Source organism: Eucalyptus grandis, chromosome 3, assembly GCF_016545825.1.
Source record: "Eucalyptus grandis isolate ANBG69807.140 chromosome 3, ASM1654582v1, whole genome shotgun sequence".
NCBI classification, from domain to species: Eukaryota; Viridiplantae; Streptophyta; class Magnoliopsida; order Myrtales; family Myrtaceae; genus Eucalyptus; species Eucalyptus grandis.
Window position 1 is genome coordinate 54,569,104 of NC_052614.1, and position 54,895 is coordinate 54,623,998.

The following is a 54,895-nucleotide window of genomic DNA, read 5'->3' on the forward strand; positions in this document are numbered from 1 at the left end:
ACAAATATTTCTTTTGGTTCGAGGAATTGTTCTTCTAACCAATCAAAGAAAAATATATGGACTTCATATTCATATATGTAGTCGTAATATTTTTGTTTGATGTCTTTTGCTTTATCAGCAAAGGTTTTGAAGAACCATTCTCTGATTTGTTTGTTATTTTCAGAATTAAATTCTTATTAAGAAAAGTTTTGTTTGGCTCAAAATGTTTTCTAAAACATTAAGCTCAGCATCTATCATTTGTGAATAAGTAGGAGAATGATGAGGAGAATCTGTATTTTCTAGGACTGGTTCAGGCTGGTTTTGTTGATAAACCGGCCTGGAAATCCTCGATCTATTATCTAATCCACTAATTTCAGGTTCAAGAGGTAACTCATTATTACTTCTACTAGTGGAAGGAGGTAAAGTGTTGTATCATGTGTGGGAGTGTTTCTATGCACACTAGGAGGAGGAGTGTTTCTATGAGTACTCGGAGGGATGGTGATTATAGGAGGAAGATTGGGATTAAGATCTACGGACCTTGTATAAGAATTGTGAAAAGAAGGACTAGATCTTGAATCGAATGATCTTCTAGGAAATCTAATGGTCACTCTTCCTTCTGGATGTTGAATGACATTAGTAGGATATGTATTTTGAACAACTTGTTGGGGAATTTGGTTTTCTAATTCCCATTGTTCTGTAAAGTAACTTGGTTCCAATTAATAGATCTAGGAATTGTTGTATTTGCTCTGAAATGTCAGTTTGAAGGAGAAGTGTTTCTCCTCGAGGACTATGTTTGAAAGCATTTTCTCCAAAAGCGGAGGACATGGCTTTATAATGAATTCTATAGACAAGGGCTAAAGGAATAGATCCATCTGCTACTTTATAATTATGGGTTTTGATTTGGAGTGTTAGAGCTCTAAGAATGTTCCTATCTTTGAGGGAAACGGAGAAATTGGGATAACAATCAAAATGTATAGGTCCTTTGCAGAGACTTGTCTCTACAGTACCTAAAATTGACTCATCATAATTTAAGAGACGTGAATCTCTTAAAACTAAGAGAATGGAAGTATTAAGACCTTCTTTTGTGAGAGGTTTGACTCCTACTTGTACTAATCCTATATGAATGTAATTGTATTTTTGTTTATGCTTTTGAATGGACTCTTTGTTTAAAAGATGTATTTTTTCATATGAATTAGAAAGAGGAATATCTCTTTCTTCGGTGGATATGACATAATCAGATTTTTTGAAAAATTTCAATTTTGATTGTTTGTATATTTCCTTAAGCTGTATTTTAGGAATTTCCCAATTTTCTATAGATTTGTTGAAATCTTCTATCCTTACTTCTTCTCTATGTATAGGACTTGGATCTGAGTCCATTTGTGATAAAGAACTAGAGGAAGATGTAGATCTTCTATGTAAACTCATACTTAAGATCGGAACTATTCCTTCTTCGAGAACCATTACGAGCTAAACCAACGGTCTAACAGCCACTCAGGGACTTACGGCCTGGACCACTCTGTAGAAACAAGAAGGATGCCAACTTATGGCTCTCGATCTGAGAGTATGCTTTTACAAAGACTATCTATATATATAATTAACATTATGTGAGTACTGTGTAACTTGACGTACAAGTACACATCTAGAGAGTTACACGCATAATCATATAATCACCTTTGGGCAGAATACATGACATGCAGTTGTACACTCCCCACATGATAGCGGTTATGAGAATATATTCCAATTTTTTGTGAATTTATCACTTTTGGGCATATGAATCACTAGAATCAGTCACTCCTCCACCACACTATCATGTATCCCTCCATGAACTAATACACAATCACCTCCTTTGCGAGTATGACTACGCATTAGATCAGGAGATATCTCAATCATCATACGAGGCCAAAATTTCTCAAACCCAATCAAGCGGGCCACTTTGGCGGTCACTACTCAATTGAATCATTGAAATTCTCTCATACCAGGAATATAAAATTTACTCCTCATATACAACATATATATGTGATTTTAACTTTAGTGATAGGGGCAGGTTATCACTAAAATCACATATCATGCTAATTACATTACTTTATCCATTTATATATATAGCGAACTTGAAAGACAGATTCCAATGAGATCACCGATCACAGCAACACAAGAAAATTCTCATAACATAGAAGTAAGCATCTCTTTTGTGCACCCCGATTTTTTTATTACCAAAACAACATAAAAAATACTGATCTAAAATATCTCTCACAAATTAACATCAATAGTAATACAGGGTACACCAAATTAACAAGCTTGATAACTAATCAACTATTGCTCATGAGTATCATACAGCAAAACATGACTCCAAGGCCAACAACTGATTTATTAGCTAATTTTAAGTAACAAATTATCATTGTAATCTACCAATGGCTTATTAATTGAGTCAAACCAAAGAACCAAATATCTAAAATTTAACAGTAAATACTATTGCTCCGCGTAAATGTTGTCATACTCCTTAACCAAAAAAATATTCAACTTGATATACATTAACAAGTGATCAGATGAGTTCATGTACAATATGCAATAACTTAATTGACATGCATTACCCACATACAGTAGATATGTTAATCAGTACAATCAGTTTGGTCACAAGTTCTTAAGATGTCTATCATTTAAAGATTACCAGCGTGTCAAGGAGTATGCTTGAGCAACAAAAGTTTCATAATTTTTACTGTTTCTCATCAGCTCAATACATAGCTTAATTACTATTCCATAATGGTTGTATCTCATTAAGCAAGCTTCAGTTCACAATAAAGTTTGATTTTTGTTGATGAATCACACATTTATAATGATTATGTAATAATATACCTATAACCCAACACTTGTATTTCCAAAATCACAGAAAAATACAAAGAAAATACGCAAAAATTCATTTAAAATACATGTATTTAGGGTTTCATATGCAATTTCACATCAATAAAAGCATCAAACATATAAAATAAATATATCACGAGATTGGAAATCATCATATGAGTCCAACGCCGCCAGCCATGCACCGAACGGAGGCTCCACGCGCCCACACGCGCCGCCTGAGTGCGCGGCGCGTGGAGCTCATGCACGACGCTTGTTCGACGCCCAGGCGCGTGGCCGCGCGTGGGGGCACGTGCAGCATCCCTTGACGACGCACTGCCGACCCTCTTGCTTGTCTCGTCTCCCCCAATCCAAATTTGTGATTTAATTTAATTTTTATTGAACAAAAAGTCTCGAAAATCACTAATTAGGGCAAGATCCGTACTAATTATGGCTAATCCGTACAAATTAGGGTAAAATCAATTGCATTCAAGTTCTAAGGTTATGGAGGCTCTGATACCACATGTTGGACGCAAATTGCACAACCCCAAGATCTCCATAACTAGAACAAGAATATGCATAATTGAGTAGAAAGATTAATGCACATGTTTTGGGATCCATTGTTCTTGAAGTAGAAGCGGAAACACAATGTTCCACGCGCAAGTCCTTCTCCTCTATTGCCCTCCGTATCACTGGCTCAATGAGGCGGCCCCCTCACATGTAGCGTTAGGTAAACGCCCCCTTAGGTGAGGATACGGTGAGAATTAGGGTTAGAGGAGAGACTTGAGCACTATTTATAGAGTTTCCAGCTAGTCCCTCTCATTACAGGCCAGGCTCAACTCGGCCTACACTAGTCAGCCCATATTAAACTAATTAAGAAACCTTCTATCTCACCTTAGACCAACCCTATTTTACGGTAACCGTAAAAACAGTAAATTACAATATCAATTAATTTAGTCCACATTATGAAAACTCTTACAATTATTTCTCACCGTTGAGCTTCCGTAGCCTAAGACTCTAGTAAAGGTGCGGCTCGATTGAAGGAAGTTCAACCAGAGTTCCAAAAGCGTCCCTCTCTCTCTCTCTCTCTCTCTCTCTCTCTCTCTCTCTCTAAAACGCAAAGGAGGAAAGCTCCCTTAGCGTTGTCCACAACAGCTGCACATCACCGTCGTGCGTCGCTGGTCTGTAGCTGGTCCTTCCACCAGCTGTTTGTTTTTTATTTTTTCTTTTGCTCTCACCAGCGACTTCTCAAGCTCCTTCCTTATCAATCATTTTGAGCCATTCACACCTCTCGAGCATGTGAGACTAATTTTAAATAAAACCTTCTGATTCCGATCTACCATTCTCAAATAAATACGTGCATAATTCGGAATTGATTTGCGAAAACGTAAAGATCGACATACCTCTAGCTATTTATGAAAATTTGCAAATACGAAAAGTCCTAAAACCTTGAATGGATCCACAAAGCACGATTTATGTTGTTTCTTCCATTAGTGACGTATTCCATCAAAACCGTTGTAATAACATATTATCAGGTAAATATCACGTAATAAATACGGATAATAATTTGAGTAATAAATTGAAATTAATTGAAACTACAATATTACGATTACATTTAAAATAATAAAATATATTACAACAAACCATCCATTTAACTTTTGACCGTTTGGCCTAAGACAAACACTTTTAAAGAAGGGGTGGCAGGGCTACTTCCATGCATTAACATCAGGACAGGCGTGGCGCAGAAACAAAAAATAATGACAATAATAATAATAATAATAATAATAATAATAAAGAAAAGAAAAAAAGTGATGTCAATAATTAACCAGGGCGGGGTCAAATTGCTTTCTGGGCCTTCCTCCGTCACATAGAATAGCCATCATCAAGCTTCGTGTTACACGTCAACCTCGCGCTGCAGAGGGCGGTACGACTTCTCTCCTCTCATGTTTTGGACGCGCGAGCTAAAAGTTCAAGCCGCGGTGATGGCCGAGGGACCCAACTCAACCGCGGCACTGTCCTGCCGTCATTTAGACTTAGGATCCATTTGATTCGACTTTCGAGGAATGCATTTGTTAAAATGCAAATATCTTTAAGTGAATGAGATTTTTCGAAATACAAATATCATTTGATAAAATTTACGTTGAAATACAACTTTGACCAAAATACCCCTTGGCTAGCAGTCGTTAGCCTCCGATCAGCTTCTTTACCGAAGAGATGAATAGTATCGAAAGTTGCATTCCGAATGGACCTCTACCCCTTCCATTCTCCCAAAAGCTTTTGAAGCCCTTTGAAGATGCAATTGTATCTCCCCAAAGTCCTCAAAATATTGAACCAAACACCACAATATTTGGCCAAACCCCTTTAGAGTTTCAAGGAGCATTTCAAATGTTGATTTAAACAGGGCCTTAATGCCAATATTAAAAAGGATACGGAGAGATCTATTTCGTGTTCCAAAAGGGAGATGGATGGCCCGTTGCAATGGAGGCTTGGGTGCGGCAACCCACTATCTTTGTACAACGAAGCCTCACCCTTGCATATTTTCTTTTTCACCGCCCCGGGCAGAACCCGACACGTTCCGTCAGTACGCACGACAGTGTATATTTACATATCGGGTTCCAAATCTGTAAAAATTATCACAACAAATATTCTTCAAAAGCAACCTCTTAATTCGGTAACACAAATGGTTTTAATGGATGGTAAAATTATACTTACCCATGTAATCCAAAATTTAGTCATCGTGCATGTATAAATATAGTAGTCCCGCAGTGGAAGTCTTTTTTTTTTCTTGGGCTGACTGTGCACATAATAGAAATTCTGGCTAAAAGAGTATATATTCCATATGTAGCTTTGACATTCAATTCATATACTAAAAACAGGTAATACAAAATAAACTTATAAGATAGTACTGAACGAAAAAAAAATACCCCCCACACGCACGCACTCGCACAAACGTGTCCATGCACTGTTGCAGAGGATGAAGAGGTTGTCTTGTTCATCATCCACTTTGTTTCTTTATGTAAACCATCTACAGCTCATCTCTACTTCCTCATTCTTATTATGGCTTGATGGGCAAAAATTTTATTTACAAATGGAATGAGAAAAAGCAAAACAGAATTGATTATCAATGGAGCGTTGTAGAGCAATCAAGGGAGAAAAAAACACCAGCAACACCGATCTACCTGTAAAGGCTATATTTCCATAGTTACCCAGAAAGTGATACACAAATGGATGCAGAGTGAAGAATCAAGAATCGGAAAGAAGCATACCACTTGTCACCAATGTGGTAAATTAAGAATTGCAGAGTGCAGAATTAAGTATCGGAAGGAAGCATACCACTTGTCACCAATGCGGTAAATTACATTTACACCAACACAGTAAATTCCAGTTAGGCCTAGTTAATTGGCTAATTGGGGTCACAGTACACTTTGAAGCATTCCTTCGAAAAATTCAATTTGCCAAAAAGGAGTTTGCTAAAAGGTGCTTTAGGGGCACGTTCTAATACCCAAGAGCATAAGCTTGTTTCCAAGGGAAAGCATAGATCCTTGTAAAATGTATATGATCGTGTTCAGGCTAATTCCTGGTGAAGCGTCTTCAATCACCAAAACCCTTTGACCTTCGGCAGACATGATTTCTTATCAAGTCAAAGCATTGAAGCTAGAGAGCATGGCAGGTGGGAAAAGCTCTCAAAACTCAATTCTTATGTTGAATGCGGCATGAGCTTTAACCAGCCAAAGCAATTTATTGGGATAATCAATTATCTCAGAGATTTTGTTCCAAATATCGCAAGACTGCCGATTCCACTACAATCAATGCTAAAGAAGCCCCACCTTGGGGAAAATCTCAAACTAAAGCAAGCACTAACTTAAGGAGATCATGCAAACTCTTCCTCCATTACAAATCTCATCAAGAGGAAAGAGAATTCTCCAAACTGATGCTAGTGATAAATATTGAGCAGCCAACTTATTTGAAGAAATTGATGGTAAGAGACACTTGTATACTTACAAAAACGGGAAATTTTCTTAGGTTGAAATACATTATCATTTCACTTTCAAAGAAATCTTAACGGTGAAAAATGGAATTAAAAAATTTGAATTCAATCTCATCAGCCATCACTTTCTGGTAGAATTGACATGGCATCATTTCCCCAAATGACCAAGTTCAAACAGAAGCAAATTACATATTTTCAACTGCTTCGATAGGTTGAATGGTTTTCAAAATACTCTTTTAAAACCAAACACATTGTTGAGAAAAAGAACGTGCTTGCTAACTCTAGTCAAGACTAAAGGCACTGGCAGAAATCAACATGAACATCATGAGGCATGCTTTCCATACTTTTCACCACAGTGAAAAGTATAAGATCAAAAGAATACGAGATTGTCCAAGCTAGCAATACCCCCAAGAGATTGTTAAACAAATCCAGAATGATTCGATCATTTATCCTTTTCAACATGTACTTCATGAGGCATGCTTTTCATACTTTTCACCACAATGAAAAGTATAAAATTGAAAGAATACGATATTGGCCAAGTTAGCAATACCCCCAGGAAATTATTGAACAAATCCAGAACGACAGTCTCACTGAAATCTAGAAAGCCTTATGTGGCAATGCCACACAAATCTATTCAGACTCCATGGAGGTTTAATCCTTTATCCTTTTCAACATGTACATAATGAGGCATGCTTTCCATACTTTTCACCACAATGAAAAGTATAAGATCGGAAAAATACAAGATTGGCCAAGTTAGCAATACCCCTAGGAGATTATTGAACAAATCCAGAATGACAGTCTCACTGAAATATGGAAAACCTTATGTGGCAATGCCACACAAATCTATTCAGACTCCATAGAGGTTCAATCATTTATCCTTTTCAACATGTACATCATGAGACATGCTTTCCATACTTTTCACCACAATGAAAAGTATAAGATCGAAAGAATACGAGATTGACCAAGTTAGCAATACCCCTAGGAGATTATTGAACAAAGCTAGAATGATAGTCTCACTGAAATCTGGAAAACCTTATGTGGCAATGCCACACAAAATCTATTCAGACTCCATGAAGGTTCAATCCTTTATCTTTTTGGATTAAACTCCGGCTATCCATTCATACACCCTCTAATCTGGAAGGAAGATGACTTCCTTGGTCAACTCCGATGGTTATTATGGTACTTAATCAATAAATACTTAATAGCTATCGAAATTCCAACCAAAAGGTTCATTGCCAACTTAACTAGGATATTTGGGCTCAAACGAAATTCTGAAAAGGAAAGCGATAGAAACCTTTTGGCTTTCCTCAATTGGTTTTATCCTCCTACTCACCGGAAGCACCTTCTACAGCAAGAACTAAGAACTGTTCAACTAAATCTTGAGATCGATATTGTTTTGTTCTTTAGATGACCATGGGCTTTTGTAAAAAACAATGGCTTCATTACCAGTGCTCCACAAAGTATTTACAACAAAAAAAACCTCAATTGCACCTTAAGGAAGCTCGAATTTACAAATATTTTCCAGGTCTTGTTGGTTGCTGTGAACACCAGTACCGAAAACTCTAAAGAGTTTTATGCCAGGAGAACAAAACCATCCATGAAGACGTATGAAATTATAATGTACCCACTGTATGTGATCATTATAGCCTTGCACCAAAAGCCAAAAAAAAAAAAAAAACACTCGAAGAATTCAAACATGCAAGGACAACCCCATCACATGAGCAAGAAATGACAGACACGGATGATCCTACACAATCATCACAATATCCATATGCCCAATGGGGGCCCCTCTCTCTCAAGACCCCTATGATTAAGGATCTCTGTTCTTATCCCTAGGGATGAACACATCTTATTATGCTCAACCATCAAATTGACCTTAGCCAAACCTACCTGCCGACACTTCAAAATCTTCCGGGACTCATGAAGAAGTATCTTCATCAAATGATGCAAACATGTGGAATACTCGAAGCTCCTCTGACATTCGACTTGCAGAACTTGAACAAAAATACGAAGAACATCTTATGGTAGAAATGCATAGTTCTAATGAGTCAAACTATGACTATAATGCCCGTGATGGAAGAGATCACTAACTGTAGCTAATCATTGTAACAAGTTACTATAGGAATAGGCTAGGGAAATCACTTTTCATTGTCACTATTCATATTGCCAAGAATAATTCCTGATCAGATGTTCTAGAACCCCTGTTTATTTAGGACCCGTGAGCTTGGTCATTGTTTGCTTGTGACCTCTTAATGCCTATAAAAGGCGAGGATGATGTAATGTGTTGGGCAGAGTCCCTTGAAGTAAAGTGAATGTTTTGTTAAAATTCTCAATGTCTTTCCAAACATTTCTTCGTCTCCAACCTGGTAGAATCCTCTGAGAAATGCAGCTTGGATAGTTAGAAATGTTACCATCCTGACATCTTTGAATGTCTCTAAACTCTGAACTAAAAGTCTAAGTAGTTTTCTACTAAAAGGCTGTCCCTGAAGGGCTTGAACAAGAGGTTCACCTATCGAGGGAATGCATACTTGCAGAAAACTGACTCCGTCTTCTCTGATTTTAAGCCTAGGTCCATCCATGGTCCCCTAAGGATCCGCCATAAGGTCCTGAATGGATTGACCATAGGTCATTGGCCATGGGATCGATCGATTCGATCGGTAAGGCATCAAGGATCAATTATGGTTCGATCGACTGACCGGTTACGAATTGGTCGAGATGTTTGTTGTGAATTATTCACCAACCATACTGATGGGATAGGATCACCAGCTCATAAGATGATCTTTTGATTATGAAGATTGATCATGGGATGATTTTGGATTAGCGGATGGTCATGAGTCGATTCGACCGATCGCAGTGCCCAGTCACGGGTAATTCTGCCCGGTTATGCATTGATACATGGACGATCCGACTTGATCAAATGCGATCGCCCTCGGACCAAAAATACATCATTCCCTATTTAATTCTTAGTGATCAGAAAGAAATCTTGAATTTGTGATGTTCGATCATGGAATGGTAATGCACCAGCCATGAACCATACGGATGGATGTGTCGACCGGAATGAGCTCAATGATAGACTCGGGTATTTCATCATTAATTCTAAGGTCCATGAGTGCCCTGGCTTAGTGCTAGGCCATAGGTAACCTTAGGATTGGCCTTGATTGATCGAATGACTGAAGGACCAAGGACCGCCATTAGGCTAACCGATCGTCCAAAGAAACAGTTTGGGCGAGCACGGGGCGTGATGACCAAACCTCGAGTTTATTGCAAATGGTCATTAGGGGATGTACACAAAAAGCTCTTGCCTGCTTCCCGTTGCACTTCCAATGGCCTATTTCCCATGATTGTCATATTCTTTGGAAATGGACAAAATAGAACCTTCTAGAATATCCTAAGTTCTTCTTGAAGAAAGATGACTCGCCACTTTGGATAGATATTTTTAAATTTGGTAATGATTACCAAAGATTCATCTTGGAAATTAAGTAAGGGACTTTTTGGCAAATGGACCAATCAATAGAAGACATATAGAAGATTCTAGAACGCCTTATTAAATGTAAGGATGAATCATCCCACTTAAGTGTCTTTTGAAGATTTAATAATGATTGCTCAAGATTTTCCTTGGGGAAGAATCAAATGACTCAAGTGCTTAAGTGGACCAATAAAAATAGAACTTGGTGGAATATTCTAGAAGGCCAAAACTTAGAAAGCAAGTTCTTGAATTTAGGCATGTGGTAAATATCCAAACCCCATAATTGACTAAATCTAAGCATTTAATGAGAATGGTAAATCATTGGCTTAGGTGTCCATAAAAGATATGGTCATCATTACCATAAGATTTTCCTTAGAGAACAAGCAGGCCAAGCCATGATGGCATTGTATAAATGATCTAATAGGAATGAAACAAATAAGCCTTCAATCATTACATTAGGTCATTAGGTGTGCCACATTTAAAAATAGACATGACACCTTATAACTTAGGCTTGCCACCTCAATGTCATAGTCGTGCCACTCCGAAAAATATGATTAGGTCATTTGGATGAGTAATGATGAGGTTCTTGTCTATAAATAGGGGAGGCTCACATTCATTTCCACCACTTTACACCCTTTGCCATTCACGCCTATCCTCCTGCCCCTTCTCTTCTCTCTCGGCCTCGCATCCTCAACCCACCAAGCTATCTAGGTCGGTTTTTAAGTTTGCCGAGGTAAGTAAGATTCATCTTTCTCCTCTTGGAATGTAGATTTCGTTGTTGAGGTTAGCATAATGCTCACTCGTCAAGCCGTGGATGGTGTGTAATGTCATTTATTTAGTTTTACTTGCAATTGTGTTTGGTCATGTGCTTGTGTCACGTACGTTCGGAAATGAAGCCAAGGTTCGCTCAAATTGAGTTCATCACAAGGCAAGGCTGTCTAAACCATAAGGCCTAGAATCAATATAAATTGAGTTCATCGCAAGCCAAGGTACGAGGATTGCCTAAGGCCGCAAGGTCCTAGATCAACATTAAGGCGTGCCGTTTCTAAACCTTGATCGGTACGAGAATCACCCAAACCCACGAGATCTTGGTAAGGCACAAAAGGGTGCCGATTTCAGGGTTCGGTTTGGTGCGAAGACCTTCTGCTTGATGTTGAATCAAACCAAGAGCTGATGATCATTCACAGTATGTGGTATGTTCACATCGAGTCAAACCGAGGTCCTTCAAGCTTAGGATCTTCACCTAAGCGAGGTGCACCTAGCCTCAAGGTCACGGATCAGCATTGAAGCGTGTCGTTTCCAAGCCTTGTCCAGTGCGAGGATCGATGCTAAGTGATCGGTTCAAGTTACGAACCAAAGATCGTTTCAAGCGTGTCTATTAGAGTAGTGCAAGAACTCATGGCACACACGATCGAATGAGTATGCCTTCGAGCCATGTATGTGTTGACTAAGAGAAAAGATAAAAACTGACTTGTGTGATATACTTGTGTGTGTGCACTTAAAGAGAAAAAAGCGTCCGTTGTCATATAATGTTGGCGGCGATGCCTCATTCATTGAACGAAATGCCCTGATTGAGCTAGGAAGTTCCTGAAAGTATAGGATGCCTGACTTGATGGCTGGATGCCCTAGTTGAGCTAGGAAGCCCTTCAAAGTATGGGATGCCTAACTTGATGGCCGGATGCCCTAGTTGAGTTAGGAAGCCCTTGAAAGCATGGGAAGCCCTTGAGAGTATGGAATGTCTAACCTGAAGCCGGATGCCCAGCCTACAGTTGGAAGCCCCTGAAAGTATGGGAAGAATCGTTTATACAATTAATGAACTTATTAAACATGTTACTATGTGATTTTGATAAATTTGTTTGGTGAAATAGCTTATTAAGTTGAAAGTGGATCACATACAGATAATTGAGATGTGGCAATAGACTTACAATTGATCTACCGTCGACACTATTTGCAAGTATTGTACTTGCTAGGGTTTAATGATGATATGATTTTCTAGTAGAGAACTATGAATTTTACTTATTAAGTTTCTTCAAAACTCACTCTATTATCTTTCAGTCTTGTAGACATGGAAGTCTCATGTCAATATTGAGAGCTGCAATCATGCTAGAGAAGATGGGAATTTCCTTGACTTATATGGAAAACTTGTAGTGTGATGCAAAAGGAAAAGAGAGCCCTTAGAGAATGGGTTTATAAAAGTCTTATTATAATATAAATCAGTGTATTTTATGTGATGTATGTCCCAATCTTCTAGCTATTGTTTGTCTGGGAAGTTACTTGTTCACGTTTTTGTATATGCATGATAACAAGATAAAAGGAATCGGGACGGCAACGAGCCTAAGACATCGCAAAAATAACTCTTGCCACTCATGATCTTGGAGATGGAGTCGGGGTCATGACAATTTATGTTTTAGATTTTCTTTCTTTGTGAGATTTGTATTTTTATTTTGAAGTTATGTGCATCTTTTTCATTTGAAATAATTTTTAATACCAACCAAAGAAAAATGTGCGGACAAAGGTCTCTTCATTATATCTGTCTTCTATGTAAATGGTTTTCCATCGTCAGACATGTGTACTTCTGTTCTGATACTTCAATCTCTTTCACAACAATGGAGTACTAATTCTCCAGATTCTGGTCCGTTTCCTGCAAATGCTCCGTCATGGTGCCAAAGCCCCTTTGATCCTAAAGGCCATTTAAGGTGATTTCTTGAGATTCTGATATTCGTTCTTTTTTCTCATTTTAGGACCTGCTCATGGGGAAGAGGGGAGGGGCTAGTATGGGTAAGGAAAGACGGAAGATGATAGGAAGCTTGATATCAAGCTATTGCCACTCTGGAAGGACACCCACGATCGTGGAATATAGATTATATTGTTTTGTGGAAGATATGACATTTTTGAAAAACGTTATTTATATGTGAATTTTTTAGAAAAATAACCATATTTTTTTAGTGTTTGATTAAAACTTGAAAATATATAGGAAAACATTCTCCGTCGTTTGGAAAGGAAAATAACTTTTTTTTTAAATAGAATACTAGTAACTTGGGCATGGGTAACCAAAGAATCGAGTACGGGCGCTGAGGTATCGAGTCCAACTTTTGTGAACTAGGTCTATAGGTTGGGCCCAAGCCTAGGTCCATTGAGGCCAAGCACCGGACTCCATGCCTGTGTTTCGCTGCATCCCGACTCGAGTCCATCAAGGGAGAGCACGGAAAATTATCAAGTTCCCAAGCCTGACAACATTATAGAAATTTTTCGGAAAAAATCATTTAAAGATTATTCAAATTAACAACCTTGATTACTAATCTGATGTTCAAATTAACGGTAAAGTTAGGTGTGATTTTGCTTTCAAAAATCACCGTTGAATGAATAATACGTGGTGTTCAAAGTTAATAATGTGATTCTTTTACCATATTACAAGTGAATTTAATAAAAGTAGATCGACTAATCGATTTATCGAAAAAAGAAAAATTACGCAAAAATCCCCCACACCTTAGCCTGTAGCCAATTCGCAAAGTTGATAATCCGCCATGGATGCACAAATCGAGCTCGCTCACATACTCTGGACTTCTCTTCTTCACTCGGTCTCTCATGGCGCGCCCGATTTATCTGGACACCGAGCCTCTTCTCCCCGAATCTACTTTGCTTCTTGTTATCTTCTTCCCCATTTCGAAAATTTGGAGAAGATGGTGCTCAGTGTTGTCGGTTTCTGATGATTTTGGAGCCTACTCTCTCTCTCCTCATCCTCAGGCGTCTCTCCCCTTCTTTTCCCGACCCCTAAATCCTCCTCTCGCTTCGCCGGTAGACGCAACTCCTCCGCCTCTCCCTCGCCTCCTTCGCCGGAGCCGCCGCCAAAGCCTTCCAACCTCTTGCCTCGCCTCAGCTTCGTGCTCGACCAGATCGACGCGATCGAGAAGGAGCGCGAGCGGTCTTAAAAGGACGAGACTCTCTAGCGGATACGCGCCTGGCGCGATGGGAAATGCTCCCCTTGTTGTGGAGCGCGGGCATCCGTGATGGACCTGATGGTGAGGATGAGAGTTCGAGAGAGCGTGGACATTTATGGAGAGAATGGGTTGAGTCGATGGAGAGACTGGTGCAGCAGAAAGATTGGGGGGAAGGTGCAGCTGAGAAGGAGACGAAAAAGTGAGAGAACTGGGAAAAAAATGATTTCCCTTTTCCTCAATTTTAGAAGAGTATTTTTCATTGACTGAAAAATGTTTTCTTTTGACTGCTCATTTTCCAGCCCCAAATGTGGGAACATAAGGAAAACTACAAAATAAACTGAGTGTTAACGAAGCAACTAACCTCATCTTTAACATTGTGGTTCATTTGCGGTTCACACAGAAAATATGAGTTTTGTCCAGTAAGGTAAGAGAACTGCAGTTTTCTCCAAATTTCAGGGCTTTTCTCTGTACATAATTAATAGTTCGCTATCAATTTATTTTTTATATGGGATTTTACAATGGCGATTTACAACAGTGACTTTGAAGCCAAAGGGGAATAGATCTGACTTTGAAGGCTTTTTGATTTTTTTTTTTTTTAAACTTTATTTCGCCGCAACTTCTTAACGAATTTAATCAAGAAGAAAATGTTGCAATGGACAAACATGAAGAAGACTGAAACAAGAGAAACATCATTTGATAATGATAAATAGCAGCCAAATATCCATCATTCGGTATATTTAAAGAGGGAAATGAGCATGCTGAAGGCAGCAGGAAGATCATTCATATCTGTTAGTTTGATAGGGTGAGAAAATGTAAGGTTAGTGAGCGTTACAAAGGCTTTATGTACGAGGGATGATGCTTCTTTCTTGGTTTCCTGTTATGCTCTCCAATGTAGATGGCTATCCTATTTACGGTCCCCCGGTGACCGACAGGTAGAAGAAAGTCTTCTCCAAGAGCTTCACCGTGGGCTCTTCTTTTATTAAAAACTTTAACTCTGTGGACTTAACTTATTAATGTATTAGAATCAAAGGTATATATGCCCCCAACAATATATAAAAGAAAGGAAATAATCTGATAAGGAAATTAGCTATTCTAGAAAATAATGAGATACCAAATAATATCCCCGATATCTTATAATATCTCTAAAAATATTATCTGATAGGGAATCATTTAATATCCTTAAATATACTTCAACAAGAAAACCGAAAAATGGAAAAGAAAATAATATTGAACAGGGAGGCAAAGAAGGTTTCATTTGTTGTCGCTGAGCGCAGAATATACGGTCTGAATTATGGTGAGCGCGAAGAGGAGAACGGCGGCGATGAGAGACAATATAACCCAAGGATTCCTGAAGTAGGTGTGGATAAGATTAGCCCTCCACTTGTGCCTCCTCTTCTTGCAGTACTCTCTGACCCTGTTGATCACGTCTCGAAGACTGCTGTTGCCGTCGAGCATCACACAGTTGGCCAGAGAGTTGAACAGCTTGGCTGCCGCCTCATCGCTCTCCATGTGATTCTCGATGATGCCCTTGGCTTGGAGCAGTGTGACGTCCTGCCCTTTATCAATGATGTTGTCCATGAGGCAGATGTAGGACGTGACCTCATTCCCGGCCCCGACATGGAAGTGCTCGAATGCGATAAGGTTGAGGAATGCAGACTCGGTGGCGTCGTCCACTTCGATCGAGGGGAGCCTCAGGACTCCGCTGTCAAAGGAGACATCCTCGAGGCCGCTGGTCCCGCTCTTCCTTAATCGGATCCCATGCTCGTGGAGCTTGGTGGCCGACCAGGTCGTCTCCCCGCACAGCTCGGGTGGGACCTCATTGGACTTGACCTTTTTCTCGGGCTTCTCCTTTGGGAACAGCAGGCTCTTTCTATAGACGTCCAGGACGTGTAGGCATTTGCCAATGTTGTTGCTGAGCGTGCCGGAGGGGTTGCAGAAGTCGAGGATGAGACCGTTGATGAATTCGTCACCCTGCGTCGTTGGAGTATAAAGTCAGTGCCCTGATACGAGATTGTCATCGTATGATTACTACTTTCATAAGAGGTGTAGAAAGAAGTTTCCGATAGATCTAATAATGAAATTGTTGGTCTCGAATCGGTCTCACGGATCCCACGTGGAGTCCATCTGAAATCACTGAGATGTACTGTTAGGTTAGCATAGTATCGCTGGTTGCGAGCATACAATAACCTCTCTTACAATCGAGTGAAATCTAAGAAACGAACCTTCTCGCCGCCCCCCTCGACGGTGACCAGCCGATCCAGCACTAGCAATGGTAGCTGATTCTCCAGCATCAGCATGTCCCGCACTATGTAAGGCCATATGTGGAGCCTCCCATGGTCGCTGAAGATGGGGTCGTTGACCGCATAGCCGTCCACCTGTGTCTCACTCCTCAGGATCTCGAGCATGAAGCAGCCGTCAGTGATCATCACCTTCAGGAACTGGTCCGCCGCTCCCTCGCTGCTGCCCACCTTCCACGTTGGGTCCAGTGCATCGTAGCTTTCCTCAAGGACCTGCGCCACCTCCCTCAGGGAATCGAGGAAGGGCTCGAGGCGCTTCCCGGACCGCTTGAGGAAGCGACAGAGCGCGCGGCGCTTGTGTTCCTCCATGGGGAGTAGGTGCTCCTCGCCGTGGTGGAAGGGGCCGAAGGAGACAACCTGCGGCTGGTAGGCCTTGCGGTTGAGGTCAGCAATGCAGGAGCGGACCTTGTAGATGGATCGCTTCCCCCAGTACTGTTGCTGGCCAGAAGGCGGGAGCTCGAGGTCGAGGCTTTCATTGACCTGGACGATCCAGTCTGTCTCATTCGGGCCCGGAGGAGGCATGGTTCCGCTAGTTCCACAGGTTTCACAAGTTTGCGTTCCGGAGCGTTTCATGTTCTTGTTTTTTCTTAAGCTGAAAGAGAGTGAGAGGAGGTAAACTTACAGGGAAGAGAGTGTTTTGGGAAGAGTACTTTATGGCACTAGGTAGAAGACAAAAAGTGTTGAGGTAGAGTCCATGAAAAACGAGTGAATCGAATTGCTGCACGCCATCCACATAATCGACTATGTACGAGCATTGAGATTTGTGGTCAAGAATCTCTCAAGTGTCCTTTTTCTTTTTTTTGTGGTCAAGAATCTCTCAAGTGTCCGCCTCAACCAAAATGCTCGTATTAAATTGAGTAGATGTCACATGATTTGGGTGCAGACTTACTCACCTACTTGACGTGACATTAAATTTATAATTTTTACCTTTGAGATTAACTAATCTCTTACTTGGGTCTCCTTTTAGTACTTAATGCCCTTTTCCATCCAATATATGTCATGCAACAACAACAAAAATATATATAATTCAAAAAAAGTGACTTCCCGATAATATATATATACTGCCCATGGCAATTTAAGTAACGTCGATACGCGACACGATATTATACAACACGTCGATATGTCATTTATCAAAAATAGAAAATTTCGACACGTTGAGACACGTTATATATTAAATAAATATTTTTATTTTTAATTAATTTGATTCAAATTTAAAAATAATTAATTAACTAAAAAAGAACCTACAATGAATTTACACTAAAAATTTTAATAAATTAATAAAAGTTATTGATGAAACTGATGACTAACAATAAATAAAAATCAACTTATTTAAATAAATTAATGATTTTTCAAAATTTATTATCATTTAACATTCAGTATTTTTATTTTTTGAAATTACTTTTTAATTTCATTTAATTATTTTTGATTAAATAAAAATCACCTCCGAGGGTCCACCCCCACCCTCCACTCCCTTTTTCTCTCGTCTCTTTCCCCCTACCCTCAAATTTTTTTCACTTTTCTTTCCTTCCCCACCACCTAAAAGGCTATCAAACCATCACTTCCCCCTCTCCTCTTCCTCGCCGCACGACCCCTTCCTCTCTTTTTAATTTCATTTAATTATTTTTTCGATTAAATAAAAGGTTGCCTTCGAGGGTCCACCCCACCCCACACTCCCTTTTTCTCTCGTCTCTTTCCCCTACCCCCAAAGTTTTTTCACTTTTCTTTCCTTCCCCACCACCTAAAAGGCTATCAACCCATCACTTCCCCCTCCCTCCAACATGCCAAGTCCCTTTTTTATTCTTTTAGTTTTCTTCTTAAAACCCTAGTAGCGCCCTTCCTCTCCTCTTCCTCACCGCACGACCCCCTTCCTCTCTTTTTAATTTCATTTAATTATTTTTTCGATTAAATAAAAAGTCGCCTCCGAGGGTCCACCCCCACCCCCACTCCCTTTTTTTCTCTCGTCTCTTTCCCCCTACCCCCAAAGTTTTTCACTTTTCTTTCCTTCCCCCACCACCTAAAAGGCTATCAACCCATCACTTCCCCCTCCCTCCAACATGCCAAGTCCCTTTTTTATTCTTTTAGTTTTCTTCTTAAAACCCTAGTAGCGCCCTTCCTCTCCTCTTCCTCGCCGCACGACCCCCTTCCTCTCTTCTTCCTCTTGATCTCTGCTTGCTCTCGGTCCTCATCACAATGGTTCACTGCCTCGCCTCCAGCCCTTCCTCCCTCGCAGCTACAGCCTCGTCGTCGATCCATCTTAGCATCATTGAGTGACGGCCCTCGCCTTGGTCTTTGCTCTTTCTCTCACCGTCTCTCGCTGTCGCGGCTTGCTGTTGCTTGCAGCCTTGTCTATGCTCCCTCACCCTTGCATCCACACTTCATCGTCTCTCGGACACGTGTGTCGAGAAAAGTTGACTACATGTCGAAAAATCCGACATGCGGTCAACACATGTCCGAGCATGTCAACGTGTCCGCCACGTGTCAGACACGACACGGAAGCACGTGTAACATGTTCGTGCTTGATGGCAATCATATAACTTCTCATAAATTAACTTTAGGGGGCACACAAGTCATGTTATAATTGTGTCAAATTTAAAAAACTTCCATTGGCTTTATATGGAAAAAAATTGATTCTAGCAAAAAGATATATTAAATCTCATATCAAAGTCAAACTAGTATTGCAAAGTTTATTTTATAAGTTAAACTAAATATTATTGTGGGTTTTTTTTTTTTGGTTTCGAGTCACCTTGGCGTAATCAACTGCGAGTATTTATGACCCTTAATCAACAAGAACTTGGATACATTACAATAGCTTATAAGCTCCAATCAAGAGGTGCTTCAATCTATTATAATTGCTATGATTAGTAAACAGTAAACACATATATCTCATGAAAAATGTTGATTTAATCCAAAAGGACTAAGTCCATCGACCAATTAAATTAATATATCAGTTTGGGAATCAATATTCTATACTAGTTTCAATATCCCAAACATAACTTTGACTATGTACTCTTATTTTGGGATAGGTGTACTGAAAGTCTTTAAACTTGCAACAAATGCAATCAAATCCTAAAATTTATCAAATTTTTGCAATCAAATTCTTCCGTTAACTCCGTCCAACTTGATTAATGGAAACATGCTTACGTGACTTGTTTTTATTATTTTTTCTCTCATACGTGGCCATGACGTGGGTAAAACATGAAACATAAGACTAAAATGATGTTGTTTTAATCCAAATATAATTTTTAAATTTTTTAATAATATTATTATTTAAATAAAATATTAAAATAAGCTAATTAATCATATTTGAACCAAAATAACATTGTTTTAGTCACGTCACGCCACATAGGAGAGAGAAAATATTTCAAAAAGCCATGTTAGCATTGTCCTTTAGATAAGTTAGACGAAGTTAACGGAAAAATTCGATTGCACCAATTTGACAAGTCTTAAGATTTGATTGCATATTTTAGAAGTTTTAGAACTTAATTGCACTTTCATGATAAGTTTTAGAACTTTCAGTGCACAAGGTCAAATTCTCTTATTTAAAATGCCAAATTCTTATGCTCCATAACTTTTTTATATTAGGGAATTCTTATAATCCGCTCTTTTGAGATAAATTACATGGCGTGCATCTTAATCCTCGAGTTCTAATTACCAACATTGATGACCCATTTTGGGTCCCTCACATTCAATTTTGATCCCAAATAAACCAACCCTTGGACATCACTTTCTTGCTCAAAGAGAAAGTGCAATGGATTCTCTTTCATAAACAATTGAAGGCTCTTGTTATTTTATGAGATTACTACCAACTATTTTCAAAGTTGAAACTGTTAAATAAATGCGTGATTTAATATTTAAATTTTCTAACAGCTCTGGTGGAAGCACAAAAACAAAAATACAAATCAAAGGCCATTCACTAATTCTGCTCTTGGACTTGGGTCCAGACAACAATTTCTTCTTAAATCTAGGCATATCTACTTCTAGGCCTGTAAATACGAAATGCATACGTGAATTTTTTATACAAGAACTTTTTATGATTTTAGACAGGCCAAAGAATTTCAAAAGAGGCAAAGATCTTTAATTTCAACAATGTTTCTTTAGGGGTCTTAGCGAATCTCAATCGTTGATATAGACCTCATATGTACTGAACAACCGTTGATATTTATTGAGACACTAAGAGGAGTATTGTACAATATAGAGGATTCAAGTCATTTCGAAAGGTCAGGACATGCCTATCCATACCTACTCTTTATTGAATCTTAAATTGGGTTGGCCCACAGTTCACTCCATTACCAAAATTTTCTCTTTGATCTATAATCTCCATCCTATCTATTTCCAACTGACAATGAAGAGGTTCTAGTCCAAATTCTTAAATTAATAAGACATATTCGGAGATAACAAAGTGTGATGGTTGGTAAATTTTTCTCAAAGCCACTTTTCCTCCATTTTCTTTTCTTTTTTTTTAATCTTCAATTTGTATTTCAACAAAAATCTCTCTTTCTTCCCATCTTCCTTTTCACCGCTTTGCTTCTTTAGGTTTTGTTGACACCCAAAAATACCACCACTATCATGTGCTCATCACAAGGGATAAAAGCCTTTAAAATCACCCTTGTTGGGCTGTGATTTACATCAACCCAGCCCATGGTGAACATGAAAACGAAGGATGGCCAAGGATTTCAAGAGCTCTTGGCTAGATTTCGATGAACCTACAAGCAGAGATACATGATTTGATGATGAAGCAGTTCATTGTCATGTGTCTAAGCTAAGAGACATTGTTGAAGACATAGCATTAACGGTAGAATTTGGGCGGTAACAGTTGATGCTTAAAAGGGCGATAAAATCAAAGGAGCGGCTAATACTTACTGGATAAGCCATGAGAACATTGTCGAACTTGTCAGAAAACAAATAGATATGGATAAGGCAGTTCAACATAGAACATGGAGTGACTTTTAAGGAAGAAGCAACCAACCATCGACGGTTATCAAATTAACCTATAAATACCGCAGCCAATCCAATAGAGAAGCCCCCTCTGAACAACACACAAAACTAGTTTATCTTACCTTTTAATCTTAGTCTAGTCTAGCTTAGCTGTAACTTAAGATTCTCATCGTAGATTCAATTTTGGCAAGTGTCTATATCCTGAGTAGTGCTATTGATTAGATTCCAATACTAACCTACCGTCCAGCGTCGTCGATTAGATTCCGACATTGTGTCCTCATATCCATCTAGAAGCAATGTTTACTAGATGTTGTTTCTACCATCTAGTGTCATCAATTAAATCTCGACATTGTGTCATCTAGGAGCAATGTTTACTAGGTATGTTACCACTGTCCAACATCGTCAATTAGAATCCGATATTGTGTCCTTATATCTGTTTGGGAGCAGTGTTTATTAGGTGTTGTTTCCATTGTCTTACGTCATTGATTAGATTCCGACGTTGTGTCCTCAAATAAAACTAGGAGAAGTGCCTTCTTGGTATTATCTTCAATTAGCTTCGATATTGCATAAATTGATTTAATTGTAATGGGCTTTCATTAGAATATGAGTATAGATCAAGCTATGGATTGAAATTCGACATTAGTTGTCATTAAATTTGAACTCGTGTTAAGCGTGTTAAGCGACTCCATTAGATTCGGGATTATATATTATATATATTCTCATTAGCATTTGATCCTCTATGTCTAATATTAACACAGAACCTAATTCTCCTTTAATCAAAATCAAAATATAACACTTAGTGAAAGATATTTTGTTACAAGATCCAAAACCGGCGAAACATCTTTTTGGCACGCTCGGTGGAACTTCAATGTTAATATGAGAGGGTGCTATGCCATGCACAAGAAGTCGTAACAATCTAGATGATGCCATAGACGAACCCTTGCCATCAATGGAGGATATTCCACATGCTAAGTTATCATCCGCTCAACCTGTTCCGAATCAGACACAAGGTGAGATCATAGATGTCCCAAGGAAACATATGGAGGAACCAAGGAGATCAGCGGAAATTATCCCTATTATGCTTTCATCAATGAGACAAGCCACGGAAGAAACTCAAATGATTTCGCTAATTATATGGTGAGATGAATGATTGATGTTGTTAAGCTGTCGATAATTAACACATATCATGAATGTGCTCAAGAGCAACATGGAATCCCAATAGGATCAGCCTAGCCATGAATTGGAAATGCTCCCACAACAACAAGATACACTTCTTTCCTATTAGCTCCTGCGATAAGTTTTGGCACAGTAGGACAGAGTGCACCACTCTTAGCACTTATAAGGATTTTGTAAAGGGGAATAGTTTCAAACTGCTTGGCCAAACGTCCAGAAAAATCCGATATCAGAGCATGAGGGTACAGTCACCGCTATCTTGGAACCCGAAGTCGGTCAAATCAAGAGCTTGAAGGTGCATGTGGCAGATGCTTACAACGGCTTGGTAAGAGCTGGATATTATCCAAATCGTGAGGATATTCCCCTATCATTGCTGAGGGAAAGAGTTGTTAGAATGGTGGATGACGGCATCATTTTGTACGCTGACCATAACTGCATAGTTTCAACTATTTCCCACATCATCATCAATTGGGAGGAGGAACAGGCCGCGCTCGTTGCTGATAAGGAAGAAGTTGATCCTTCGCTTGGGACATGCCCCCACTAGAAGATGCATCCGATAAGGAGATAGTGATCGAAGTGCCTCAGCCGTATGAGTATGTCAGTAATAAGGCAGTGCCTTGGTCTTATGACCTAGCTGTCGACCTCGTTACAAGGTCTGGTCGGACTTATGCCCAAGCTAGCGCCCAACCTGCAAAGCCCGTCACTGATGAAGAGGCTAAGAAATTTCTGGCTGCAATTAAAGCAAGCGAATATAGTGTGGTTGACCAGCTGCGGAAGATGCCCGCCCAGATCTCCTTACTCGAGCTCTTGCTAACATCCCCCACGCATCAAAAGTCGATGATGAAGGTGCTGGATGAAATTTGTGCGTCAAAAACGGTCGAAGCGGACAAGTTGGAGGAATTTGTGGGATCGGTCCTTCTCAAGGACTTGATTGCTTCTTCTGATGAGGAATTCCCTCTCGAGGGTAGGGGGCATAACAAGACACTCTACATATCTGTCAAGCACAAAACTTCCCATGTGTCCCGAGTGCTCATTGACAAAGGGTCCACTCTGAACATATGTCCGTTGGCTACCCTCAATCGCCTCAAGATAGACTTATCCAGGATACATGCTGCGAAGACTTCGGTGCGAGCTTTTGATAGAACAAAAAAGGAGGTGATTGAGGAATTCCACCTTGATGTGCAAATAGGACCGGTCGTCTTCAACATCCCCTTTCAAGTACTAGACATCCCTACCACATTTAATTTCTTGCTAGGTCGTCCTTGGATACATATTGCTGGAGCGGTGCCTTCAAGTTTACATCAAGCTGTGAAGTTTGTGATCGAAAGGAAGCTAGTCACTGTCTACGGCGAAGAAGATCACCGAATTTATCATGAGATAGCTATCCCCTATGTGGAGCCAGACTGTGAGTTTGAGTCGAGCTACCACTCATTCGAGTTGGTATCCACCATTCATGCTGCTCGCAACTCATCGCTACCCACCCTTGAAGTTTCAAATACTGCCCTCATGGTGGGAAGAGTGATGGTTAGGAATGGTTTTGTTATTGGTAATGGTCTTGGAAGAAATGGTCAAGGCATCCGAAACCCCATTGAAGCTCCTCAGAGGTCCCGTTCTGCTGGATTAGGGTACCGTGGAAGAGGTAGACAAAGTCCTGGAGGACGAAGACAAGAAATACAGAACCCGCCACCTAATCAAGAGCGAGGGAGGCGAGACTCACCACCGCCAAGCATTCATGAGACATTCCTTGGTCCTCTAATAATGATGCAAGATTAAGCGGAAGTGATAGACACCCTGGGGCAGCCAAGCGGCAAATTCAACTATCTAGTGAAGTGTTCGGCTCCTCCCAGCTTTTACATTGACCCTCATGACATAGTCCCAAATGGATGGGATGGCATGGACAATCCAACACCCCCGGAGGCAAAAACCCTGATGATGCATTGGAAGGAATCACAAGCATGTTCGATGATGTCATCATATGAGCCATTGACGAATGACCTCCAAAAGAAATGGGCCCTAGCCCACAAGAGTAACTCATTTATTGCTTTTCCACATTCTCTTGCGTAGGAATCTTTATTGCTTTCTAGGAATTGTTTTCAATTTCTCCTTTTTTTGCTTTCTTTTTAGGGCTTGAAAATCGTATTTTCCATTCAATAAATGTAATTGATTGATGAGTATCAATAAAATTACAATTTTTTGTTTTGAGGGCATGATGAGGTACACCAAACCAACCCGGTGATGATATCCAGCCGATAAAAAAAAAAAAAAAAAAAATCTAAGGAGAATTCTCGAAGCACTGGCTTCATCATGCTTCCTCGTGTCAAAATGTTTCAAAAATACTTCTACAAGTGCTTTTCAAAAATCCTTCAAAAGTCTTTCATAAAATAAAAACAAAAACAAAAGATGTAACTTACTTTGTTTGTGTTTCTAATTTATTTACTTCATGTTTCAGGAACAGTCTTACGGCATGCAAAATGTGGAAACCATCCAATCCAATACAACAAATGCTGATATTGACGACCCGAAGATTCCATTGAGGTGCGGCATAGCTGGGAAAAACACGAAAAGGCCAAAGCCCATACATCCGAGCAGACCGTCACTATTAATTTAGGTGACACTAAAGAGGCCAAGGAAGTGAAAATTGGGGTGAATCTCCCTGAAGACGAGGCCGAGCGCTTAATTCAGCTATTGAAGGAATATCAAGATGTCTTTGCATGGACCTATGCTAACATGCCTGGTTTAGACCCATCAATCGTTGAGCATTGCTTCCTACGAATCTAGATGTGCCACCCAAGAAGCAGAGACTGCAGAGGACTAAACCCGAACTCTCAAAGAAGATAAAGGAAGAAGTAATGAAGCTTTTGAAGGTGGGATTCATTGAAGTCTCACAATATCTTAAATGGGTGACTAACATCGTGCCAATAATGAAGAAGGATGGCCGAGTTCGAGTCTATGTCTACTATCGAGATTTGAACAAGGCTAGCCCAAAAGATGATTTCTCATTACCTCACATAGATGTCCTTGTGGATAGTACTGCTGGATTTGAACTATTCTCATTTATGGATGATTTCTCTGGGTACAACCAAATAAGGATGAAGGAGGAAGACAAGGAGAAGATTGCATTTATCACCCTGTGGGGAACCTTTCATTATAAGGTCATGCCATTTAGACTCAAGAACGCAGGGGCAACTTACCAAAGAGCTATGGTAGCACTATTCCATGATATGATGCATTGGGAGATTGAAGTCTATGTTAATGATATGATTGCAAAGACTCGGCCTAGAAAAAGCCATATCGAAACCTTGAAGAAGTTGTTCGATCGACTCCGTGAGTTCAAGCTTCGACTAAATCCCGCTAAATGCGTGTTCGGAGCAACATCCGGTAAATTACTTGGATTCATCGTGAGCAGTAAAGGGATTGAGATTGACCCATCCAAGGCTAAGGCCATATGCGAGTTGCAACCTCTATCGACGGTGAAAGAAGTCTGGAGTCTTTTGGGGAGATTGAATTACATTGCTCGATTCATTTCCCAACTTTCTGAAACCGCCAAGCCGTTCTTCAAGCTCCTAAAGAAGAATGCACGAGTCAACTGGGATAATGAGTGTCGAGAAGCATTCGACAAGCTGAAGTAATACCTGATGAATCCACTAGTTCTTATCTCGCCTTTGCCCGGGCATCCTTTGATCCTCTACCTCACCATTCATAATGAATCACTGGGTGCAATGTTGGCTCAGGAAAGTCCTATCGATGGAAGAGAACGAGCCATTTATTACCTGAGCAAAAAGTTCACTGTATCATAACTGAAATATCCTAATGTTGAAAAAACATGTGCTGCATTAGTGTGGGTATTGCATAGGCTGTGATAGTACACACTGCATTATCAGACGTTCCTCGTGACTGAGAACATCCTATCAAGTACTTGCTTGAGCTGCCAGCTTTGGTGGGTAAGTTGGCAAAATGGCAAATTTTGATCTCGGAATTTGATGTGCAATTCGTGCCACAAAAGTCGGTTAAAGGTCGAGTGATCGCTGATCTATTGGCCGAGAATTCAGGAGTCTCAAATGACAATGACAGTTTCCTAGATGACCGTATCTTGAGTGTAAATGAAGACTCATGGACAATCTTCTTTGATGGAGCTGTGAACTTGTCCATTTCTGGTACTGAGGCAATTCTGATATCCCCATATGGACAACACCACCCCGTAGCTACGAAATTGATATTCACATGCATTAACAACATAGCTGAATACGAAGCTTGCATCATTGGGCTTCAAGCCGCAATTGAGATGGGCGTGGCCAAGTTAAAGGTGTTCGGGGATTCAGCACTAATCATACTACAAACTGTGGGTGAATGAAAGACTAAAGACGCCAAATTTTTCCCGTACCACGAGTACTTAGAAAATCTGATAAAGGAGTTCGAGGAAATTTCGTTCGAATACTTGCCAAGGTCTCATAATCAATTTGTGGATGCACTCGCGACTTTGTCATCTATGTTGCAAGTCACTGCTGGGTTAGAAGTCGAGCCTTTGAAAATAGAGGTTTTGCCGAAGTTGGCTTATTGTATGATCGTGACCGAAGAACTTGATGAAAAACCATGGTATTACGATATCATGAGCTACATTAAAAAACATGAATTTTATGAAGGAAGCACTCGGGCTAATAGAAAGTACATCACAAAGATGGTGACTAACATTGTGATTCAGTTTTATTGCGGTGTGTAGATGCAGCCGAAGCCACTCAAATCATGCAGGAAGTACACGAAGGAGTATGTGGCCCTCATATGAATTGGCACATTATGGCTAAGAAGATTATGAGATTAGGCTACTATTGTCTCACACTAGAAAGTGACTGCATCAAGCATGTACGAAGTTGCCACCGCTGCCAGATCCATGGTGATAAGATAAACATCCCTCCAACTGAGCTGCATCAATTCTCTGAGCCATGGCCCTTTTCAATGTAGGGCATCGATGTGATTTGCCCAATAAATCCTTAAGCTTCAAATGGGCATCGATTCATTTTGGTAGCAATAGATTATTTCTCCAAATGGATCGAAGCTACGTCTTTTGCAAGTGTTACTGCTTGCAATGTTGCAATGTTCGTCAAGCATGACATAATTGCTTGTTATGGCGTTCTGAAGCAATCGTCATACACAACGGGACGAATTTGAACAACAAACTTGTTGATGAATTGTTCAACAAATTCAAGATCAAGCATCTAAATTCGTCCCCTTACCGCCCTCAAATGAATGGGGCTATTGAAGCGGCCAATAAGAACATTAAGAAGGTCTTAGCCAAAACAGTCGAGAATTATCGAGATTGGCATGAGAGGTTACCCTTCGCACTGATGGCATACCAAACATCGATCCGCACTTACACTGGGGCAACCCCTTTTGCTCTAGTGTACGGCATGGAGGCAGTTTTGCCTGTGGAAGTAGAAATTCTTTCCTTGAGAGTTTTATCCCAAGTAGAGTTGTTTGAGGCTGAATGGTCGCAACAAAGACATGAACAATTAAACCCGACTGATGAGAAAAGACTAAAATCTATTTGCCATGGCCAAGCCTATTAGCAAAGAATCGCCAAATCCTTCAACCAAAAGGTGCGACCGAGACATTTCGAGGTAAATGACCTTGTTCTAAGGAAGCTATTACCGATTTTTCCGGATCCCAAGGGCAAGTTCGCTCCAAATTACAGCGGTCCATATGCGGTGAAGAAGGTACTTCTTGGAGGCCCCTTGATCTTGGTGGAAATGGATGGTCGTGAGTTTTCCACTCTAGTTAATTCTGATGCTGTCAAGAAATACTACTCGTGATAGCATTTGTTGTGTCATGTTTTGAACTACAAGCATTTTTATGATGAATAAATTGCCTCAATGAGTTGTAAATTACATTGTCCAAATTTTTTTGCAAATCTTGCATATTTTCCTTGATGAATTGTGTGAGATAAATTAGATGTGTCAAATGAGATATTTTAGAATGAAGAAAGGCAAACCCTATTTCCATGCACTGTTTCATACACTAACCCACAGTGAGTTGTGTGAAAAATTCCATGCCCACAAGGAAGAGGGCTATCTCGCAAGGGGTATGTCAACCAAGGTGATGAGAGGCATTCTTTTCTCTATCTCAAACACTATAGGTGATCCATTGCTTAACCCTTTGAGCCCCATACACTTATGGTGATTCTTTTAAAATTATCCCTCTCAAGGATCATCCCACATTGGGACAAATTTGAAATGAATGGTAGGACTTTTCTTACTCACACTTGCATCAATTTTCGAGAATTGCTTTCGCAGCGTAACTTCTACTGTAATTTAAAATGCTTTAGGATGATGAAGAGCAGTCATTTCTCTATCCTATACAATTTTATCCATTGCATAGCCCATTTGAGCGTATGAATTCATTTCATATTAAACCCAGTTAGTGATCATCCCTCACACTGGGGCAAGACATAAAACATTCAAGTGGCATGAACTAGAATCCTGACAAAATGGAGATTTTGGCCCAGGAAAATAAGTGCAAGGAATGGGGCATGAAAAAGCAGTGTGCTTGGTAAAAGTAAGGCCGATGCCTAAAGAAAAAAATCAAACACTTGATATAGTAAGTCATACCCCGAACAAGGCGGCAATGAAAAACTCAAATGCTGTTGGAATCAATGGATTCAAAGAAAATCTTCGACATTGGAGAAGAAAATTAGTTGAGATGTCAAGATGATCACTGACTTTGACCCCCTAAACACTTTTTGAGCCTAACGATCCTTTCGTTTCTCAACCCATAAACCAAGCCTACGTTACGTTCCTTGCAAAATCTATTCAAATTAGGGCACTTGAATTAATGTAAAAGTTCATATGTTTGAAAGCATTGCTTGAAGAAATGCGGGTAAGATAATTTCTACTTCATTTTGTATATTTCTTAACTTGTAAATCTCAAGACAATCACAAAATGTCATTTTTCAATAGCTTTGACTCACAGAGTCCCCTTTGTTAAGCAATTAACCAAGCCAACATTACAATCCCTATTAAAGACCTCTCAGATTGGTAAGGTCGTACCACTTGCGAGATTGCTCGAACCCTTGTTTGGTATGACAATGGTGAGATAGAATAATCGTCAAGATCCTACATCAAAGATCAAGATGAAATGGCCATTTTAATGAGGATGAGTGAAAAGTCCTCTCAGAAATATCCTTCATTTGACACATCCATGACACTCATGTGCTCGGATTGGAAAATTCTTTTAAAATCTTTCCCAGTGGAAATTAGGTGATGTAAGATCGATATAAATCATCTCACATGAACCTCACTTGATTTAATGCATGTATGTGAATGCATATTGCCTCTCCTACGATCATGTTTTGTAGGAGACCCCAGAGGATCAGAGGTGTTACTAGGTAAGTATATCTCTGTCCATACCTTAAATACTTGTTATTGCATAGGTATTCCCTTTTAAGTATACCGATACTCAATTGAGTTGTCCCCCAAAGATTTTTTTTTTCTCCAGATTCATTCTGATTAAGGCGACCGAAGAATGGTTCGAGTCCTGGTCAAATCGTCTCTGTTGCAAGGCTGGGCGACCGAAGAATGGTTCGGGTCCTAGCCAAGCAAAACCTCCGTTTAGGCGACCGTAGAATGGTACTGGTCCTAGACAACACCTATTTCCCTATTTAGGCGACCGTAGAATAGTACGGGTCCTATACAACATATATTTCCCAATTCAGGCGACCGTAGAATGGCACGGGTCCTAGACACAACCAAACATTGCCATACTGGGCGACTATAGAATGGTACAGGTCTTGAGAAAGCAGTTTCCTACAAAACACTGCCATACTGGGCGACCGTAGAATGGTACGGGTCCTAGGAAAGCAGTCTCTTTGCAAAGCCATGTTACTATTCTGGGCGACCATAGAATGATACGGGTCCTGGACATGTAACACCCACTATCTCGAATTACTCTATCCTCTTCGAAGGCAAAGTTTTTCCAAGTAGGTTCATTTGCATTTGCGTCTCCGTGCATCATATAAATTGCATTCAAAAAAATGGAATTCATTTTCGAACAAAAGTCATTCATTACATACGCATAACCAAAATTTAGGTCTCAATTTATCTTTGAATGCAACATTTACGAGTCCACTTTGAAACTGTTGATATCTAAATTTTTGCATAAAAAATGGGTTAATTTTTACCCCAAAAAAATAAAAATCACATGGCATATAGTTTAGAGATATTTATGTTATTTTGTTTTGTTTATTTTATTTTATTTTATTGGACCGACGGCGAGCACGAGATCTTTCACATATTCCGCTGAGATTTTTCACATATTCGGGTAATATACACTGAGGGACATTTTTGAGCAAAAAGGAAATTCTTGGATAGAATATGCAAAAAATACAAAAGAGAATATCACGTGTGGTGCAACGATATATTCAGGGGAATTATGCACAGGTAAAGTGAGAAAAAAAATATATCGCGAACCACCCGTGGTGGCGGCGTAGTGGTTGAGCTTCAATTCCTTTCGGGAGAGGTCTGAAGTTTAAATCCCTGCATCGTCTGCCTTGTTGGAAAGGAACCCACGACTTGCCCGGGCGAGAAGGGTGGTGGTGACTCTCTTGCTCTTCCGGGGTTTACTCCGTTGCGAGCGGCGCATGGAGGTTCCCTAGGTACCAAAAAAAAAAAACAAAAAACAAAATATATCGCGAAGATACAATTTTCGGACCTATAAGAGACATTGTGCATGAATTAAAGTGCGGGGGCTCTCTCGTTTTTTCGAAAAAAGGTGGAAGAAGAAAAGTCAAAAGGAAAAGAAAGAAAGAGAAAGAGAGAGAGAGAGAGAGAGAGAGAGAGAAAAAAAAATAAAAAAAAAAAAAAAAGGAAGGGGGCCACCGCATCGTCTTCTTCGTGAGGGGAGAAGCTCGGACGGGCCAGCCTGCCCCGTCGGGCCGCCATACCGGCACCGCGTCGCCGGACACCACCGCACCTCGCCACCTCGCTGTTCTGCTCGCTGCCGCCACCGCTGCGCCGCCGATCTCGCCGCTCCGTCTGCTCCTTGACGCCTGCGCTTGAGATCTGCTCACGACCCAGCACCAGTGATTAGTGGCGACTCCTATATAAAATTCATTTGCATGTTAAAAAACTTGAACCTAAGTCGTGAATTGGTATAGGCTTGGGAGAGCCCAAGCTAAGTCTAGGTTTAGTAATCTATTAGCCAAACTCTAGGTGGTGCACCCGGAATTTAGGTCACGACAATTCCTAGTGATCACATTGTTCAAAAAAAAATCAAGATATATCTTGGAATGAAGGGACTCAGGAGTTTCATATCATTACGGAAGCAATCTAGGAATTATAATAGGTCCTTTTTAACCCAAAAGCGCTATGTGACTTATTGTCGGGATTTAAGTACTTGAGGGTGATTTCATTAAGTCATTATAATGTCAGCGAGGTACTAGATTGCATTGGCAAATTGAGGCACCTAAGGCACCTTCATATGTCGTATAGTGATATTCAAATGCTTCCAAAGTCAATTGTTGCATTGGACAAGCTAGAAGCTTTGAGGTTGAGGGGCTACAAATATCTTATTGAATTACCTAAAGGTATGGAGAACCTAATCAATCTAAGACTTCTCAACATTACCAATACTCGAACCTAAGAGTGAAGCCACTAATTATAAGTAATTTGGTGGGTCTTGAGAGGTTGTCTAAGTTTGTAGTGGGAGCGGAAGATGGATCAAGGTTGAAGGAGTTGAAAAACCTAAAGAATCTTGGAGAGAAATGGTGCATCTCTAATTTGCATACAATTCAAGAAGTTGGAGATGCCAAGGATGCTAATTTACTCATGAAGGAAGGAATATGCCAATTGAACATGCAATGGAGTGAAGATTTGGAAAATTTCCGGAATGAAGAGCTTGAAGCAAAGGTCCTTAACTTTCTTCACCCTCACCAAAACCTTGTAAATCTCAAAATATCCTACTATGGTGGCCTAAACTTCCCATCATAGTTAGGAAGTCCATCATACATTAAAATCATGCATTTACATTTACATGGGTGGCGCAAGGCCAAAGCATTACCATCACTTGGGCAGTTGTTTTCATTGAAAGAACTCTACATCAAAGGTCTCCATGCAATATGCACGATAGGATTTAAATTTTACGAAACTATAAGTCCTTTTCCATCCTTAATAACTTTGGAATTCAAGAACATGCCATTATGGGAGGACTAGTCTCATCGCATCAGCACTAAAGAAGTAGGAGTTTTATTCCCTCGTCTTGAGCATCTCATCATTTCGGGTTGTCCTATGTTGATCGGAAGAATTGCCTAGTCAACTAAGCTCCCTAATAAAGCTCGAAATCAACTCTTATCCCCGTATGGATGCCTCTTCCTCCATCATTAGCCTTCCATCTCTCAATGAATTGAACTTTGGAGGTTGTAATGAGGGGGTGCTAAAGAGTTTGGTAAATCTAACATCTTTAACGGCTCTTGTCATAGAAGGTGTTGTTGGAGTAACTTGCTTAAATCATGAGTTTACAAGTTCCTTGATCAAGCTAGAGAAGTTGGAGATTGAAAGTTGTGAAAAGTTAATATCCTTATGGCAAGACAAGAATATAATTCAAAATTTCGCTTGTTTTGAAGAGCTTATTTGTCAGCAAATGTCGGGAATTCATAATTTTTGTGGCTGGAGAAGGAGATATAGAGCTACCTAGCAATCTCGAGACTATCAACTTGAGGGATTGCTTCAATTTAGAGAAGCTCCCAAGCAAGATGCACACCATCTCTTCTCTTAGACACTTCACAATCAATAATTGTCCAAAACTCATGTCCTTCCCCGAAATAGGTATACCCACATCTATGATTTCTTGCGGTGACATGACCACTTGTCTACAAGACTTAAGAATCTCCGGATGCAATTCGTTGCCAACCTCTCCATTCAGCATGGGTAGATTTCTACCTGCGATCCTCATGAGACTTGAAATTAGTTAGTGCAAGGGAGTGGAATCGCTCGCAAAGATTAATCTAGATAATCTAAAGTAGGTTCAAGTGATTAAAATTGGAAGTCTCCAAAATTTGAGAAGCTTACCTCAAAACTTTCACACACTATCCCACCTCACTTCCTTGATGCTGGTGTGATTGGCCTACTCTGGAGCTGGAGTGCTTCCCTTTCTTCCTCCTGGCATCTCAAGCTTTTCGCTCTCTAATTGTCCGAAGGTAAAATCGTTACTTAATCAGTTGCATCAACTTACATGTCTCTGTGATATGGAAATTATTAATTGTGAGAGCATAACGCGCTTCCTCAACGGAGGATTGCCACCCCAACTACTAACAATTCATGTAGCAAATTGCGTGAATATGAAGCAGCCAATGACCGAGTGGCTTGCCCCACTCACCTCCCTTCAATCCTTGTGGATGGACGGCAGCATTGGAGGAGCAGGAGAGGAGGAGAATTTTTTGCTTCCGCTCCCATCCTCCCTGCTCTCTCTCAAAAATTTTCATATGCAGAACATGGACAAGACTGTCCAGCAGTCTCCCTCACTCTCTTCGAAACTTGTGGATCTTCATTTGCCCGAAGCTGAGGGAATTACCCTAAGATGGCCTCCCTCCCTTCCTCCCTAAAAGCACTCGAGATCCCAGGATGTGAGATTCTGGAGAAGCAATGCTCGAAACCGACCGGCCGTTATTCGCCCCTCATCCGCAAAATCCCGCAAGTTACATTCAGTTAGTTTGTAGCTAAGTCCGTTACATGAAAGGGATAATGATAACCTTCACTTTAAAATAAAGGGTAAATACCTTGAAAAACCCCAAACTGGTACACTTGTGACAAATTTACCCAAAACTATTTTTTTGACCACCAAAAACCCCAAACCGGTATACCTTTGACAAATTTACCCCAAATTGGTACACTTGTGACAAATTTACCCTATGTTAGTTTTCGTTAAATTTTATTCTCAAATTATTAAGTTAAATGGCACATAACGGTTAACCGGTATACCAATTTAGGATTTTACGCTCGTTTGTCACAGTTTACAATTTTTGTGATTTTTGTAGTATTAATCCAATTTAGCAGGGGTATATTTGTCACAAATTTACCGGTTTAGGGTTTTTTGCGATTAAATAAATTAGTTTGAGGTAAATTTGTCATAAATGTACCGGTTTATGGTTTTTTATAATCGGTTGGGGTAAATTTGTCACGATTTACCGGTTTAGGGTTTTTCATGGTCAAAAAAATAGTTTTGGGTAAATTTGTCACAAGTGTACCAGTTTGGGGTTTTCTAGGGTATTAACCCTAAAATAAAACATGGCCTCTTTTTCTTTCTGCTTTTTCTGCTCTTCCCTTCCCCCGGACTCACGCCCATTCCACATTAGGATTCACAGTTGTATATTTAATTTTATGTTTATAGATGTGCATAAGCTGTAATATTGATGTGATCGATAAACCGTATGTTGATATTCAAATGAAATTAATAAAGTGGGCTATAGCCACCATCCATATACTGTAAACAAGGGACTAGATTAAACAATTTGGAAGTTTATGGACTAAATTATACATTAGAAATAGTTCTTGCATCATATCGAACAAATTAAAAGAATAAAAATAACATCGCACGTTAGATCAAAGTTTAAAAACTATTAGTTTCTCAAGGGATGAAGAATAAAAAACATATCATGCGACGGACGATGTGCACATATGTTCGTCTTGCAGTTTACTGTATCGGACATGCAAAAGTGATGGGCGAAAAGCAAAAATATATAACTGGGAACGTGTGATTTGATAAAGAAGACAAAACTTGGCATCTAAAATTTGATTTACAGCCACCTGGGAAGCCCATACATGCCAATACGGAATTTGAATACAAGAGAATATTTTTCAGAAAGTACACAGATGACAACGCGAAACCCAACATATGTAGTCCGTGTAACGAAAGTTCAAGGACTGTTTACGAAATAAAATTCCGAACATTGTTTTCTCAAACTCTCCATCTATTACTCGAGCAAAATAAATGTCATAATAAAGAGCGATAAAGTAGTGAAATTCTATTTACCAAAAAAAAAAAAAAGTAGTGAAATTCGAAACCAAGTGTGTGGGCCCTCAGTCCAAAACTAAGTGTACGAGGGCTGCATGCCTGCGCCAGATTTGGGTGTTGCAGCCCAAGCTGGGTCTAGGCAAGGGCCACAATGCCCTAGCTCAGGGTTGGCAGCCCTCACTAGATTTTGGTTGAGGTACTGCACACCCTTACTTTAGCCGGTGAGAGGTCCTCACTAAAAGCTGGTGAGAGCCACGACACCCTCCCCTAATACCAACTCACTAAAAGCTGGTGAGATGTCCCAACTCTGGCCCTCAAAGCCGGTGAGGATCGACCATGACCCTCCCCCAATGCCAACTAAGGTCGCTGGCCTTGGCATAAGTGTAATAGATTAAAAACTTTTATGGTACTTTTCCCTCATTTTAGGGCTGCTCTTAAATGTTGCATACACAACGTTGGTATGCTAATCTGCAATGGAGACCAAATTTGTTTCTGGGTGCCATGCCATGCTGCCCGTGTATATATAGTCCTTAACGTATTGACTGCAGAGACGGCGAATTACGATCTAACTGTTACAACTCCACCATGATGAATGAAGACGTCACCATCGTCTTCTATGGACACGTTTGCAGCTCGCGCATGAAGTTTGCCGTTGACCAGATACAATATTAACGTCCACTGGCTGTGGAGGCACAGTTCCGACTTCAGGACTCCAGAGTCAGATACGAAATACTCGATTTGTTTAATTATCAAGTGGTTGGAGAAAACCATCTGTCTTGCTACTTAACCATTGCAGGTATTCTATCTCCTTTGCAATGAACGTTAAATCTTTGCTTGCTTGTATAAGAAAAAAAAGAACCTTGTTAGCATCGCAACTTTTGAAGATACAAGAATTGCAGTTTAGGTGGGCCTTTGATGATTTCACCTCATGGTCTGCCCATCAAATTTTTGCTATCCTGTTCTTGCTCATTAAGGAAAACTATATGGAATATATTAAGTCTAATCATAAAGTAAGACAGCCAACTTTCTGCTGGTTAACTTTTCTGAGGATAGACCAACCCAAAAAAAACCCTTCTGAGGGTAGCCCATCCCCATAAACATTTTCATACAAGAACCAAAACGTATGCTTTATCGCAGTTGCATATTAACATCTGCCCAATCAGTTGTATCGAGGAGCATCACAGCAAATACACATGTAATCGCAGATATGAGCGGTGCTTAAATTGAAAACTCCACTATGTATATTATATACCAAAAATCTATCACCAAGCGCAACAGAGAACCATCGAACCAACAAAATTTGCCACTTCAACCGTTAATAACAGGTCCTACAACTCCTACCAACCACAGACAGAAAGCAAGCTGAGAAGAAGAAGCAGCCTAATGAATCTCCGAGAACAAAGTTTGAGGATGAGATCATCTGTCACATCGACGTCCAGCACAATCTCCTCAAGCGAACTTTTTCCTGGCAAAAAGAAATTTTTATTAGCATAATAACGATAAAAAAAAAAAATGACAATGGTGCATAATATCTGAGATACGGAAACAGAATGTCAACCGTCATGAACACATGCCTCGGTGTTGTCATGATTGTAGCGTATCGAGAAGAGGCACCTGCAGCCCCTAATATCATGCATTCTCCTCTGAATTCCTATGACATGAGCATCATAATAAATTGCCTGATCCCTCCTCTCCTGAAGTTAAAGAAATTGTATAAAAAAAGAAAAGAAAAGAAAAAATCAGATAAGTGCCTTAATGGACAGTAAATCAATATAAATTAGTAAAAAGATGGGCTGCATCAATAAACACCTGGAAGCAGAGGACAAGGTCCCCAACTTTAACCTTGTCACATTCCGAACTCTCTAGCGGGACTGAGCGTTGCCTAATACCCTTTTTCACATTAATCCATTCATCCTCCTCAGCCCCAAACCCAACAAATCTGACAAGAACTTCCTTTAAGAAATGGCAAATTGTTAAGAATTTAGGCGACTAGTAAGACAAAACATAAACAGATTGTTCGTTAAGATTCTTGTAGAGACACTTACAGCTTCACCTGAGTCTAGAAACCTGTGGCCAAGAAAATTATCAACATCATACCTGCATGGAGAAAAGTCTTTCAGCAACTCTCATACTCCAGTTGAAAAGGGAACTTCCATATATTTGTACATACACAACACAAGCAATAATGAATCTAACCCCAAATTCCAAGTGCACAAGATTAGTTATAAGTGATTTTTAGTATAAAATCACCAGACCAAGCAGTTGGCTTCTTCGAGGTGAGTTTAAACAGCATAAAATTTCATGACAGGAGGCAGACTACAGTCATACTCCAGGAGATTATTAGCTTAACTTCCATGGCCAAGTTATTAAACGAACAAGCAGCCTTGTCATTAGAGTACTGTTACACTCACATGAAATAATCGAGTTTTTAGCTAATAGCTGTTCATTGAACCTTTATACCTCAAGTAATGTTCATGAGAGTAATATTAGGCTCCCACCACAGATTCGAGTTTTTAGCTAATAGCTATCCATTGAGCCCTTATACCTTGAAAAGTAATGTTCACAATCTGATTAAAGAAACAAAAATGTTGGCAAGAAAGCCTTTATTTCAGGTGAGTGAGCTATTACCATGCCCCATCTTTTGAAGACTTGGCCTCAAATTCCAATTCTGTTAAGTCTGAGATCTTTTGCCCTGCTATTGAAACAGCAACACAAATAAGGCACTCCAATCTACAAGATCATGCCTTTACTGGTCAACTTGAAAACTAAAAAAGTGTTTGAATTTGTAATCACTAGCAAGCAAGAGGAATATCTAAAACTAGGGTCAAAAAGGTATATTCAGCATCTGGCTTGAGAGATAACTAGATCCGGCACACGAGCTGCACACAAGCAGAGTGCTTTTAGTCTTTGTTGCTTTTGTGCATGATGGACATTACAATTTTTCTCAAATCAATTCACATGCATATATATTAAAAGAAAACATTAGTGTATTCCAATCTAATACGAGTTGTAAGACTTTCTTTTGTGGAGGCAGTTACAGATGGACTTGGTATGTGGACAAACATGTGTCATGGAGGGTGACAATTAATGCCTAATGGAGAGGGAGAGTGATCAATTGATGCATTTGCGCACGTACACATTTCCCAAATTAATTTATATTTTCAGCACAGACTTGATAAACTATGAATTATTTAAGTGGTATTCTTGGAAGCCACTAAAAGTACAAGAAAAAACCCATGTTTAGCTTAAATTTTATACATGTTTCATGAATTTAGTTAATCCTAACCTGTTTGACCCAACATTAAGTTAAGAAGCTGAATTACCACATTTTCCACATTCTATAACTTCACATTGCTACATCCAAGCATCCTTACCTATCTATGGAAATTTTTCCAATTCAACATTAGAGTGAAGGAAAGAATTATGTGGTGATGTAAAGTTATTTCCATAATTCACACTAAATAACCAAGTATAAGCAAGGTATCTTCAGATGGAGAAAATCTTCTCTCCACATAAGCTGGAGATACATGGGACTGCATTAAATGATCGTCTATTAACCCACCGAAATAATCATGTGAATACAAATTTATCTGGATATATACATTTGAATGATGTGACAGGAGCATAAGAACCTTTAGGCATTTGAGAATTTCCATTTGTTTTATCAATAGGGCAATTTGCTGGTATCTCAGACTCGTTCTTGCCAGAATCAGGGGCAAAAGTAACTTTGTGTTGCTCTTGTTGCCTCTTCTCGAACCAACTCTGGACCTAGCATGTTCACACAGTGACACACGACCAGGAAATCTGCAATTAGATGTGAGGATAAAAAGCTGAAGACCCACGATGCAAGTGAAAATTCTCAGTACCTCCATCCACTTTATCAAAGGCTTTCCAGCACGACCAGCAGAGCGACTGTGAGTACACGAGGACAAGACAGAAAATTAGATACCAAATGAGAAGCAACAGGATCAAAGTTTAAGGAAACCATGCATTCATATTGAAGAAAAAAAAAATGAATGTTCAATTACATTTTCCAGATAGAGAGATATGTAAGCTTAAACTTACTTGAAACTTATTGCAATTTTCCGACAAAATTCCTTACTACATGTCTCTTCTCCTGATTTTTCCAGCAACATCTCCAATTTCTCAATCTGCTTGAAAAGATTGACAAAAGTTATCAGCATCATAGGACTATGTCACAGTTGATATTAACACAAATAGAACACGGCCTAATTACATAAAAAGATGTGTATTTCATGATTTCTGCAATTTTACTCGAGCTTCAAACATTTCAGTTATATCCTAAACTCTCCAGTCAGTTTAAATATGCCTCCTGCTCACCCTACTCACCATCTGTCCTAAAAAGTTCTATCAGATCAAACTACATATTACAAATGAGCCTCTCAATATCATTGTAGTAGATGAGACACCATGAGCTGAGATCAGAACCATAATGAGCAGGGCAGAAATTAAACCATTTAAGCGATTTCTATCGCAGGTGAAGAGTATCCTCTCTGCTCTAAAACCCAACAACAACAAAATAAAAATGGAAGACAATGTTCAGGGACCTTCAATCACGTCCTTTTAAGAGGAGCAAAGATCCTCTCAGGGGTGTATACACCTGCCTTGTAAGTAAAGCATCCACAGGACACTCAACGACCCTAGCAAAGAACTCTTTTCCTCTCTTTCACAACATTCCCAGGCTCTTTGCATTGCCAATGCAAAAATAAGCAAGGGCCTCCTTCTGACCTAGCTTTTGGTGAAAATTCAAAGGTTAAAAAATGTTTAAAGGGAAATGTGAATGGGTTTCAACTTTAAAATGCATCTTTCTCCATCCTACTTCCAATCATCACTTGTCGATACGATGATTACAATCTACAAGTCCTTTCCTCTCCAGCTTTTCACCGAAAACAGAAATACTTACCGCCCAATACCTCCAAACAAGGCAAATATTCAACTAGGATCCCCTCAACCACTTCCCGAAAAGCTCGACGATCAGCTCATGAATCTTTCTTCACAAAACAACCCAACTATTATATCTGCCCGCAGTTTCATAAAATCACGAAAACACAAGGTACAAACTTATTACAGACATCAGAGCTAGCCGCATTACCGAACCTTCACTTCACAAACACGCGCAAACGCCATTCCGAACAAGCCCACACGAGTTTCCAGCATATCTCGAAGAACAAAGCCAATAATGTCTAGAGTCCATGATTCAAGCCTCCAACAGACCCCGACCCAGATGAAACGAACCACGCGAGCAAAAGAAAAAACGACAAAGACCGCAACTTTACCTCGGCATTCGTGAACCCAGAGAAGGCCTCCCTATGCCTGGGACGGAGGCGATCCATTCGCGCTTCCTTCAGCAAATGCGCACCACAGAACAACAACAACAACAACAACAACAACAACAAAGAAACACAAGATTTTGTCAACCTGGGATGTCCCAGGTCCCGCCAATCATTTCAGCAACGGGTATCTGGAAATGGGATTTGGACGGGGTTGCTGTCTGGCTATCACGGTGGTGACTGCTGCTAGAAATGGAAAAAACCCTAGAAAAGCCTAACGACGGTAGGGGGAAAAACCCAGGAAAGGAAACGCCTTTGCGAGCCGGTTCTCCTCCTGGCTGGCGCCCGGTCTGGCATGGAAATGGAAAAGGAAAGATCCCCCGTTCCCCCCCGGTCTTTCACCAAGAAAAAGACGAGACTAGATGCGTTCCATCATTGTGAATGTCGCCATTAATGCGGAGAATGGTAATGAAATATATGCTCAAATTCTATCAAGAAAAAAAAATAAAATATGAGACATTAGTTTATGGTTTTTTATTGATGGTGACATAAGTATGAGGAAATATGTCGACCACTTAAAATAATGCGAATTGACAAGACATGTGAATCCATAAAGTGATGGAATGTAAATTCCTCCATCTTGATGGTTGTCCTTAATTTTGTCAGAATGCTTTAATTTTGTGCCATTGGCTCTGTGCGAAAAATGCCAGCTAGTGATCTTTGCCTTGGTTTTCTTCATATCTTTGCCCCCATTTGTTTTCCTATTGCTTATAAAGAGTTAGAGGTGGTTTCTTTCCCAAGATCGTCCGGTTCCATATTTTTTAGGTTTCCTTTTTCATGGAATTTCTCCTTTGTATAACGGCAGTTTATCTTTTACGCATGTAACAGATATACAGTTCCAGATTTATTACCAAATTATGCATAAGAATTAACGGTCACCAATTTATACATTTGCTAGGATTTTCTTTTTTTCTTTTTTTTTGGTCGCGACATTTGCTAGATTTTTTTGTTCTTGGTCAGAACATTTGCTAGATTGAAAAGGTGCTAAAATGGCTACAAAAAGTAAGCTAGCTGATAAAGCTAGCCCGCGAGTATGCCGTGTAATTCAACCTCACGGGAGCTTTACTTATATTTGCATATTTATATAGATGGAAAAGGAAACTTGTTGAATGATCATACCACTACTAATACTGACTACCTCAAAACTAAGGTTAAATGTGCTTAGTGCTACGCACCTTAAGATTGACTCACAGGTAAGGATTTTCCATACTTTTAGGTCTGAACAGTTGTGAGTTCGATTTATGCTTTAAGAATTCATATTCAAATAAATGTATATAATAGTGGGTTGCTCTAATTCCTTTTTAGGTACTTGGGTTAATTAGAGTCATGCCCCGAGATACGAGAGAGATGTGCATAAATAGATATTATCAAGTCTTAGCAAAAATACATAGAATGTGCTATGAATGCTTTGCAATTATGTGTAATTGAATCATTTTCTCTTTGATGAGATATAAACTATAATTGAAGGATAAATTCCCATTTCGATCCTCATTTTGAGATTATGGAATGATCCAAACTTTGCTTATTAGAGACATAGGGTTTGGCATTAGGCCAAACATTCCTAGTTATTATGTATTCTTTCAAGATTATGCTATGATAACAATTTTTTTGATAAAGAGGTGAGTTTAACTCAATGCACTCAAAAACATACCTCCGACTTTGATCTACACGGTTTGCATTTTCGATTGGTTGCTCTTTTTATAACGAAAAAAATTCTCTTACTACTCTATTTTTTAATTTATTTTTTTAAAGACAAAATGCATTAAATATATGATAATCTAGGAGTTAGAATATTTTGACATGTAAAATTGTCTATCTTATTTTTAACTTAAAAAAAGGAGGATAAGTATACTATAAGTCCTAAAAATTGTCATGAAAATTTGATTAAGTCTTAAAACTTGTTATAAAAGTTTACTTGAATTTTAAAACTGTCAAAAAATTCAATTAAGTCACGAAAGTTCATTTAAGTTATAAAACTTTTAAAAAGTATAATCAACCTAATGATTTAATTGAATCATTTTGACAAATTTTACAACTTGATTATAATATAATTGTACTTTCATGATAAATTTTAGGACTTAATTATAATTTTTAAAAAATTTAGAATTTAATTACATTTTCTTAATAAGTTTAAATTTTCCAATACAATTATCCCTAAACAAAAAAAAAAAAGAATTCCACTTCAGTCAAGGGTCCGGACAGAGCACCCGTGCCAGCCATATCCGCTCCATCCCACCCGTGGAGCTGGAGAAGAAGAAGAAGAGATGGCTCGCTCTCTTCTCTCCCACTTCCCCATCCTCTCCAACTCCACCTCCCCCCTCGCCTCCTCTCTGTACTCTCTCTCTCTCTCTCTCTCTCTCTCTCTACTGTATGCACGGTTCTCTGTGCTTGTATGTGGGTGTGTGTGTTTGTGGGTGGGTGCGGGGACTGCTGCAATGTATGTGCAATGCCGTGTTTGAGCGTGCGTGCATGCGTAGAAGCAATGTGGGTATGGCCCTTTGCAATCTTGAAGCCATCAGATGGCGATTCCTCATTGCGTCATTTCTTCGAACAGGTCGTGTGCGATTGCGCCGAGCAAGTGCTTCCCAAGTTATCTCTTTGGCAGGCCCAAGGCCTCGAGCTTTCAATGTCTCTGCACTCTCTCGGTGTCCGAACCCGCTGTCCCAGAGACTTCCAGCTCTGTGAGGTACGCTTTATTTTTTTCACCTTTTCTCTGGGTGCTAAATTAATTGCCCAGTTGGTTTCTTTGGGTTTCGTTTGGTGATTCTGGCTTCATTGCTTTGATGCCCAATTGATTTCTTTGGGCTCGTTCGGCGGTTTTCTATCTGTTGCTTTGACTTGGCTTGACTTTGGAGTGTGACTGAGTGCGGAGTTATGTAGCCCATTGATGCTCATGGAGTTGCCCTACAGGAAAAGGATTGTTTCTGGAGTTCAGCCCACAGGTTCCATTCACCTTGGGAATTACCTCGGCGCCATTAAAAATTGGATTGAGCTTCAGGTTGATGTTGGTTTTCCTGTAAATTTTTGCGTTTGTACTTCTTGTTGTTTCTTCATTTATTCACTCCAGGTTTCAATGCTGCAGAACTCATATGACACACTCTTTTTCATTGTGGACCTTCACGCGGTATGTTTTTGGTTCGTTCATAGTTTTCTCTATTTGAAGATTATTAGAGGATATAAGGGTACTGGGTGATTAACCCTTCTTACTATTTGCATCTAGTGCAACTGAGAGAAAAGCAAGTCCATTTATGGTTTATTGTAGTTAAATTGACTGGAGGACAGCCCTCAACAGCATTATTTTTCCCGATATGCATGAGGTTTGTACATTTCCAAGGAAAAGGTCCCATTTCAATCAGATCTGTGATATTGTTGCTCATTTTCCTATAGGCTAGTGAACTAGATTGTGCCAGATCATGTAGGTTCATTATGCTATGCAAAACCAAAGTGTGCACCTTGATATTCCAAAAAGACATCGTTAGTGGTTCATAATGCTGTCTCACTGACCAACACTGAACGGATAAAAACTGTGGTTTTATATTTGGAGAAATTGAGTAGATGATGAGTGATTCACTTGAAGGAGTTAAACACGGAGGACAAATATTACGGGCAAGTTTTACATTAGTATCTAGGAGAATTCTCTTCCAGAACAACATAGCAGCATTGTGTCATAGGTCAATAGAAGATGTCTCTATCAGCCGGTTTTAGGCTTCTAAATAAGCTATCTAATGGACTATCATATTAACTATCAGTGAATGACACTGTAAAATTCAGAAGCTATACTAATGAGGACATTTCATACCCAGTAAACTTTTAGGTCGGCCAAGCTCTGGCCCTTGGACTGAGTCTTTTCTACTAGCTCCAGTCCTTGGACTAAGCTCTGATACCATGTAAAGGGAAAATTTTAGTTGTATTATTCAATAAAAGTCTATATAAACATTAAGTAATCACCAATAAAATAAGCCCTAAAGCCCTAAAGACCACTTTGTCCTTTTATACCTCTAACAGACCACTTCACCCTCTTATGCCTCTTGACAAATAAAAAATTTTGCGGCATTTTTGCACCTTCATGTCTTCCAATCTAATACAGGTGTGTCTCCTGTGCTTGTACTGTACATTCCTTGTTATTGGAGCCTTGAGACAGTTTCTTCCTCTAGCCTATCATGAAACTACATGCTATTGCCATTGGAGTTGGTTTTTATTTGGTCCTGACATTTCTTTTCAGTATTTATCCTTCCTTATACCATTTTTCAATAACCCTGTTGGACAAGAACCAGGGATAGGGTTAACTATTGTCACGCAATGCAATGACACTAAGAAGAAAAAATATAAAGAAATACACAATGGTGAAGGGGCAGTTGTGGAAGTCTGATTTATCAGACATGAATGGGCTTGGACATAACATCAGGCTGGGCATGGGCTATGTTGGGGCTAGGTAAGGAGAAAATTCCTCAACATCATGCCCGAGCCTGCTTATGCCCACCAATTGATCGTATCTGAAAAAATTTGTGTTCATGCCGATATCTTTGTGTGATTTACGATCTTTTGATCCTAATATGATATCTTCTAATCCAAATATAAGAATTAGAATGTGTGGGATGGAAAGGAAAACTCCAAGTTGCTTTCTTCATAGGCAGGCAAAAACTTTGAACCAGATATGGGAATAAATGTTTCCGAAGTTTTGTAAAATGCTTTCTAATGCCTGCTGAGGCTAGCTTTAAGACATCGTCATTTACAGATAACGCTACCGTATGAAACACAACAACTAGCTAAGTCAACCAGAGATACGGCGGCTATATATTTGGCATGTGGTGTTGACACTTCCAAGGTATTTTTCTCTCCCCTCCCTGCTTTAAAGCATTCTTTAATTTAAAGGAACAATCATCAATTATCTGCACTCCCATTCTACCTTTGATAGCATATGACTTGAATTGTCGTATACAGGCTTCTGTGTTTGTGCAATCCCATGTTCGTGCTCATGTAGAATTGATGTGGTTGCTGAGTTCAGCTACGCCAATTGGTTGGCTCAATAAAATGATCCAGTTTAAAGAGAAATCTCGCAAGGCGGTGCGTTTTAATTGTACGGAAGCTTCATCCTGATCGATATATTCTCCTTTACTTTTTACCTTCATATCATGTTGTGCATAAATTTGCTATCGTTTTACTTGTACTGGTCCATTGCTGCTGTTATTGTCATTCTTCTTAAGTACCATGAGCATCTTGGTTGATTAGTCTGAAAAAGGACTGCAAGTTCGAGTATTGAGGAAGGAAGTTCTTCATGCAATTTAATGGAGGAAAAAGTCTCACCTTTTCCCCTCTATTGTAAAGAACTAATGTTAAGCTTCTGCAGTTAAGTGCTAAGTTGTGTGCCTTTAATTGACTTTTGTCATGTACAAGCCCTTACTCCTTTGGGCAATAGCTCTTGGAACCTCTTTGAACTCTGAGCCACAGGATCAATCATTTGCAACAATTTTAATATAAATTCCCTGAAATGATTTGATTCATCTATTACATGATATATTTGTATTGGTGTAGCTTGACTGGTAATATTTCATAAACCTAGATATATCTCAATGACCAAACATGTGGCAGCAACTCGTAGGTTTTGAGATAAATGTTAAGCAGACACAGCAACCTAATCGGCATATAGACAATCTTTTGCTGTCATGTGCTTCTTTTATGTGTTATGAGTTAACAAAGTATTTTTTTCCTTTAATCTTAATTTCGATTTTACAGGGAGACGAAAATGTTAGTGTTTCTCTATTGACATATCCAGTTCTTATGGCTTCTGACATTCTCCTATACCAGGTAAAAACAAGCGATATATTGTTTTCTATTTGCTTACTATATGAATTACAAAAAAATCAATAGAACTTATTTAGTTAGTCTGTGACAAGTGTCTATTTTTTTCTGTGTTTCCTTTTTATGGCTCACCTTGTTGAGTGCTCGTGATGTTGGTTTACTTTTAGAACTATCAGTGATCATTAGTTCAGAACATCCTCATAAGCTTCACCATTAGAGGACAATTTTGCAGTCTGACTTTGTCCCTGTTGGTGAAGACCAGAAGCAACATCTGGAATTGACTCGTGAGCTAGCTGAACGTGTCAACTACTTATATGGAGGAAGGAAGTGGAAGAAATTGGGAGGGTGAGGATTTCCATTTTTCCACCTTGATACTTTTGGAAATTCTGGATGTCCTTTCCATTCAGCTTTTTGATCCTTCATTGTCCTCACTGTTTGTTACAGGAGAGGAGGAGCAATTTTCAAGGTAAGTTGCATTCTGAATGCTGAATTCAGGCTCAGGTCAATATAGACAGTTCAAATTGCAGTGCTTGCTATTTCTGATATAGGTTCCAGAGCCCCTTATCCCTCCAGCTGGAGCAAGAGTTATGTCACTTACTGATGGTCTTTCCAAGGTCATGGAACCTTCTATATTCTCCAAAGAAGCTTTGGTTCAATATTTCTGCTAGTAAAATATTCAATTTGTTGAACAATAGATTCATAGAAGACCTTTTTCATGGGAACTCTTCTCAACATAACAGATATGCGGGCTTCATTCTTGCAGATGTCGAAATCTTCACCCTCTGATCAGTCACGGATCAATCTTCTTGACTCAAAAGATGTGAGTTTTCCCCTTGATAATGTTGTATTAATTTAAATTGTTGGCCACATATGATGCCATTGTGTGTGGCTGGTGACTGCCTTATGCATGTCAGTTCTCTGATCAGATAAATTTGAAGCTGCTTTGATATTTTGGTCATTCTCTACCTCTTTTTGTTTTGTAGTTTTTTTTTTTTTTTTGGGGGGGGTCGATTAATTGATATATGAAACTAGCTACATCGCGTAGGAGTTAGCTGACTCTCACGCAACCACAATCTCCACATGTTGCATGTCACTCTAAAGAGGAAGTAGCACTTTTAGACGTAAGCATGGTGATGAACATACAAAACAGCCACCACCATTAAGATGAGGAAGTGGCATGTCAGGTTGCATTCAACTGACTTAGTGCGATATAAACAGAGCCATCTAGTTATGCATTTTAACTTTTTGCCACCAGAGCTATCTTGTTGAGCACAGCCTTTTTAACTTATTGCTGCAAGAGGCATCTTGGCATTCTTATTGAAACTTAGGAAAAATTTTGTTCCATCTATATTTTTATCAAAGCACTCATTTATCTAAAGTAATTTATATCAGCTTAATTCTAGTTTTTTTTTTTTTTTTTTTTTTGGGGGGGGAGGGAGGGGCCCTGGGGGAGGGAGGGGCAGCAGAGGGAGGGGAGGGTCAGGCAGCCTTATGTCTATAGTTTGCTAATGCAGGATGTTGACAGATAAATTTGATGAGTATGTTGCTCACTTTTTCTGGCCGTCCTTGAATTCAATTATTTGTCTTGTAGGTGATAGCAAACAAGATCAAACGTTGCAAAACTGACTCATCTACAGGGTTGATATTCGCTCCTTCAACTTTTATCGTTTCTGCTGTATCAATGCTCTGAGATATTAAAATATTTGTTGTCAAAATTTGGAACATAAACATATAATTTTTTTCTCTGTAGTTCCTCTATAGATAAATGTTGTATATCATGATATCCTCTTAGTATGCTGTCTGCTGATCTTTTATCTTCTGCATTTTCTGGTTATCATATAGTCTGGAATTTGACAATCCTGACAGACCAGAATGCAATAATCTACTTTCAATATACCAGCTTGTTTCAGGAAAAACCAAAGAGGTAATGCAGTTAAGAGTGTTACTGTTAATTTTATCAGTCATCACTGCATACTATGGTATTACATTTGTCATTGTCTTGAGGACTTGACAGTGGCTCTTAAGCTAAGATACCCTGCATCAGAAAGTTTAACTGGCACGATTACATACCACAGGAAGTTGCAAAAGAATGCCAAGACATGAGTTGGGGCTCGTTTAAGCCCCTCATTACGGATGCCTTAATTGATCATCTCCATCCCATTCAGGTTTCTACCTCATATCATTTGTCTATTTAGATAATCCTGGTAATTTCAGGAGAATATTCTAATCTTTTACATCATTAGGTGGCAAAGTCTGATGTCCATTATTTGACAGCTGTGATTTCAAATGCATGACCGTTGACAGTTCTTACTTTTGTTGTGCTTGAGTATACATTGCATGGTAAGCTTGCCAAATAGTTGATAGTTCATCCTCTCTTCGTCAATTACAGGTCCGCTATGAGGAAATCATGTCCGATTCAGCCTATTTGGATGGTGTATTGGCTGAAGGTGCAGCAAGAGCAACAGATATATCAGATGCTACCCTCAATAATGTCTATCAAGCAATGGGGTTCTTGCGGAGATGAGAAGATTTTGATACATTAATAAGTTTTAGGAGCACGCCCCTTGGTAGATAACATTAAAGCTCACTTCTACATGATTTACCAACATAAGTCTTCAGAAGATTCTTTTCAGCAATTTCTTGAATGAGGAAAAGCAATATATACATCCATTGATGTGCTAGCAAAGGTGTATCCATGTGGGTTCAAATTGCTGCCATTCATAATTTATTTGTTAATGCTCTTTCGACTGTGTTGTATAAGATTCTTGTAACTTTTCATTCTTGATAAATTATGAAGGCTTTTGTAGTTGAAGAACTTTCTCAACTCTTGCCACACTGTCCAACCTTTCTGGTTGTGAGCAGATTCTTGCATTGTGAAATTGAAATTTTAAATTTGGGACTTGTAATTGTAGATGGTTTATTGGATTGAATCGGATTGCCTTGGGGCCGAAACAATCACTTGCAATACAGCTTGTGGTTGAGTATGAGATACCCAGACTAACATTGACTTTGCTATGATGCAGATGTGGGAAATTTGAGTGTCATATGCGTGAAAAGATAGATATTATGTTATGAGGTTATGCTGTATTTGATGGTCAGGATAAAATTTATCCTATCTTGCGTTTGGTGTCGATATCGACTCAAAACAGGATAATGTAGGATACAAGAGAGACATAGATTGAATAAATTTATCCTTTAGGATTTATAATATTCATAATAAGAAAGTTAATTTTCTCAAATTCTTAAATTAACAAAGTTGAAATTTTATTTATTATAAATAGTATTACAATTATAATATAAGGAGTTCAAAATAACGAAAAATGACATTATAGTTTTATTTAATTTAGAAAAAAACTATGACCGAAAAGAAATTTTTCTTCCAAATAGAAATATTACCAAGCGGACCCTAAACTATCATACATGCCATTATACTCCACACGATGGAAATGCAGACATCTAGATTTAGGAACCATTAATTTGGAAGGCTTTGTTTTGATGCGTCCTAACTTATCTACCAATGCATCATAAAGTTTGGTGGAATTAGTTTCATAGATCAACGTCAGTTCCCTTGTAGGTCCAATAACCAATGGGCGGTTCCTAGTTCAAGAGTGGGAACTGCCTATCATGCTCACATCTGATACATACATATTAATACATACATACATATATATATGACATTTGCTTCCTTTACAAAACCTAGAGACGAGTTGAGTGTGACTAGGGTTAAGCTCTGCAACAGCAGTGAGCGAGAGATGGGTGAAGAAGAAGAAGACAGCTGCAATAAATCAGGCCCTGTGTTCAGAGACATAAGGCGTTACTACTGCGAGTACTGTGGAATATGCAGGTCCAAGAAGTCCATCATCACTTCTCACATCCAGTCGCACCACAAGGTCCTTTCCCTTTTCTTTTTTACTCACTTCTCTCCGCTTCATTGCCTTCCCATGCTTCCTAAGCATCTGGGTTTGTTTTGGGCTGCAAGTTCTGATGCTACAATGCAGTAATTTCGATCAGCAATTGCTGTTTTCGCGTTGTGGAATGCGCTCGCCTAAGAATGTCATGATCAGGACCGCTGTGAACTGGTTTTCGTGTTTCTTTGGTCTTTAACAGGGCGAGATGGAAGCAGCAATGGCTCAAGGGGTTGAGGAGAAGGAGGGAGCGAAAGCTAATACCTGCGACGAATGCGGGGCGACGTTTATGAAGCCTGCGCACTTGAAGCAGCATATGCAGGGCCATTTGCTCGAGGTATATTGAGCTCTCTGTTTGTCTTACTGGAGTTCTTTTTTGTTCTTGACAATGCAACGTGAAAGCGGGTACCTTGAAAATATCAGTCAAGTTTCGATTAGATTACATCTGTCATTGAGGTGGTTGACAATGAGGTTCAGTTTGTAAAGTGGAGGGGTTATGATCGCTGTTGCACCAGTCTTGTTGAAGAGATAGTTTTGATGTGCAATGCTTGGTTGTGGTCTTTGCTTTTAAACTTTTCATATTTGTAGCTTCTAATGAGGTGTCGGAAATAGAATTCTGATATTGTTGTTGGGGATGTACATGATTTTCTGGGCTGTGGAATGTCGAATACCTAAAAATATAGTACCGTGAACTTGTGGAGCAGCATCACATGGAAGCACCTATAAGAAGCATCAATCTTTTATTCTGGTCTGGTTTTACAAATAGATTTCTATGATAAAAAAAGTTTTAGTTTTGGTCAAAAATGGAGCTGATTAGTTCTTTTCCATTTGTCCACTGCAATTTACCCATACTGAAAAATTAGGACCTTGCAGGATAAAGTATGTTGGCTCATCTGATTATGACATGATAATGGCGTGAAGCATTGGATCCCACCATAAGGAACTCCAAAATGCAAGAGGCTGCATCCTTGTATCTTGATTGGACTAGTATCTGGTTGGGGGACCACCTGAGAAGATTCATCAAGTCAGCCTCGGTCACGCAAGTTCTATTTTGAGGTTCAAAGCATGGTTCGTTTTGTTCTATTGATATATAGAGATTTGGTATGCTTTGTATCTGTGTCAATATTCTAAATCCATTTGCAGAGGCCTTTCAAGTGTTCTATAGAGGATTGCCCTGCCAGTTATAGGAGAAAAGACCATTTGGCTCGTCACTTTCTTCAGCATCAAGGCAAGATTTTCAGCTGTCCTGTTGATGGTTGCAATAAGTCATTTGCATATCAAGGGAACATGAAGAGGCACGTGATTGATATTCATAATGATGAGCTACCATCAACGTCTGGTGAATTTAAGAGTCCGAAGCAGCATGTTTGTCCGGAGGTTGGGTGTGGAAAGGTTTTCAATTTTGCATCAAAGCTGCGAAAGCATGAGGATTCTCATGGTAAGTCACTTAACTATGAAGGTGTTTTGGTGAGCAAATGATGTCTACGAGGTGTTTAATGTGTTGTTCAATAGTAACATCAATTCAACTGCTGCAGTCAAACTGGAGACTCTGGAGGCTTTCTGCTGTGAGTGCATGAAATACTTCAGCAATGCTGATTCTCTGAAGGAGCACATGCAATTGGATCACCAACTAGTCAATTGTGAGATATGTGGGACTAGGCAGTTGAGGAAGAACATCCAATGCCATCTCTGCACTCATGAGAAGAAAAATTCGGCTGATTCAGAAATATTCAGATGTGATGTTGAGGGTTGTCTCCGCGTTTTTTCGACAGTAAGATGCAATCACCTATAAGTAGATTCTGGCTGTGCATGGAACATAATTGTTTGGAACTTTGAAGCTTGAGTTGTTTTATCTCGTAGCTGCTGAGTGTACATTAGCTGATGTTCTTTTCTTGTTGACAGAAATCAAATTTACGTCAGCATGTGAAGGCTGTTCATCTTGAGGTGAGGCCATTTGTTTGCGGGTATAAGGATTGTGGCAAGAAGTTTGCATACAAGCACGTAAGAGACAAGCATGAGAAAACCAGTTGCCATGTTTACACTCCGGTGAGCCCTACTCTCTCATTCTCTCTATAGAAATTCAATTTTACTGCTGTTGAAATCCAGCTTTACTACATGATAGATGGATGATCCTTACACCTGGAAATTTTGGCTCCTTTGGTTCAGGGTGATTTCGAGGAGTCAGATGAGCAATTTCGATCAAGGCCCAGAGGCGGGAGAAAGACGAAATGTCCGACGATTGAATCCCTGCTGCGAAAAAGAGTTACTCTGCCCGGTGAGCTGGATTTCCTCTCGGAGTAGTGGCTGGAGTCCTTTCTCTTGGCAGCTGCCAAAGATAATGTATAGGAGCTGTGGTTTTTTGCCTTGGAGGCCGAGCTAAGGTGACATTCAGTCACCATCCTCCTGTGTCACTTGTGGTTAATAGTTGATAGAGTTTTGCTATTGTTTTGTCAATAAAGACAAGAGAGCTGAGCTAATCCTTAGCAAAAAGTTCTTGTTCTGGAGCTATTGTCAGCTGTACATCATGCAATATGGTAAAACTCCATTGGTGTCGTACTGATCTGTCATTGATCACCTGATCCATGTTTATAGTTCGATCAGTTGAAAAGTTTTGGTCGATATTTTCCTTCCTGAGATTGTTGAAGGCTTGGAAGTCGGATTTCTACTATCTTGTTTGGTAATGTTAAAAAGAAAATTAAGAATTGTCTATAAATATCGTTTCTCTTAAGGTTCATAGAAAATATATGATGTGATATTTTCATAAAATGTTAGTTCATATAATTGAAAATAAGTCGATGAATAATGTTTCCATTATCAATTTTAATTTATATCTAATTTTTTTTTAAATTATCATTATTATTATTATTGCAAAATAAACACATCTTAAGTACATAAAATTTCTTACTTTTATTTAAAAGTCGGGCCAATACCAAGAAATATCATATACTTGTTATTGGAAAAAAAAATCTCCCAAAAATAATGAAGTTGTACATCGGGATGAAAGTGACCATGATTAGCTTTTTAGAATATGTTTATTAGAAATTCTAAAACTTGTTACGAAAGTGCAATTGAATTACAAAATTTTTGAAAAATACAATCAAATCATAAAACTTGTTTGGTGTAATTGAGTTTTTCGTTAACTTCATCTAATTCAACTAACGGAAAATACTGATGTAGTTTTTTTTATTATTATCTCTCTCTATATGGCACTGATGTGCTCGATTCAATTTTGATTTTGAATATAAAAAATAATTAAAAAAAAAAAAAAAAGCAAACCAGTTATGGCTCTACAAGCCCTCGCCATTGCTGCCTCATCATCACTGAGCCACCCACCATCACCAGAAAGGGTTAGCAATGGTGGGGAAAGGGTCGGCTAGGGTCGCCACTACAAGCAAGAGTCAACCAGCCGAGGCCACTGGCCTCGGCCGACCCTCACCCCACCATCATCAGCCATTGATGGGGCAGTGGTGGCGAGAGCCTAAGGGCCTCACTAGTTTGCTTCATTTTAATTTTAATTTAATTTAATTATTATTTATATTAAAAATTAAATTCAAACCAAAACGGCATTGATTTGGGCTTATCTTTCTTGTTTTGGCACGTCGGCACCACATTATAGAGAGAAAGTAATAAAAAATAAGTCATGTCAGCATTTTCAGTTAGCCGATTGAATGAACGAAAAAACTCGATTGTATCAATTTTACAATTTTAGGATTTGATTACACTTTATGAAAGCTTTAGAACTTAATTATACTTTCATAACAAATTTTAGGATTTCTAATGAACATATCCCTTAGCTTTTCCTAGTAAACTATTCTTTGTCGTAGAAGACATGGCTAATAGTGCTTAAGTGGTGCACCAATGTGGCATGTTAATAAGTTCTAGATTTTTTTGAAAAATGACACATTAAGAACCAAATGATGTTGGCCAAAAAATGCTGGAAATTAAACCAATGTCTTAAGGGATGAAAAAACCGAAAAATGCCAATGAAAGTACTGAAACAGGTTAAATTATAGAGTCGTCTTCCTCGCATCATTGCCTAAGATCGTCCCTTTATGCCATGAAAACACCAGAGCTACCTTTTTTAGCACTGCCTTTTTGACTTATTGACCGTAAGAGGCATCTTGCTGTGCTTATCGAAACCTAGCAAAAAATTGATTTCCACCTATGTAACATGAACATATAATTATTTCTCTGTAGCATATTATGATATCCTTCTAATATGCTGTCTGCTGATCGTTC

At 39.3% G+C, this 54,895-nt stretch overlaps 4 protein-coding genes across 6 annotated transcripts; 2 read left to right on the forward strand and 2 right to left on the reverse strand.

Annotated features, from left to right (window-relative positions):
• Positions 1–15,454: 15,454 nt before the first annotated feature.
• LOC104423745 (UPF0481 protein At3g47200) lies at positions 15,455–17,022 on the reverse strand. The gene is made up of 2 exons (XM_039309797.1): positions 16,426–17,022; positions 15,455–16,174 (listed from the first exon to the last, which is right to left on the reverse strand). Exons 1-2 carry the CDS (start codon positions 17,020–17,022, stop codon positions 15,455–15,457), a joined length of 1,317 nt encoding a protein of 438 aa, XP_039165731.1.
• Positions 17,023–36,728: 19,706 nt separating this feature from the next.
• Positions 36,729–41,319, reverse strand: LOC104437802 (protein SAWADEE HOMEODOMAIN HOMOLOG 1). Of its 2 annotated transcripts, none has more exons than XM_010050830.3 (9): positions 40,899–41,319; positions 39,667–39,752; positions 39,468–39,513; positions 39,234–39,369; positions 38,230–38,293; positions 37,647–37,698; positions 37,411–37,554; positions 37,176–37,295; positions 36,729–37,066 (listed from the first exon to the last, which is right to left on the reverse strand). In XM_010050830.3, the coding sequence occupies exons 1-9, from the start codon at positions 40,953–40,955 to the stop codon at positions 37,025–37,027; spliced, it is 747 nt and encodes a 248-aa protein (XP_010049132.2). In that variant the 5' UTR covers positions 40,956–41,319; the 3' UTR covers positions 36,729–37,024. The 2 variants fall into 2 exon arrangements, with proteins under 2 accessions (XP_010049132.2, XP_010049131.2); XM_010050829.3 differs by having other exon boundaries at positions 38,230–38,296.
• A 1,819-nt stretch (positions 41,320–43,138) lies between these two features.
• On the forward strand, positions 43,139–49,655 carry LOC104437803 (tryptophan--tRNA ligase, chloroplastic/mitochondrial). 2 transcript variants are annotated; one of them, XM_039307962.1, is made up of 15 exons: positions 43,139–43,284; positions 43,507–43,638; positions 43,863–43,950; positions 44,035–44,076; positions 45,688–45,777; positions 45,894–46,016; positions 46,686–46,757; positions 46,984–47,096; positions 47,196–47,217; positions 47,300–47,365; positions 47,515–47,571; positions 48,343–48,389; positions 48,594–48,675; positions 48,827–48,916; positions 49,141–49,655. In XM_039307962.1, the coding sequence occupies exons 1-15, from the start codon at positions 43,217–43,219 to the stop codon at positions 49,273–49,275; spliced, it is 1,227 nt and encodes a 408-aa protein (XP_039163896.1). In that variant the 5' UTR covers positions 43,139–43,216; the 3' UTR covers positions 49,276–49,655. The 2 variants fall into 2 exon arrangements, with proteins under 2 accessions (XP_039163896.1, XP_039163895.1); XM_039307961.1 differs by lacking the exon at positions 43,139–43,284 and adding an exon at positions 43,361–43,436.
• Positions 49,656–50,452: 797 nt separating this feature from the next.
• Positions 50,453–53,285, forward strand: LOC104437804 (transcription factor IIIA). Its single transcript, XM_010050834.3, has 6 exons — positions 50,453–50,641; positions 50,859–50,993; positions 51,800–52,094; positions 52,192–52,427; positions 52,559–52,702; positions 52,823–53,285. Exons 1-6 carry the CDS (start codon positions 50,504–50,506, stop codon positions 52,955–52,957), a joined length of 1,083 nt encoding a protein of 360 aa, XP_010049136.2. The 5' UTR covers positions 50,453–50,503; the 3' UTR covers positions 52,958–53,285.
• Positions 53,286–54,895: the final 1,610 nt, after the last annotated feature.

What these genes read in the sequence shown, in the direction of transcription:
- LOC104423745 (XM_039309797.1), bottom strand. Translation starts at nt 17,022, where the DNA reads ATGCCTCCTCCGGGCCCGAATGAGACAGACTGGATCGTCCAGGTCAAT. An exon ending in TCGAGGGGGGCGGCGAGAAG is followed by an intron (nt 16,175 to 16,425) that starts GTTCGTTTCTTA and finishes CCAACGACGCAG; the next exon opens with GGTGACGAATTCATCAACGG.
- LOC104437802 (XM_010050829.3), bottom strand. Translation starts at nt 40,955, where the DNA reads ATGGATCGCCTCCGTCCCAGGCATAGGGAGGCCTTCTCTGGGTTCACG. An exon ending in CTTTGATAAAGTGGATGGAG is followed by an intron (nt 39,370 to 39,467) that starts GTACTGAGAATT and finishes TGAACATGCTAG; the next exon opens with GTCCAGAGTTGGTTCGAGAA. An exon ending in TCTTCAAAAGATGGGGCATG is followed by an intron (nt 37,699 to 38,229) that starts GTAATAGCTCAC and finishes TTCTCCATGCAG; the next exon opens with GTATGATGTTGATAATTTTC.
- LOC104437803 (XM_039307962.1), top strand. Translation starts at nt 43,217, where the DNA reads ATGGCTCGCTCTCTTCTCTCCCACTTCCCCATCCTCTCCAACTCCACC. An exon ending in AAGAGAAATCTCGCAAGGCG is followed by an intron (nt 46,017 to 46,685) that starts GTGCGTTTTAAT and finishes TCGATTTTACAG; the next exon opens with GGAGACGAAAATGTTAGTGT. An exon ending in TTTCAGGAAAAACCAAAGAG is followed by an intron (nt 48,676 to 48,826) that starts GTAATGCAGTTA and finishes TACATACCACAG; the next exon opens with GAAGTTGCAAAAGAATGCCA.
- LOC104437804 (XM_010050834.3), top strand. Translation starts at nt 50,504, where the DNA reads ATGGGTGAAGAAGAAGAAGACAGCTGCAATAAATCAGGCCCTGTGTTC. An exon ending in AAAGCATGAGGATTCTCATG is followed by an intron (nt 52,095 to 52,191) that starts GTAAGTCACTTA and finishes CAACTGCTGCAG; the next exon opens with TCAAACTGGAGACTCTGGAG. An exon ending in GTTGCCATGTTTACACTCCG is followed by an intron (nt 52,703 to 52,822) that starts GTGAGCCCTACT and finishes CCTTTGGTTCAG; the next exon opens with GGTGATTTCGAGGAGTCAGA.